This window comes from Dipodomys merriami, unplaced genomic scaffold (assembly GCF_024711535.1).
Source record: "Dipodomys merriami isolate MVZ:Mamm:240054 unplaced genomic scaffold, mDipMer1.0.p SCAF_31, whole genome shotgun sequence".
In the NCBI taxonomy this organism is placed as follows: Eukaryota; Metazoa; Chordata; class Mammalia; order Rodentia; family Heteromyidae; genus Dipodomys; species Dipodomys merriami.
In genome coordinates, this window is record NW_027204604.1 from 8,049,627 (window position 1) to 8,121,715 (window position 72,089).

A 72,089-nucleotide genomic window follows, 5' to 3' on the forward strand; every position below is an offset into this window, starting at 1 on the left:
TTTCAGTCTGTGATATGTTCCACATTTTTTTCTTAGCAATGATCTCATGGAGAAGAGCAGAATTTTATTTTAATGCAGTGCACTTTCAATTCTTTCTTTCATGGATCATGCCCAGGTATCATATATCTGAAAATTCATTGATATTTTGCCCTCTGCTATCTTCTAAGAGTTTTATAGTCTCTCATTTTCCATTTAGTTCTCCTCCATACTGAGTTAATTTTTTGAAGTGTGTAAAGTCTGTGTCTACACTTGTTTACTTCATGTGTGGATGTCTAGTCAATCGTGAACAAGTTGTTGAAGAGTCTATTTTTTGTTGTTTTATTGTCAGAATTATTTTTGGAATGGCAAAATGCCTTCCTTTCATTGTCTTGACATTACAATGATAGTGCAGAGAAAGCGCGAGTCTGTTGCTATCACCTTAGTACAAATTCAGGCAATGCCACCAAAACGAATGTGGAGTCACTGTACGGCTTGCTACCTGGCACTCACAGAAGAGAGAAAGAAGGGAAGGAAGGTGCCACAAAGTAACTGTGACATTAGTTTTGAATTGTGAAATGAATGAGTCTCTCTTTTCATATATATGATCATTAGAATGAATCATTGAGCAATGGCTGCTTAGGCTTAGATATTTGGAAAATATGGCGTTGTAAATGAATGCTATAAGCCTAGCAATTAAAAAAAATAAAAAGAACTGACATGACATTATTTTTTTGCCAGTGATAATATCTGTGCTTTCAAACAAAAATTGGGATTCTGGAAGCTTGTATCTCCTACTGTAAACTTGACAAGCTTCTCAATACTTAATACTTTTTTTGATGAGCTTAGTAGTGATAAAAAAAAAACCAAGAGGTGTTTTTGATGTTCAACAGTGAAATATGTCAACATTTGCAACAGCTGGATTACTTAAGGAAATAATATTTTCCAAAGGATCAATACTTGTTGTTACAAAATTACACTTGGGTAAAAGATCCATTTAATGTGCAAGAAAAACCAATGGATTTTGATGTAGTATAGTATGAAAAATTAATACAGTACCAGAGTCCACATTATACCAAATCTTTAAGAAACTGTTCAATCAGGCAGCTGTGTTGCTCTTGCCTGTAATCCTAGCCACTCAAGAGGCTAAAATCTAAGGATCATGGCTCAGCTCTGAGAAGACCAACCCAAGAGATTCTTATCTCCAATTTACCAACAAAAAGCCAAAAGTGGATTATGTGGCTCAAGTGGTTGAGTACCAACTTTGAGTCAAAAAGCCAAAATACAACATGAGGCCCTAAGTTAGAATCCCAATACTGTCATATAAAGGAGTAAAAAAGAAAGATATGAATAAAGAAAAGGAGGAAGGGAGAAGAAGGGAGGAAGGGAAGGAGGGAGGGAGGGAGGGAGGCAGGGAGGAAGGCAGGCAAGTCAGGCAGGCTCTGGTCGGGATGAGGCCTGCTTTTCTTCATCTACTTGTAGTAGAACGATGTAACACAACAGACTGATTTCAGAAGACTATTTGAGAACATGTAGCTACTTTTTATGAAGCTAGATATTTTTGTGATTTTCAAAATGAAAATGTAAGAAAATGTGTCTTTTTCAATCATGTGCTTTGTGTTCATAAATGGATTTAGAGACCAGAAATGTGAGAACTGTACCTGAAAGTAGATGATTTTAGGGATTTCTCATTTTCCCTGTAATTTGACTGACTATAGGGACAGCTTATTCCATATATTCCACTAATTCCCTTCAGAGACAGTTGTAATTCTGCCATTATTTAACTCTTTAAGTCCCTTGATATAACAAATCTTTTATTAAGGAGGGAACAGACAGTATTTATTAGGCAGAGGGCTCTTAACTGTGATGGTTTTTGAATCCCATGATTCACCTGGCCCTGTCCATCTTCCTCCTTGGTGGTCTGTCTCTGTCACGGAGCACCACCTTATATTACTACAGGAAATTGTAGAATATCCTGATGCAAACCCATGAGTGCTTTGTGTATTAAGGAACCCACATAGATATGGCCCTAAGTGGAAAATTTTACCAAGATATAAAGCAATAACTCGTCTCAGAAATATTTCTTCCTGAAGAAATAAAACGCAGTCCAAAGACCTCAGCTGTTTTAAGTAAACGAATTCCATTGATCATTTCTTGACTTCCTTTGTAAGAGTGCTGAAAGAAGGCAGAGATGGCCTGACTCTGGAATATGGTATCAGTTCCACAAACCAATGCTTCTCCTTGGTTAGATGACTTAAGGGAATGTGGTATGTAAAACTATAGATAAAACATGAGGTTAGATATTAGAAAATGTTGGTTCCAGTCTTGGTTTTGTACTCACACAAACATGAAAGCCATTAAACATACCAACCACAGGGACGGTAGCTTTCTTTTCCACATACAGGGTGGTAAAGAGAACACTGGACACAGAGGAGTAGAGCACACATTCCATTTAGTAATGCTCTAATGGGAGAGAAATGTTCACTGGCAGTGTAGTAGCATTAACTTTTAATTAATATTAGTGTGATATTTGTGATGCCTGAAAAGTTGTTGTTTTGAAGTCTTGCTTTACTTCCTCCTATCTAAAATAGAAATGGCTGTGCCCTTTGATTCATCTACCAAAGCCATGAGATGTAGTGACAGGGTTAGTGAAAGGGATAGGACAGAAGATACCTTGGTTTTCAGTTCCTATTAGAGTCACTAATGATCAATCATGACTTTCAGGAGCCATGTTTTACTGGCTAGTTTGTTTGTTTGTAAAACAATCCTGGGGCTTGAATGCAGGGCCTGGGCTCAGTCCTTAAACCTCTTTGTGCTCACAGCTAGCACTCTAGCCCTTAAACCACAGCACCACTTCTGGCTTTTTCTGAGCAGTTTATTGGAAATAAGAGTTTCATGGAGTTTTCTGCCTGGTCTGGCTTCAAACCATGATCTTCAGATCTCAGCCTCCTGAGTAGCTAGGATTACAGTCATGAGCCACCAATCCCCGGCCCTTTGTTTTCATTACTGTAAAACAGAAGGACTAGACTAAACAATCTCCCAGTTGTACACAGTACTATGATTCTCCAGTCTAGAACCTCCTATGATCCTAGCCGCATTAAACCACTTTCCTAGAATAAGTATAATACTCAGGGCAGAGTAAGATTGACAACTTAGCTCATCTAGTTTTCTGAATTTATGACTAGGTTATCATGTTGAGTGGGGGTATTTCAGGATAATCTGAACACCTGAAAATTCCCCTCTCAATGACTGCTTCTTAAGGAAACAAAACACCACAAACGTAAGTGTCTGTATGATTAGATCTCTGGTTAAATGAGGAAGGGAGATGGTCTCTTGAGGACTACCTATCTGGTTCCAGTGGGTTGGAAATGTCACCATAACATCCATCCTCATGTCCTTTCCTTAGTTCCAGATACAGTAGCAATCAAGAAGTTCAAGGGAGAAAGCGAAAGAGGGAACAGCTTACACTAAGCAAATGGAAAGAAATGTACCTAGCACCCAATTTGGAAAAAAAAATTGCTGTAGTGTGAAAGTTTGTAGAGTCCATAAGCTTTATACACCATGATCATGGCAATGTGCCTTGTGAAGGTTAAAATGTGACTTTAACTATCCCTATCCCACAAGACTGTGAAATTTGTGAAATTGATGTAATCACATGAAGAAAAAAAAAGCGCAAGGGAGTATGGCAACAATGAACAAGAAATGAATCCATATCCTTCTGATTTCCCTAAGTGGGAAGAGGAGCAAGGCCAAGGCTGTGGCTGCTAAGACTGGGAGGTGCTAACTGCCCTATGCTTTGTACCCATTTTAAGAAAAGTTATGGAAATTGAGTTATTCCAAGAACATGTTTTTAAATCATACCTTCCCTCAGAGTTTAGATAGCTTTTATTGTTCATCTAAATCAGTTGATACAAAAATCCACGTCTGTGTTCCTCTTACAGATGAACAATAAATCAATCGCTTTTTACTGGATGTTTCCTCTCCCTTTGCCATGGTAATGGCCAGTGTCCTCACAGTTGATCAGATCTACCAGGCTATTGATTTGATTTGGTCATTGAAATGCTCCCTGAATTAGGTAATTTCATATTTTCTCTCTTCTGAATGGAAATTATACTCAACCTGCCGTTGCTTTAAAATGTGGTCTGGGAACTATCTGTATGAGACGTGTGGGTGGTATTTGTCATAAGCCCCCTTACCCCCACCCACTCCAGCACTTCTCAGACAGAATCTCTACAAGTAGAGAAAACGGAAAGCAGCTAGCTTGTCCCCCAGGGGATCCTCTGGATTGACACAGATGTCCAGGCAAAAACAATCTCTGCAATCTTTAGACTATTCACCTTGCTGTACTATTTCACCAGATCTGCGAACTACTTAAAACTTCCTGATGGAAGGGATTCTAAAGTTTCCTTTTTCTTCTAATTCACTTCTGCCTCCCTCCATCTTGACTCTAGAGACTCAATGCTACTAACTTGGCTATAGCATAAATCCCCTCTCTCTGTTTTCTCTTAGCCCTCCTCCTCTGTTCTCTGTCTTTCTGTCTGTCTGTCCCTCTCTTTCTCTCTCTCTCTCTCTCCTTTTCTTTCTTTTGTTTCTTTTTTTGTGGGTATAGGGATTGAACTGTTCTCATGTAAGTATTCTACCTCTTAATCCACAGCCCTTCATTTGGCTTTTTATTTGTTTTACACATAGGGTCTTTTTCAAGTCCCTCCTTACCCTCCACTAGCCTGAGACCACAATCCTTTAAAACCTACCTCCTACAGAGCTGGGATAAGAAATATGCCACCATTCTTGAGTCTAGCCTTGTTTGTTTGTTTTTTTCTATCTTCAGGATAATCTTTTTTTTTTTAATTGCTAGATATTAGTCAAGTTGATTTTGTGATTAGGAACTTGGACTATTTCAGAGTCCTGTAGTTGGAAATCAAAAACCTCTTTCAAGAGTCCCTGACCCACGTGGCCCCTTATACAATAGCCAAACCATGCCATTCCTTTTTGTAAATACTTTACACTTTCTTCTTCTATACATTCCTCAGTGTACATCTCTCAAGCATAAACGATTTGTCCAATCCAGCTGCAACAGAGAAACAATCCTACTCATCTTTTCATTTTTAAATTTTAGATGTTGCTTTCCACATTCAGCAGTTTTCTATTGAGTTCTTTCTAAGTAGAAATCAATGTATTTGGTACTGTAAGCAAAATCAAAGACTTTCTCTTTGCTACCATGGCCTCTGAGTCTAGGAATCATTTTACTAAGTAAATCTCCTCCCTTAAACTTTTGTGTAATGCATTTTTGCTATCCATATTCTAATCAGAATTTAAGAAAATTAGATAATGTCATATAGCTATAACTAGACTGAAAGCCTTTTAATGGCATAGACCAAATGTTATAAGCTTTCTAACCCTCAGAATTCATAGTAGTGGTTCAATAAAAACTTGTTTCTTGGGATTGAATTTAATCTACTCCAATCCCTTTATCTGAGAGATAAAGAAAGTGAATTCCAGAGGGATTAAGGAACTCCTTCAGGTCAAATAGCTACTTAGTAGCAAAGCCAGAACCAATATTTTTATTCTCATGAAATGCCCTCATTCCAGTTCAAAAATCAGTATGAGAGATCTACTTCTGTATTTCAGTGTTTGTCCTTTTTGTTCCCTGTGTGTATTCCACCTGTCACCTTCACATGTGTGAACAAATGGTTATTTTAGCGTATGTGCTAATTCCTTTTCTTTCTGTTGGTGATTTTCATGTTTTCCACTGGATTTTCTTTAGCTCTCTCTACAAAAACTTAAAAAAAGGAAAGAAAGAAATAAAAAAAGAAGAAGCCAAATCAGAGTACAGATTACCTCTCTGAACACAAATTTAAAAATCCCAAAACATGGTTTTCTTCTCACACTCTTCTTTCCTCTCTTTCTTCTGACTCTTAATTTTTTTTCTTTTATTTGTATTCTTTGCTTTCCTTTTTAGCCTCTTTTTCCTTTCAGACCTCTTCGTTTGGTAATAGGAACCATAAATAAATAGTTTCAAATAGCATCTCTTTGGTTTCCTGCTGCTTCGATCTATACTCAGAGAATTTCAGGCTTAGAAATTTTAGAGAGATAATGCATTGAAGTAGAAAGAAAATCAAATACTTTTATGAACAAGTCTGATTTGAATGATGTTAAGATCACTTCGCTGATTTTCCATCTGTACAATGAAGGTAAGAGTAAATAATAAAGAAATAACAAAGACAAGTATTAGAAACAATAAAAATAAATGTAATATTTTTTTTTAAAAACTGACAAGAGATAGGATTAAACACAGTGCAAGCTCTCCTGCTAAATGTTGGTTATTGTCATTACAAAATCCTCTTATTCTTGATGGGCTTGGCTGTCCTTGGAAAATTGAAGCTTAGATTTATTTCTGAATTCTAGTTTGTACCAGACATTGCATTTTAAAAAGAATGGCCAGCCTGAGCTTTGTTGTTTCCACATGGGCTCTGGGCTCTCTTTCCCTTTAAAAAACACAATGCCTATGCTGTGAAAATAAAAAAGGGGGCCACTTTCCAAGGATAGCCATTTGGTGCTTTTTGTGTGTGGGGGGAGTGGGGAAGGGGGAGTGGGGGCGGTCTGGTCAAGCAGAACGTGTGATTTCCTGTTGGTTGGGAAGGTGAAAGAGATTTTGACAAGTAGAGAAATGGAGAAAGTCTGAGCTTTGTTCATTAACATGCCACCTCCATTGTGTGTGTGTAAGGGGCGGGAGTCAACGTATGGAAGGGTAGACATACGGGTTATAAACTTGAAGCCTAATTTGCTTATGGAAACAGATCTGTGTCTGGCGGAAACACATGGCGCCCCAGTCCTCGGGCCATCAGTGTTTGGGAAGGCTGATTTCCTTAATTGGTAAATCATCTGTCTTCCATTGTCCTCCACCAGCGTTATCTGTGAGACAGCTGCCCACCTTGGCTAATTTAAATATGATTTAGCAGGATGGCCTCCTGGCCCTCCTGCCAGGACATTCATAGAACTAAATTAATGTGGATTGGCATTTCCCACCCAGCCATTGGTGATTCATAGATCTGATTTCGTTACTGATCCATGCCAGGAGGAGTTAGAAGTGGATGTCTTTATTGCCCACTTCTCAATGGAAAGCATTTGGCCCATTTGCTAACTTTTTCTTTCTTTCTTTTTTTCACTTGTCTGCAAGAGCTGTTGTATGAACAGCTGTCATGTATGCAGGTTGGGACTCCTCAAAGCATTCTGGGCCATTCCCTTCATTCCAGGCCACACTCCTATTTGTCATCCTCTTTTTGCTAACAGGACAGCTGATGCTGTAAGTGAATAGAAAAGCGATCTTTTAACCAGTTGGGAAGTCTAATGAGAAGGTTGGTATTTGACTCAGCATCTAGCAGCTTTATCTTTTGTGGATAAGCTTTGTGCTAGTTGGTGTGAGAGACAGAAGGTGGGCCACACATCCTTCTCTGGAAAATCAGTAGTCTAGCTGTAGCCACAATCACCAAGCACCAAATCATGAAGGGCTTGAGCAAGATTGTAATGACATTTTTGCCTGATCTCTCCCCTAGCTTTGTTACTTAGGTTCTAATCAGCAATCTACTTCTCTTTTCCACAGTTCTCTTTAGAGGCTAGTCTGAGTTTTCTATTGTCTTCCCTTTTTTTCCTTTCCTAGCTTTATAAGTTAGTCTGTTTAAAAGTTCAATATAGAAAAGTAACTGGTGATTTTTTTCTCAATTCTTCTTCATATTCCAATCAATCTTCTTTTCTATGGAAATGAACACTACCCATGAATGTTAACTTCATAACTAAGAAATCCTTTAAAACTATTATAAGGCACAATTTTATCTGTCTATCTATCTATCTATCTACCTATCTATCTTTCTTTCTTTCTTTCTTTCTTTCTATCTATGACCTATGTTATTTGTGAAAACTATATCATATTGTAAATGTCATTCTACAACTTGCTTTTTCTGTCAGTTATAATTAGCAAATCTGTACCATTGCAATTTACTTCTAGTTTATCTCTTAATTACTGTGCAACATGTTTTTACTTCCTTATTTTTCTGACTTTTACCTAGTAGATTTTGATTTTTCAGATTTTTTTATTTTTGGTGATAACCCAGGATTATCAGTGAATATCTTTGAAGATGTGTCTCTTGCACACATAGGTTATATGCAAGGTTGTAGGATATATATATATATATATATATATAATACATTACATATATATTACATTATTATATATATATATATATATATATATATATATATATATATATTCCAGGTACAGAATCACCTCCTCCATTATTCTCCCTCTTCCTCCCAGCCCCCAATCTCAATGAGCTTCATTGTTCCACTCTCATGCCTGCACATAAAGTATTTCCTCTGTGTTCTCTCTCCTTCATCTTCTCTAGTCCCTCTCCCCTATCCCAAGAGTACCCGCACCTGGATAGGGCCTGTTTTACCTTCCTGTCCTTCGTGTTGTAGTGTTGACTGTTGAGAGGCGTCACACCATGGGATTGCACACGTGCGTACACAGTACGCTCTCACTCTCCCATCCCCCTACCTGCTCAGGGCTCTTAGTATTTGAATTCTAATTTAAATGAGCTAGATAGAGCATTTTCCATATGTATGTTCTCTTTGGGTTTCATCTGTGCATTGTCACTTCTTTTCACTCATTCTTCTATATGTGATTTTTCTGAATTGACCTGTAAGAGTGCCTTTATATTTTGTATATTATTGCGTTTTCTGTTGCCTATGCTGTCATTCTCTCTTCTGCTTGGTGTTACATTTGTTTACTATAGTTTTGGCTGCACAGATGCTTTATATTTTGGTTTTATCCCTATTGTTAAGAAATGCTGTTCTATTTAAGTATTTTACTATTTTTTAATATTCTAAGATTTTTTTCACATTTAGGTATTTATGACATTTGGAGCTTGTCTGAGGTTGAGATGATTTTAAAAATCTAATTGGATTTCACTTGGCATATGAAAAGACAAATGCTTTGAAATCACTTTAAGCCCGACTATTATATAGCTTTTCTAATCACCTCTCTACCATCATATTTTTTGGGATTCACTATGTCTTTAATATATAATTGTAATTTCCATATCTTTATCCAAAATAGCAAATATATTTTAGAATAAGTCTTTAATTCCAGTTTTGATGTTATGAATCTTCTACTACTCTTTTCACTTTATCTTAATCATTTTGATTACAATGTGGCATCAATGTGATTTTGTTTATTGAGTATTTGTATTTTCATGTCTTTGTTTTTCCAAAGTCAATGAGAAAGGATTAGGAGAGTAACTCAGAAGTAGTATAACAGTTGCCTAGTCCATGGGAGGCCCTAAATTCAATCTCTTATAACACCTGAAAATATATAAGTAAATTAGGCACTAAATGATAAGGCAATTATTTCAGAATCCTTATCCTCAAATGAGTGGCACAACTTTAATTTTTCTTTGTCTTAATATGGATCCTATTCATTGTTGCTCATATCCTTTTTTTTTTTTTTTTTTTTTTGGTCAATTATGGATGGGGCTTGAACTCTGGATCTGGGTGGTGTTCCTGAGCTCTTCAGCTCAAAGCAAGCTCTCTACCACTTGAGCCACAGTGCCACTTCCAGTTTTCTGGTGGTTAATTGGAGATAAGGGTCTCATGGACTTTCCTGTCCAGCTGGCTTTGAATGGCAATCCTCAGATCTCAGCCTCCTGAGTAGATAAAATTGTAGGTGTGAGCCACCAGTGCCAAGCTCATATCCTTTTTCTATGAGACAAAATGACACCACACCCACCCCCACACACACTATATATGTGTGTGTATATATATATATATATATATATATATATATATATATATATATATATATATATATATATATATATATATATATATATATATAGGCCCAAACTTGAATTTTGGTATCCTAGAGTCTGATCACCAATTCAAAGAATCCCAGTGCTATTCTTCCTCCCAAGACATGCAGAGGTCTTCAAGGGAACCAGACTGCTGGAAATAATTCCTTGGATTTTCAGGGCAAACATAATTTCTACTCTTCTGTGTATTCATATGGCTTTCTGCAATTATCTAATGCACAGCCAAAAATCAACATGAAACAGAAAGTATGCATTCTAACAGAAGGTAATACCGAAAGGAAAAATGAGAAGAAAGTGAAATTATATGCAGGTAGAGTGAAGGAAAATTTGTCAATGTGCTATTTTAGTCAAAATTGAAAATTAGGCAAGAATTTTAGATGACAAAAAAAACCCGCTGTTTATCTGAGGAATTCAGGAGCAAGCTTATGTAAAAGTGAAACTTCATCTAATTTAGCTGAGATCAAAGAAAGGTTTTAGACTAATTATGTGGCATTTGCATAGAAGCTTGCCAAGAAAAGTTTTTTGCAAAAAATCCACATTTTCTACGAATATCTTTTAGTACTTTCATACGTAGTCTATTACAAACACACACATGTGCATGCACACACATGCACACACACATACACTGGAAAGGGCAGGAGAAATTTGAAGGATTTTTATATAAGAAAAATTTGCCGAAGTGCTTTACAATTCTTCCAAAGTCCCCACCCTATATGAGTAATCGAGTAGGTAAAGATCTATCAATCCTGTATTCTCAGTTTCTATGATTTGCTTCTTTGATATCTTAGAGCCTTTCTTACCTTTAAAGGGCTGCCTCTTTCAGGTCTAGCTGATCCTTAGATACAGCAGAAAACTCTACTGAGAACATGACTTTCATATGTAAACCAGCCACTCCTGAGCCTCCATCCCTGAGGGCTTTCTCCACTAGGCTCTCATGGTCAGGGCACTGTTCCCCTCCTCTGATCACCTGGGCAAGGGGCACAGATAGCTATAGATAGCTTCTCCACCCCAGAGCCCACTGAAATTATTCCAACTACAACCCCAAGTAGGGCCTGCATGCTTCCTAGCTCTACAGATCCGTGAGTAGAATGCACACCTTCTTTGTGACAATCTTTCCATGGTTCCATGCCATAACCGAAGAAATACTGGGTTTTGTTAAGGCAGAAGAGTATAACTAAGCTGGTTATGGAGTCTACATGGCCTGAACCCGTCTGTGACCTCTAAAGTACAAAGAACGGGAAGAGGCAAAGTGTGCTGATGAGGGCTGGGAATATTTAACATTCAGCTCCTCCACAAAAGCAGATGCCAAGCAGTATGGAGGTTCCTCAAAAGACTCCACACAGAGCTCCCCTATGACCCGGCAATCCTACTTTTGGGCATTTACCCAAATGATCACAAACAAGACCATACTAAAGCTACCAGCACAACTATGTTTATTGTAGCATTATTTACAATAGCTAAGATATGGAACCAACCCAGATGCCCCTCAGTAGATGAATGGATCAAGAAAATGTGGTATATATACACAATGGAATTCTATGCCTCCATCAGAAAGAATGGCATTGCCCCATTTGTTAGGAAATGGAAAGACTTCAAAAAAATTATATTAAGTGAAGTAAGCCAGGCCCAAAGAAACATAGGTCCCATGGTTTCCCTTATTTGCAATAACTAGTATATGTCTGAGTCAAACAGAAAAGGTCAGATAAGTTGAAGTTAGGGGAATGAACCCCAAGATAAGTATTCAATTTTTTTCTTTCATGCAATTGTTTCTAACATATTTATAAGATGATTTCTATGTTGCTTTGTATGTCCCTCCCTCACGGAATAACCCCTGCTTTCACTGTATTTGATGTTGGTATAATTTGTGGAGGGGAAGGGCAAAAACAAATCGTTTAACTAGGGATACAGGTGGACCCATTGCAACAATGAGATGTACAAGTTGTTATGTTGAAAACGAACTTTACAACTTTGGGGGGGGAGGATCAGGTGGGGGGATTGTGAGAGTATGAGAAGGGGAAACAAAGAGGAGGCAATAATGCTTGATAAGAAATGTACTCTTTATCTTGCCCATGTAATTGTAACTCCACTTTACGATATTCTCACAGTAAAAAAAAAAGGAAGTATGTGAGGACCAAGGAATGGGGAAAAGAGTAGGCAAGAATTGTCTGGTGTGATACAGATCTAGAAAGACTGACAAAAGGTAGAATGGGGTAGATGTTGCAGGCTGCTGAGATGTTCTAAGAACATTTCATTAAAGTTCATGAAGAGTCCTGGAGTTGTACTTGTATATTTCAGGATTCCTGCATTAAGCAAGACCTCTGCCTCATCCTGTAGGAGCAACCCAGGAGCAGGAGCCTGTGGTTACAAAGTTGCCACAGTCCAGCAGCTCTCTAGCAGATATATATATATATTGATACATAGATATATAGCTACATATGGCAGTTATACATTATGATCAGGAATATATACTACATGTATATTTGTGTGTACATACACACACAAACACTTGTGGCATGGCAAACTCAGACAACACATGTGTTTCTGCTTTGTGTGTGTGTGTGTGTGTTAATGAGAGATGGCTCTTTTTCATTGGTATCAGTCTACTGAGGCTTTTCTGTTCTCTTATCTTTCTAAACCCCAGAGATGTCAACTTTTAATTTAATGTCTTTGAAAAGAGGGGCAGAAAGACAAGGCAGAGATACAAACATGGAAAACAGACTAGTAACCACCTGAGGATAGTTAATAGTTAAAAAAATATATCCATTAAACTGATTTTGGAGGCTGAAAATTCCAGATCAGGTGGCCCCACTGACTTTATCTCTGGTGACAGCTTCGGAGAGAATAGCATCATGGGTATGGTTGAGAGAAGTCAGGTCTCATGTAGAGACAGCACCCAGAAAGTGACTGAGGGGCCTGTTTTGCCCTCTTAGAACTGCTTGTGCTCATGCGGACTCGCTAGCGTCCCCAGGTAACTGCCTTCATCCTTTCTGAGGGCAACATCACCAATAACTTAACCACTTTCCACGAAGCCCCACCTCTTCAAGGTCACACAGCCTCCAGATATCCTGATTCTGAGGACCAAACTTCAACCACTTGAAACCTTGAGTGACAAACTACTTCCCAACCACAGAACACAAGGATGATGCAGAACTGAACCAAATCCCTTCCAACCCATTCCCCACACGGCAGCCATTCTGCATCTGGTCATTTTGCATCACAGAATGTGAAGATCAGCTGCGCCTACCTCTGTGAGTCATTTCCTTCTACAACCCCGATCAAACACTGTGGTGTCTCAAATCTCAAGACCTAGGTAGCTGCTTCACGGCTCCTCAATGGCACGCAAGCTCTTCATGTTCACATCTACCCGGGATGGTTTTTTCCTCTCTCAGTTTACCTAGTCAGTTGTTCTTGTTTATTGTGTCTCTGCTTGGAAACCATTTCTGATACCCTCCCCCTGACAGATGCCCTTTCTGGAAGACTTCTGATCTCTGATATTCACAAGATGTAACATGGCATATGCAATTGTCTTACCTGTTCCTTTTATGCATAAGTAAATTTTTGCATCTAAATTGGTTTCTAAGCACGTAGAAGTTACTCAGTGAATGCTACTGAATCGATAAACTTGAGTTGCCACTTCCAAATGCTTTTTTCACTTGAGAAGGGGGGGAAAAACGTGGCAGTGAACTTTATGCAACAGCTCTGCCTCAGGAAAGTTAGATCCTTGAAATAAATGAGATATGTTGAAAGACACTGGCATGATCTGAAGACTATAGGGTATTTATACAAGTGACAAACACCACTCACCCAGTCTAAAGCTACTGTGCTTTTACGCATCCACCAAATCAGCAGATAATTTTGTACCTTATACCATAAAGAAATCTCCTACCACAGTTGGCTAACATTCATAATTAATATCTTATAATAACCCAAATGCATTTATTCCTAGCTGAATCTTGGTGGTGAAATTGCTAATATACCTCTTTCTCAACATGAATAACAATTACATCTCCCCTGGTAAAAGATAGGCAAGTATATTTCCCTTTATAAATGAGAGTTAGAGTCAATGAAGGCAACAACTCTTGTTATCTCTTCTATTCTATTGCAGTAAATGGTTGCATAGAACTCTAGCAAAATGCCATACATTATTTCCTCCTTAAAAATTAGCATCTTTAGCGCCACAATGAATACTGATTTATAGACTTCTTAAATTTCCTCTTACAATTTTTTTAAATGTAAGATAGCTAACATCTCCAACTTAGAATGTATTAGAATAACATTACTGGAAGCAGGCACTGAGAAGCAGGCTTCTTAGCTCAAAGATGCCTTTTCCCACTGAGGAGAAAGTGAATTCAGCATTAGAGGGACCCTTGCCTTTCCATTTTCATGAAATGTTAACTATGGTCAAACAGAGCTAATTGAGTGGAATGACTCATTTTAATCCCCCACATTTTCACATAGTCCTAGTTGATTGGCTTTAGGACTTTCTTTAACCTTTAGTTCATTCCAAATGTAGTTTGTTTTGTGATATCAGATTTAATAGACAAGAAAAATACCCCACCCAAAAAGGAGATCTGGTATAGGAAATTAGGGAGGAGCCGCAGGATGGTCTTTGTCCAATGGACGCTGTGGAGGGAAAACTGTAGTACTGGCGGTGGGAGCAATAGGCTGTGTGACCTGTTCCTTGAGAAACAGAGGAAATGGTGTTCCTAAGAATCCACTCAGTTCTTATCTATTCCTCATTCCTCATATTTAGAAGAGATGTCTGAGTCCATACCCTGACCCGAAGCAGGATTCTAAACCATGGAGGTTTTTAGCTCTCTATTGTAAATAACAGGATCAGAGAACATTCATTTGACAACACTGTCCATACGCTGTCCCAGACATTAATTTGCTCTCTGCAACCATTTCCCATGGGTAGTTGATTCCAGCCCTCACACCCCAAATTTTAGAGGGAAGCAAACACAGCTCTCACTCTTCCTGTTTTATAACTAGGAAGTGGGCTTAGGGAAGTGGAATGGCTTGTCCAAGTATGTGCAATTACTGAAGAATGAAGTTAATGTTGTACTTCAAAGGTGTAACCCCAGTCAGATTCTTTGGCTACATTATTCCATCGTGAGCATATTACAGTGCTCCACTGTTTGACAGCATGTTTTAACCATATTTTTCAACTGTAGAAGTCAAGACCTGTCCCACTCTTAGTCACAGAAGGAAAAAAAGAAAAATAGAATTAACACACATAACTCTTCCTTTGTTTTTGTCTAGAGGAAATAGTTATATTCAACAATTGTTTCCCACCAAAGGACAGGTTAAAGTGGTAACGGTTAGCAGTATACAGTTAATACTAACTTAGTCAAATGCACTTTGCTACGACAAAACACCTGCAGCAGCTGATTTTATGATGAGAAAACTTTGGAAGAGCACTGATGGTAAAGAGCTGGTGCAAGGAAGTTGTTTTTCCATTTCTTCGCAGGAGTTTTCTTTCCCTCAGTCCAGAGTGGTAAGATTTGGCTCAAAGCATGAAAACAGTGGTTGGTTACTGACTGGTGGGTATCAGGTAGAAAAGAAATGACAGAGCACCAGTGGTCAGCAGATAGACTTCGATAAAAAAAAATCTTTCACCAACAAAGCAATTCAGTGCTCAACGAACAATAGTAACATGCCAAAAAGACATGGGAGAAAGTGATCTCACTGCCAAAAATCTGGTGAAATTTTCTGATAAAATGTAAAACAAGATTGAATTTCATAGACAATAAAGTGAATACATGAGTTTATAGAACAGGAGGGGAAAATTGAAGGTAGGTAAGGCAGGAAGGCAGGCAGACTCTTCCAACCAATAAATGGACAAGGAGTAATGGAATAAGAAACAAAATAGTATGTGGCAAACACCACTGTAAAACTAGTTTTAGTCAAGAGCCACAGATGGGTACTAAAATGAATGGGAATAGTATGATACTAGCACTGTATATTATTTCAAAGAATCTTTCCCCATTACACTTATAGTTAAAATTGGAAGAAAAAAAAAGAAAAGCAAAAACAGGAGATATCCAGCCATAATGATCTTAATCAGAGTCTTGGTTTTCTACAGAGTTCCATAGCAAACTGCCACAAACAACACAAAACTGTCAATTCAGTGCTAGGGACTTGAGACCTGGGATCAGCGCGGCGTGAGGGCTGGTTTGCTCTGAGAACTCTGCATGGCTTCGGAATGGCTTGCTCCTTATGCCTTCATGTGCTCTTCCTCCCGTGCTCTCTGTCCTGATTTCCTCTTTGCTTAAGGACATAAGTCAATGGATTAAAGTTCATTCTAATGGCCTCATTTTAGCTTAATTAACCTTTTAATGACCCTGTCTCCAACTACACTCACATTCTGAGCCACTGGGTGTTTGGATCTCTGCATAGCATATTAACTTTTAGAGAGTAGAAACAATTCTGTTCACAATACCAAATAACCAAAGCTATTATCATTAGTTGTAAAGAATTGTTTTAATAGGGTATGGTCAACAACATCTATCAGCACATCACTCTTCATTTTACGTAATTTCTAGCCTTCTACGTTTCTTTGTGCAGATTCAGTTTTCTGTCTGTTGTTTCTTCTGAGACTCAGTTAATAATTCTTATTGTACGGTTCAATTTGTATTTTACTTGCTCAATTTTTGTTTGCCTAAAAATTCATATTTGTGTTTTCTTCACTCTTGAAAGATGTTTTCATCTGTTATAAAGTCCTGTGTTGACTTTTTAAATCTTCGTTTTTGTTTGATTTTTGGCATTGTGCAGGTGTTGCTCAATTTATATAATTTCTGATAATAAAAACTCTATTGGAGTTCTTTGTTCCCTTGTATCATCTGTCTTCTTCACCTCTGGCTGCCTTAAGGATATTCACAGATTTTCATGGTTTGACTGTAATACATTTAAAGATTTTGTTTGTTCATTTTTACTTATTTACTTTTTATTGGCATTATTGGGGCTTGAGCTGTAGGCCTAATACTTGCTAGGCAAGTGCTCTACCACTTGAACCAGGACCCCAGAGATTTTTGCTCTAGTTACTTTTCTATAGGTTTTGCTTTTCTTTTTTCTTTTTTATCCAGGAACCACAATCTTTCTCTCTCCACTTCCTTCTGGTATAATTAGGACCACATCTGGCTTATTATTAGAGATAGGGTCTTGCAACATTTAAACTCTGTTCAACATATCTTAAGTAGTTACAGGTATCTGACACATTGCATGTTTGACTACTTTTGGTAGTATTCGCTGAAAATTATTTGGATTTATAATTTTATATATATATATATATATATATTTGACAAATTTCAACTTTTATCTTTTGAACTTTTCCTTCTATTTGAGGTCTTTCTTTCCTCCTGAGATCCCAAATGTATGTGGTAACCCTCTTGATACTGTCTCACAGAGCTCTCTTTTTCTCTCTCTCTCTCTGTCACACACACACACACACACACACACACACACACACACACACACACACACACACACACACACACACTTCAACCTAAATAATTTTTCCTAAACTACTTGATTCTTTTCGCAGCTTTGCCTATCAGAGTACTGATTAGCCCATGAAAGGCATTCTTTATCTTTAACATTTAAAATTAATACCTTTTAAAATCACTTTCATTTGATTACTTCTTATAATTATCATCTTTCTGCTAAAATTGTGCATCTGTTATTCATCCTGTCTGCTATATCCTTTAATATATTCATTAGAATTATTTTAATCCTTGAGTTACATATCTGTGTGGTTCAGATAGTAGCTGATAGTGTTGTACTTATTTTAGTCCTCACTGCATTATCATTTTGAGTTAAAAGACAAGTATTCAGTAAAAAAATACTTGACCTCATATTTCTACTCCTTTTTGGTAAGCATTTAATGTGAAGAATTAAGTCAATGTGGTCAAGTGTTGAGCTAGCTAAGGTTTGAGCTTAATTATATCAAATTTCAATACCAAATAGGCTCCCATGAACATTTGGAAAAGAAAGACAACTGAAAATAGAAGGAAAAGTTGGCAAAATAAAAACTGAAAAATTCCAAGAAATACATGAAATCATAGCCTTGAATAGTTTTGAGAGAATACTACCAAAAGTAGTCAGACAGGCAAAGTGGCTCACACCTTGTCATCTTTAACTCTAGGTTTTCTAGAGATTTTGTAGATTTCTATGAATCTGCACCTCAGACAAGGTCTCTCCCTGGTCTTGTCCCACTATAAAGTAAATTGTGTTGGTGCCTGTGGTTGTGGTTTTGTGCAGTGTTCCTGGCTTTGAAATATCACATATAATAAAAGAGATTTTGTAGGCTATCCATCCTTTAATTCTTATTAGGTCTTAAACAACATTTTTTCTAGCTTCAAAGCCCCAAGTAGATTGATATCCTGCTGTATTCTTTTTGTAAAAAGCTGTATTTATACCCAAAGCTTCTCTGACCATAAGTATTGGAATCACCATGGGTGTAGAAATGAGGAAACATAGGCTCAGAGAGTTTTTGATCATCAATAGGCAGTGTTTTACTTGAATAGATTGGATGCAGCATTAACAAGAGAATATCATCTTTTGAAATTTGAGTCTTTCTAAAGTAGGGTAGGGTATGATCAGCTTTTCTAAGTATTGCATGGACCCTTGAGACATCATATTAATTTTATAGTGATTAAATTAAAGTGGTTAATTTTTAGAGATTAGGGTCTGGTTTATAGTGATTAAAGCCCCTACAAATTTTCACTGATCACATTATTTAAAACTTGTATCTCTTTTTATAATCTTGCATTGTCAAAAATATTTTAATCTCTTTGTCTTTATAATTTAGTAATTTTTATATTGAGTAACTCATATTAATGCATATATGTTAATATAATCCTTAGGGATTACTAGGATTTTTCTTTTTCTGTTTACCATAACAATCTTTATAACACAATGTAGAATTCTAACACTAATACCAGCTATGGTGTCCCGCATGCTAATTACAGTCACACAGGAATTAAAGCTAGTCTTGGAATAAATAACCAAGACATAAATGCTTTTGTGTTGTGGCTCAAGTAGTCAAGCAATTGCCTAGCAATTGCAAAGTTCCAAGTTTAAACACTAATGTGATCATAACTAAAGTTATAAAGCTATATGTTATTTTTGATATAGATATAATTTTCCAGATAATTTTAGTGATTGTTTTTAATAATAATTAATTTAATATTTCAATGTAACACCATGTGTGATCTAATATCTTTATTCTTTTTTTGGGAGGGGGGTCCAGTCCTGGGGCCTGAACTCTGGGCCTGGGCCCTGTCCCTCAGCTCTACAGCTCAAGGCTAGGGCTCTACCACTTGAGCCACAGCACCGCTTCTGGCTTTTTTCTTTTCTTTTTTTTGCTTATGTGGTGCTGAGGAATTGAACCCAGGGCCTCATGCATGCAAGGCAAGCGCTCTACCTCTGAGCCACCTTCCCAGCTCCTTATTCTTGAGATCTTTTATCCTGTGGCTTCTTTCTTGAGTTCCCACCTTTGACTCATCTATTTGACAAATGGATTAAGCCTTAGAATAAATGTTTCAGGAAGGATATATGGGTGGAACATTTTGTGAGCTCTTGCATGTGTGAAAATATATTCCTGCTACTCCAACTCATAAGCTTCTCTTTTATCTATAGCCATTTAATAGTGCTGGATGTTCAGAAGCAAATCAATGAAAGGAAGACTCTAGTATCAGCAGTAACTTTTTGAATCTAAAATGTCAGCCAGCCCTCCCCATAGAAAGAGAGAGAATAACAGGCTTTTTTTTTTAAATGGTAACCTGGGCTCCACAGCCTGACTATAATGCAATGCAGTTGTTAGGTTTGATGTACCCAAATGACTTCTCTGTCTTGTTCAATGCTTTAGATTCGAGGATATTTCCTCCAAGAAGCTCACATTAGTCTTATGATGTCATTGAATTATTTCCTTGGTGTCTAGTGTTGTTCTCTGCCTTTTTGGGGTGTCTCAATAGGAGGCTAAAGGGGAATGAAGACTGTTGACCTTTAATAACCCCTAAAAATATTCCTTCCTTAAATATTAGTGGGATGTCTATTTAAAAACTACATTCTATTTCAAAAAATTTTACCATGCTCGAGTTTATTTAATTGTATTTAGAAACTTATGTTATTTTACAAAGAGGAATAATATATTAGGGTAGATTGTTCACTTCTGCATTTGTAGGCTAATGGTTTTGGTAATTTCAAGTCTCTTGGTATATAATATTAAATTACTTTCCAAAACAGTTGTTCATTTCAACTCCCAATTCAGTGATAATGGTTGAGAGAAAACTCCAACCAAGATGACCCTGCCTCCAAGGTACTAGCTAATATCAAAGAAATGACTGGGTAAGAATCACTTCCAGCCCATCCTTCAGACTATATTTTAAGGTTGAAGAGAGCCTGGAACACTCCCTCTGGCCAGAAGATGTAAGAGAGAAATTTAAAGAGAATCAAGGCAGGGGGGAAATTGGAATGAACTAAAACAGTAAAGAAAAAAAATGAGATTCACAGAATAAATTGTTAGGAAGTGGCATCAGATAGAAAAAGAAACAGAGTAGGCAAGGAAGAAATCCAAATCAGGTGGCAGGGTGAAAGAGGGAGAGGGGGAGGGGGCTGGCTAGAGATTGGCATGCCAGGATCATTGTCTAACGTGATTAAAATAGTCCAAAGATGTATCACTATCTAGAATGTTCTTACCACCAGTGCTGAGTGCTGGGTAAATGGCTTACTGTGTACTCATGGAGCCTAACCCAAATGCCTTATAATTGAGATCTTTTTGTGTCCAGTGCAGAGGGGAGACCCTTACTAAAATTTGAACCAACCAAGCCTTTTATTCTTCCTCTACAGGGCTACAAGTGCCAAAGGAAGAGAGAAAGAGAGGGAAAGAGAGAGAGAGAGAGAGAGAGAGAGAGAGAGAGAGAGAGAGAGAGAGAGAGACAGAGAGAGACAGAGAGAGACAGAGAGAGACAGAGAGAGACAGAGAGAGACAGAGAGAGACAGAGAGAGACAGAGAGAGAGAGTTTGTGTGTGTGTGTGTGTGTGTGTGTGTGTGTGTGTGTGTGTGTGTGTGTGTAAGCTTCAAAACTAGCCACAGATCAGAGCTCCAAATTGGACATGCAAGTCCTTGAAGGCAGAATCATAGTATAAATAATAGGTTGGGCAGGACTGAAACCTCCATTTTAATTTTATAACATGATTAGGAGTGAAGGAAGCAAGGGTTTTGTCAACCTCTCTTGACTCCAGCATCTGAGAGAGCTCTGAATTATTCTGTGGTTAAATTTTTGCTCAGCAGATTGACTGGGGAGGATTTTTCAGTAGTACTAACTGAACTTACATTTTCAGAGGCAGGGAACACTAGCTGAAGAGCTCATTATTTCCTTTGCAAAGGCCTAACTCTGAGGGTGTCCCTACCTTTGTGGTGCCAGCTTCCAATACTACATCCCTAAGTGCTCAGGATGCTTTGGAAGTCAAAAATCCTCTAACTCTGAGTCTCTCATTTTACTTGGAAAAGCACTCAAAGCTGATTCAACCAACTCCAGGAGTTCCTGGAGCAGTCTGATAACTCAACAATAATCATAAACAAAAATGCTGTCCTACTATGCCCTTTTCAGAGAATTTCTGTTTGCAAGATTGCATTTAAATGTATAAAACTAACATCTCATCATTGTGATGGTTAATTCTATGATGAATTGCTCCCAATTAAAAAATACCATCCAATCTGCTGAACTAGAGCGGGCAAAGGAGGTTTGAATTTGCAATCTACAAGATGACTTGAGCTGGGTTTTCATCTCCTGCCCTTGGCTTTTCAGATTTAGACTTCAATCAATACCATGAGCTGTCTGGTTTGCAAGACTTCAGATTATAGCATCAGCCTTCCTGGATTTTCAGTCTGCAAGTAATAGACAATGGGAATTCTCAACCTCCACAATTTTGGGGGCCAACCCCCAACCTTAGGCAAGCTCAAATGATCACACATCTTATGATACATCTTACAAGTCCTAGTGTATAAATGACCTTTACTTATATACACATAGATATGATTAATTATTGTTTCAGTTTCTTGTGAAAACCATGACTAAAACAGGTTGTGACCAAAAAAAAAAAAAAAAACCCTGTCTACTTTACATATAACTCCTCTAGATTCAGTCATTGTTCCTAAAATGCTAATGGCCTCCAATAGTTAAAGAAAGGGTGACTAGGAACAAAACTGGGCACAGGAAAATGGAACTGACCAGCTGATCCTTTATAATTTTGTGTTTTAGTCATTAAATATAGGAGGGAATCCAGTCATAGAACAAGCAGTACTGAAAGAAGGTAGAATCTCCAGAACCCTCTACCAACGGTGCAGCTTTCTCAAACTATCTCAATCTCTTCCAGGACAAGTATGTCTCAAGACAAGTATGTCTCAAGCCCCCAAACCTCCCTGTCAGCAACTTCATTACATACTAGGCTATCAGATAATCAGCTATGTGCACCCAAGCTCTGCTCCATTGGAGTTTGCCTGTAATTTCCCCTCAGATCATTTATATGTTAGCCAATCCCTGAGTATTTCATAAGATTTCTAGTGCCCAAATCTTAACCCCTTATACAAGTAATTGTATATTGCATCTGATACAAAATATGCCTGAGTTTTCAGCACCACGGACAGTATCTCTTTGACCTGAATTCATACACACACACACACACACACACACACACACACACACACACACACACACACACACACACACACACACACACACACACACACACACACACACACACACACACACATGATGGACCGCTTTACATGAGCAGAATTGGAGTCAGGTGGAGAAGTCACAATGGAACACAGGAGCTAGGGAATAAATCATGAAAAACAACCTCATTTGTCAATACAAAAACTATAGTTCTGAGTTACCAGTGTAGTCACAGGCAGAAGTTTTATATCCCTGTTAACCATTCATGTTGTTCTGGTCCAAGCAGGAAGCCACACTAAGGGGACCTGATACCTTGTACATCACTTGCATAGCTGGTTTCCACAGGTTTACCTGGCCTTCCCTGGCGTGAGTGTGTTTATTCCTGCTGTCTCTGTCTTCTGACTGGGGCTCACCTCTGCCCTAAAGAATGGTAAGGCCCCAGAGCTCCCACTCACTCTCAAATGGCTGTTATTTTTGACCCAGCCTACCAAGTGAGAAGTTGGTTCTTTGGGGAAGCTTGAAAGAAGGAAGAAAATCATTTAGCTTTGTGTCTATCATATTCTATTTGCCATCCTGATATCCCTGTTTACATTACATTTGAAAGCTTGATACATCTGTCTCCACAATCCCTGACAGAGTCCAGAATAGCATTAGTCAGATTGATTTCCCTTCTCTCCTCTCTGTGTAGCCATTAGGCATGTGTTCTGCTGAAACCCAGCCAGTGTGCCTTATAATGCCCACCAGTTATTGTATACTGCATTCCCTCCCATTGGCACTGTGTTTTTGAGTATCTATCTGATCCTAGGCAGAGAGCAGTAGATCCATGCTAGTCATCTTGGTCTGCACTAAATCAAAGGGGAGTCACACAGTCACAGTTCCTTTGGTTTCTATCCTAATATTCATAGATCATTTTAAGCCCCTGTTGTGGTTCGAATACAGAGCCTCCAACAAATAGGCTGAAGTGTTGAATTCTTAGTGCCCATTGGTCCATGCTTCTGTGAGAGGGTCTGGAACTTTAGGAAGTGGAGCCTAGCTGGAGGAAGTAAGGCTATGTGAACACACATCCCATAAGTTATGTTAAATAGCCATGACAAATGTATTTCACATTGTTTCTCAACTCCTTTGAAACTCTGTTTTATAAAGATCATCTTAAAGCTTAATTTCCATAAGGAAAGCCTATGGATTCTTGTAGTAGAATATAATTACCAAAAATAAAAAATAAAAACCATCGGGTTGTTTCTCTTCCCTTTATAGGCTTGTGACTATAAAGAATATGGCAGAAGGAATGTTGTATGGAGACTCTAGAAAAGCTGATACAATGTCGCCCTAGTTCTGTCTCTTTCTCATGTTCTCATCCTTGGAACCATCATGTTCTGAGCTGCCTTGTGTTCTGAGAAGCCTCCAGCCACACGGAGAGCTGCCAGGGTTGTTCTGGTTGGGGTCTTTCAGCCAGAAGTCAACATCAACCCCACACACATGAGAGAACAAGTCTTCAGTGACCCCGGGGGCTCAGTCTTGGTGCTGCTATGTTGGCTGTGGAGTGAGCAAAGGTTATCCCTGCTGAGCCATTGCTATTAGCCGATCCCTGAGGGAAATAAATGCTGCATTGATTTTTCCCTTCACATTTTTTTTATCAGCATCAATTGTAACATAAGAAAGTTTCATTTGGACATGTCCACCTATGCATGCAGTAGACCTTGATCAGACTCCCTCCCTCCCCTGACTCTCCCTCATCCCAGTACCCCACCTCCCATATCAATTTCAATAAGCTTCACTGTTTCAAGTTCATGTATATACATAAAGTATTTTGACCATATTTCCCTCCTTCATCTACTCTGCTTGGCCTCTTCCTTCCAAATAGGAAGGACATTTCAAATAGGACACATTTCAACTTCCCAATGTTCCTCTTTGTTACAGAGTAGGTTACTTGTTCAAAGGAGCTTCACCATGGAATCTTGCACATGCTTCTGCTGTATTTAAATCAAGCTGACAAGCTTGCTTGCTTTCACTTGCTGCCATTTTTCTCGCCCATTAGGATTCAAACTGTCTTGTTACATAGAAGTGACTTAGATATCTGAAATGGAAAAACTAACTATCATAATGAAACTTAAACACATAAAAATGGCTTTCAGACCAAGGAGAGGGTAGATAGCCCCTTGAAGAGCCACTAACTGGATGGCCCTAGAAGAGCCACTGACCAGGGTTGTCTAGTGGCCCTAAAGTGGTTGTCTGTGAGGTTATAAACGCATGTAGGAACATATTATTGGGTGCTTGAGGAACAGGAGTCTTGAGCTAAAGTGATAGGAAGTTTAGCAACACTGCCACCTACATTAACATAGGAAATTTGTCTAATAAACCAGATGATTTAGCTAAGAAGATTTTGGGGCAGTATGTTAAAGATAGACTAGCTCTTAACTATAATTAATAAAACACAAGTGATAAGCTGGAGAAATAATTCTTAAATATTGAGGAACTGGGACTTGACAAATCTCACAATGGTTCTCATCGCCAGTCTTTCCATATGGAAAATGATGCTAAAAGTAATGAATGGTGTACAGGGAAAGGTCAGATCTAGAGGTGTTATCAGGAAGGTCAAATATAGAGCATCATCTAAAGAGAAAACTAATGTTAGAAAAACCCTCACTGAAAACCTCAGGAATATGTAAAATGATGTCACAACCTCAAAAATAAATAACCTGACTACAAATGATCTTAAGGTTATGTCTCACAGACAGTTTCTATTAAAATATGTTGTCTCAGTTTTATTGAGGTAGAGAAAGCTTTATCTCAAAGAAATTTTATGGCTTTGACTTTTGTCTGATGGAGTAAATGTTAATAAAATTTAACTAGAAGGAACAGTGATCATATAAAATGAAAAGGGCTCAACCAACTAGGAAAAGAAGTCCCCCAACCTGATTAAAAAAATCACACAGCTCAGGAGAGCTTCAAATTTACTAAGGAGTCCAGGGTAGGTTTGAAATCATGATCTGTCTGCCTCAGCCTCACTAACAGAGGTGAGATTGATACGTATCACCATGATCAACATACAACATAATTCTTAAAGATGAAAAACTGAATACTTCCCTCTCTAAAATCAAGAGAAGTCCAAAAAGTCTTATTTTTACCATTTCAATTCAACATTGTGCTGATATTTCTATCATACAATTTAGGAAATAAAGAAAATCAAGGGTATCTTAGGTTAAAAGGAGTAGATAAATCAACTTCAATTTTCAGAGCATATGATTTTGTATATAAAAAGTCCTGATAAGTTGAGTATCAATGGCTGATATCTATAATTCTAGCTAGTCAAGGGGCTGAGATTTGAGAATCACAGTTCAAAGCCAGTCTGGGTAAAAAAATCTTCACAATTCTTATCTCCAATTGACCAGCTAGAACTAGAAGCATAGCTCAAATGGTAGAATACCAGCCATGCTTGAAAAAGTAGAGCAAGAGTGCTGGAGTTTAAGTCTCCATACTGACACAAAAATAAAGGAAGCCCTAAGGAATGTACCCCACACCCCCACACCTCTGTTAGAATAAGCAAGTTTAGAATATAAAATTAATAAAAAATCAATTATATTTGTATACAACATTAAAAATCTGAAAATGAAATTGAGTAATATTCCATTACAGCAGCAGATAGAATATATTTAATAAAGAGTTCAAAATTATACACAGAAAAGTATAAAACACCATTGCATTCATTAAGGAGGACTCAAATTAATAGGCTTATTGTTAACATGGTGATATATCCTAATGTGTCTTTAAATTTAGTACTGTCTCTAACAAAATCCCAACTATCTGAGTTTTAATAAATCACTAACACAATCCTGAAATACAAATGAAAATTCAAGGGATAATGAACAAATTAATCTTAGAAAAAAAAACAGCCAGGCAATGGTGGGATGGGTGAGATCCAAGGATGGCAGTTCAAAGCCAGACAGGGCAGGAAAGTCAGTGTGACTCTTATCTCCAATAAACTACTCAGAAAAATCCAGACGTGGTGCTGTGGCTCAAATGATAGAGCACTAGCCTTGAGCACAAAGAAGCTCAGGGATAGTGCCTAGGCCCTGAGTTCAGGACCCAGAACCAGCAAAAAAAAAAAAAAAAGTAGAAGATTCATACTTTCCAATTTTAAATGTTCCATGAGGACACAGTATTACTAAAGACATTGGCACAAGGCTAGACACAGAAATCAATGAGAAAGAACTGACAGCCCCAGAATAAAACTTTATATTTCTGGTCCTTTAGCCATTTTGCTCAATGCTAGCGTTCTATCAGTTGAAATACCACTCTATTTCCAGCTTTTTGCTGGTTCATTGTGCATAAGAGCCTCACACGCTTTCCTACCTGAGCTTGCTTCAACCTTTGACCCTCACATTTCAGCCTCCTGATTACCTAGCTTGATCGCTGTGAACCACCAGCACATTTTGAACTTGATCTCCATTGTTGTACATCTCCTTATTCACTCATTTTTAACTGATGAGGAGATAGTACTCACTGTATGAACATACAATGATTTTTGTTCTATTCTCTTGTTGGCGGACATTGGAGTTGCCTTTACTCTTGGGCTATAATATGGCGGTCCTCTGTAATATCACATCTGCCTTCCAGTGGACACATGGTTTTGGTTCCCTTGAGTAAATATCTAGGAACAGGTGGATAGGTCAAAGCATAGATGTGTATTTAACATGACAGAGAAAATCCCAACTGCTGACCAATGTAGTTGTGACCGTTTACTCTTCATTTGCAATGTACAAGAGCTGTAGTTTGGCTTGAGGGAGAGGGTGTAAATGGGTGGGGAGAATATACTTGAAGGAGTTCGTTTGTATGTATGAAAATAGAAGAGAATAGAATAGAAAATGAAATCTGTTGACGTTGTTTTAAGAAGTAAGGAGAGGGATAAAGGAGAATAATGGGGGATGAGCTAGACAGATACATTTTGTGGAACTGTCACAGTGAACCTCCTCCTGTACAATTAATGTATGCTAATAAAAATAAATAAAAGCATCATGCAAAAATGGTGAAAATGAACATGAATGCTGTTTTAAGCAGATATTTCAAGTGTTCTGTTTTACAAAAAAATTCTAGATGTGCTGTTGGGCACATGATGGAGCTTCATTTTGGTTTCAAGTTGTGTTTCTATGATCCCTAGTGATGTTGAGCCCTTCTTCATGTGATCAATCCTGTGATCCATACTTGCCAAGTATCTGAGAACTGTGTCTACTTTTCATGAAGTTGTTTCTTTAGTATTCATCTGTAGCATATTAGGAATAGTCAAATATATATTCCTTTGTTCTATCTGAATCTCTATCTTCATCTCTCTAACCTTTTCTATCCAGCTATCCATCTATTTTCTGTCTATACATGGCCTACCTATTTTTTCTGATTATTGCCATGCATGTTCTCCAAAAAAATTCCATACTGCTATAGTACAAAGATGTTCCCTCATGTTTTCTTCTAAATGTTTGGAGTTCTACTTAATTTTAGAGTTTGATTTCCATTTTAAATTAATTCTAGAATTTAGAATAAGTAAAATAATAATTAAGGATTATTTTTGTATGTTTTTATTGTAAAAATGTTGTATAGAGCGGATACAGTTACATGAGCAAGGTATGAGTACATTTCCTATTGAGCATTGTTGCCTCCTCCTTTGTTTTCCCCCTACCATCCCTTCCCTCCCATCTCCTCTACAATTACCCCCTCTCCCCCCTCCCCCCCCCTCCCCCCCCCCCCGCCCACTGAGGTTTCATTTTCCATATAGTGTTTTGTATATCTCATTGTTACAATGGGTCAACCTGTATCCTTATTTAAGCATTTTGTTTTTTCCCTTCCCCTCCCTGAATTACAGAAGTGTATATTACAGGGCATCGACATCAAATACAGTGAAAATAGGGATTATACCTTAGGGGAGGAACATACAAAGCAACAAAAAAATTCACATGGTACATTACGTTAGAAACAATGGCAAGAAAGAAAAAGATATATGTGTCCCTATCTTAGAGTTCGTTTCGCTTATAATCATCTTATCTGGTCATATGTACACAGCTTTTGGCCTATTCTGTTTGTCCTACATATGTACTAGTTATTGCAAATAAGGGAAACCATGGGACCTATGTTTCTTTGGGCCTGGCTTACTTCATTTCATAGAATTTTTTCCAAGTCTTTCCATTTCCTAACAAATGGGGTAATGTCATTCTTTCTGATGGAGGCATAGAATTCCATTGTATATATATACCACATTTTCTTGATCCACTCATCTACTGAGGGGTATCTGGGTTGGTTCCATATCTTAGCTATAGTAAATAATGCTGCGATAAGCATAGTTGTACTGGTAGCCTTAATATGGCCTTGTTTGTGATCGTTTGGGTAAATGCTCAAAAGTGGGATTGCTGGGTCATAGTGGAGCTCTATGTGGAGTCTTTTGAGGAACCTCCATACTGTTTTCCAATGTGGTTGAACAAGTTTACACTCCCACCAGCAATGCAGTAGGGTTTTAAGGATTATTTTTAATCCACACTTTTATCCAGATGGTCCAGCACCATTTAAAATTAATTTTGACTTCCTGGATTAAACACACTTGCCTCCTTCCTTATGGATCTAACAAAGTCATATAAAACCAATTACCTGTACATATGAAGGTTTATTTTGGGAAATCTGAATTTATTTTGTTCATCTTTTCATTTATCTTCAAGTCGCGTTGCCCTGTATGCCTATTAGAACTTTGTAACTATTTTTGAAGTTAGGTTGTGTGAGACCTGCAGCTTTTTCCTTATTTGCAATTGTTTTGGGTTCTTTCATATGAGTTCAAATTTTTATGCACATTATACAAACAGTCATCAGTTCCTTCAAAAATAACCTGCAGGTTTTTATTCAGATTGTGTTAAATCTGTAGATAAACATGGGGAGAGTGAACTACAATATTGAGTCTTACAAATATATCTCTGTTTTTTAAAATCTTGAAAAAGGAAATCAACACAGAACTTAAAAAATGGCAAAACCTCCCATGCTCCTGGATTGGCAAGATTAACATCGTGAAAATGGCAATACTTCCCAAGGCTATCTACAAATTCAACGCGATACCTATCAAAATTCCACCCTCATTCTTCAAGGAAATAGAGGAGGCAATCCAAAAATTCATATGGAACAATAAAAGACCCCGAATAGCAAAAACGCTCCTCAATGGAAAGAACACTCCTGGAGGAATATCAATACCAAATTTCAAACTCTACTATAAAGCCATAGTAATCAAAACAGCTTGGTATTGGCATAAGAACAGACCTCAGGACCAATGGAATAGAATTGAAAACCCAGAAATGAACCTACAGACCTATAGCCATCTAATCTTCGATAAGGAAGCTAAAACAATAGAATGGAAGAAAGACAGCCTCTTCAGTAAATGGTGCTGGCAAAATTGGTTAACTACTTGTAGAAAACTAAAGCTAGATCCTTATATATCACCCTGCACCAGAATCAACTCCAAATGGATCAAAGACCTTGAACTCAAAGCAGACACTCTGAAAACATTACAGGATGGAATAGGAGAAACCCTAGGTCTCCTTGGCTCAGGTCGAAATTTTCTGAATAGAGACCCGGAAGCATAACAAATCAAAGAAAGGTTGGACAAATGGGATTGCATAAGATTGCAGAGCTTCTGCAGGGCAAATGACATAGCTGGCAAGATCAATAGAAAGCCCACCGATTGGGAGAAGATCTTGACTAGCCATACAACGGACAAGGGTCTCATATCTAAAATATACTTGGAACTCAAAAAATTAAACCACCCAACAACAAATCCTCAAAGAAACAACTGCCCAATAAATAAGTGGGCAAAAGACTTAAAGAGAAGCTTCTCTGAAGAAGAAAGAAGGATGGCCAATAGACACATGAAGAAATGTTCAACATCCCTAGCCATAAAAGAAATGCAAATCAAAACAACATTGAGATATCACCTCACTCCAGTTAGAACAGCAAAAATCAAGAACTCTAACAACAACAGATGCTGGAGGGGATGTGGACAGAAAGGAACCTTACTTCATTGTTGGTGGGAATGTAAACTTGTTCAACCACTTTGGAAAGCAGTATGGAGGTTCCTCAAAAGACTTCACATAGATCTCCCCTATGATCCAGCAATCCCACTTTTGGGCATTTACCCAAATGTTTACAAACAAGACCACACTAAAGCTACCAGCACAACTATGTTTATTGCAGCATTATTTACCATAGCTAAGATATGGAACCAACCCAGATGCCCCTCAGTAGATGAATGGATCAAGAAAATGTGGTATATATACACAATGGAATTCTATGCCTCCATCAGAAAGAATGACATTGCCCCATTTGTTAGGAAATGGAAAGGTTTGGAAAAAATTATATTAAGTGAAGTAAGCCAGGCCCAAAGAAGCATAGGTCCCATGGTTTCCCTTATTTGCAATATCTAGTATAGGTATGAGTCAAGCGGAAAAGGTCAGATAATGTGATGTTAGGAAAATGAACCCTTAAATATGTATTTTAATGTTTTCGTTTCTTTCATGCATGTGTTTCTAATGCATTTATAAGATTATTTCTTTGTTGCTTTGTATGTCCCTCCCCCACAGTGTAACCCCCGCTTTCACTATATTTGATGTCAGTATAACATGTGGAGGAGATGGGGACAAAAAAGTCGTTTAAGGATTCAGGTGGACCTGTTGCAACAATGAGAAGTACAAAATGTCATGTCAAAACCAGCTTTACAATGTCAGTGTGGGGGGGGAGGGGGGTATAATTGGGTGGGGGGAGGGGGGTAAAATTGGGTCGGGGGAGAGGGGAGGCGGGGAAGGGAAGTGAAGGGTAAACAAAGGAGGAGGCTGCAATGCTTGGTAAGAAATGTATGCATTATCCTGCCCATGTAATTGTAGCCCCTCTGTACAGTATGTTCTCAAATAAAATAAAATACAATTTAAAAAAATATATATATATCTGTTTATTTATGTCTCTAAATTTCTCTCCACAATAGTTTTTAGTTTTCAGTGAAGATGTGCTTGTTTCTCTCCATGGAGTCTGATTTATTTCTTAGTCCATGATTTTCTTAGGCTATTGCAGATGATATATTCTTGTGTTCTCTCAGATTGTAGGATGAAAAAAAGTTTAATATTTTACCATTAAGAATGATGTTAGAAATATATATTTCCCAGATAGGCTTTAACAGGTTGAGAAAGTTCTTTTCCATTTCCAGTTTGTTTTAAGTTATTATTATAGGTGGATATTAAATTGGGCCAAATGTACTTCACTGTGTCTACTGAAATATATGATTTTCTTGTCTATTCTGTTAATATTGTGCATTACACCAATTGATTTTTTCTGTTACATGAACTTATAAACTCCACTTGGTTAGGAGTTATTATATTTTTATTTACTTTTGGATAACATTTGTTAATATTTTGTTAAGAAATTTTCTTTCTATGTTTATGAGATATATTGATCTGTCAGTTTCTCTATAATGTCTTCATTGAGCTTTGGTATCAGGTTTATGCTGGTCTCATAAAATGTGTGAGCAGCATTTTTTCTTTGCTTCTTGATCTTTTGTGGAGAGTTGAGGTATTATTTCATCTATAAAAGATTGAATATTTTTATTATACCTATAAATGTGGGATTATTTTTATTACAAACTTAACTATTTTAGTAGATATAAAACCATTTAAATTATTCTTTCTTTTTACTTTCCACGAAGTTTTACATTTCATTATTAAATTTTCTGGCATAAAATTCTATTAATAGTTCATTATTAATTTTATGGGCTTTGTAATGATATCCTCTTGATGCTGGTCATCTGTGGGATCATTTTGTATGCTTTGCAGGGAATTTATCATGTTGTGAATACATGAAATGGGCTATTTTTTTGTGCTGGTACTGGGACTTGAATTCCAGGTTTAGATGCTATCCTTTAGATATTTCACTCAAATGGCTCTCTGGCACTTGAGTCATAGCTCCACTTCTGGCTTTTTGGTGGTTGATTAGGTAAGTGTCTCACAGAAGTTCCTGATTAGTCTGTCTCAGACAGGTGATCCTCAGATCTCAGCCTATTGAGTGAAGAAATTGTTGACACCAGCTTTCACAGAATGACACGTTATAGGAACCATGAACTATTTTGCTTTCAACATATTTTTAAGGAAGCACAATGATTGTTAGATGTATCCATCTAGAGCTAGTATCATTATTTATACTTTTCTTTGCCCAGTAGTTAGTATTCCATTGAATGGCTATGCCACAGGTAAAGAGTATTTTGTTTGCTTCCAGTTTGGGCTCCAGTTTGTACGTGAGTATAAAATTTTATGTAGGCACATGTTTTTTTATTCTTTTGAGCATATATCTAAGAATAGAATTGGCTAAGATTCATTGAATCTGCATACATAATTTTAAAAAAATGGACAATTGTTTTTCTCCTAAGCAGTTATATTCTCACAATGTATGTTTGACCTTTAATAAACAGTAAAATTCTTTTCAGGATTTGGAATGTAGCTCAATATGCTTTCCTAGCATGCACAATGCCCTGGATTCTAAATCTAGCTTCTTCTTCCCTCAAAAAAAAAAAACTTTGGATATTTAGGGGGCAGAGACAACAACAGCCAGGGCAAATGTTGCATGACCCTATCTTAAAAACAAGATAAAAACAAAAGAAGGCATATATTCACAGAATGCCTGCATTCCCTCATCTGATCCCGAATTCCATAAAAGGAAGGGAAGAGGACAGAAAGGGAGTAGATGGGATAGGAGAAAAGGGAAGGAAGAGAAAAGGAAGGAAGGAAGCCTTGAAATCAATTATTCCAGTTTTAAGTAAGTATTAAAAATGAGATATTTCTAATTATTGCAAAACTGCTTATGTCTTTTCAAAAGTTATTTTGCTAGGCTATCTTAGATTTCCATATAACTTAGACAAAAAAAGTTATTTTTTATTTCCCTGAAGATTTAAAAAAAAAAACATCAGGAATAGATATTGTATGATGTCGACTTTTTTTTTTCGACTGTGGAAGTGATCACTTTTTTTTGTACATTGTAAATGTGATGAATTACGTTCATTGATTTTCAAATATTTAACTAACACTGCAGCCAAATGTCAAATTCTACATTAAATTTGTTATTCTTTTACATGTTGCACTGATGGCCCTCAACTTATAATGTATGTGGTTACAATCCCAAGAACCCATCAGGATACATTGAAGATTTTAAGTCAAAATGTATTTAACATGCCTCACCTACTGAACATCACAGCCAAGTAGCACAGGACATTCTGTTATCCATCTTCATAGTGATGTAGCTGACAGCACCCACTGTCCAGAATCAAAAGATCAAGGTTCAAAATTGGAAGTATGAGTTCTACCGAATATATATTGCTTTCATAACATCACAAAATAAATAAAAGTCATAAGTTGAACCACTGTCTATTGGGGACTGTCTGTACTTGTAGTTTTTCTGATTTTGATATCAAGATAAGGCTACTTTTATTATTTGAAATATTTCACTTTTAAGTTTCTAAAAGAATTTATAGCGATTTAGAGCTGTTCTTGCTGTAAACTTTTGATGTACTCCACTAGTGAATACATACTTGGAGTTTTCTGATGGAAAACTTTTGAATTAGAAAGCCATTATTTTTAATTTTATTAAAATTATTTTACTTTACCTAATTTTACTTTTATTTTTATTAAAATTATTTTATTTCACCTAATGTTATTTACCTAATTTTTCTTTTTTTAATTTTTATTTATTTTTTATTGTGAAAATACTGTACAGAGGGGTTAAAATAACATGGGCAAAATAATGAGTACATTTATTATCAAGCATTGTAGCCTCCTCCTTTGTTTCTCCTTTGTTTCCCCTTCCCATCCTCCCGCCGCCCCCACCACCAATCCTCTCCCCCCCCACCAAAGTTGTAAAGTTCATTTTTGACATGACAACTTGTACTTCTCATTGTTGCAACCGGTCCACCTGTATCCTTATTTAAACAACTTGTTTTTCCCCTTCTCCTCCACAAATTATACCAACATCAAATACAGTGAAAGCAGGGGTTATACTGTGGGGGAGGGACATACAAAGCAACAAAGGAATAATCTTATAAATGCGTTAGAAACAATCGCATGAAAGAAAAAAAAAACATTTGAAAACATATCTTAGGGTTCATTTCCCCAACATCACCTTATCTGACCTTTTCTGCTTGACTCATACATATAATAGATATTGCAAATAAGGGAAACCATAATAATAGTTGTCCCCTTATCCATAGTGGTTTGTGTGGTTTGAACAACAATTCAAAACTTGTGAGTCATTTATCTCTGGGATTTTGTTCTCATATTTTCTATCTGTTATTAAGTGCAGGTAATGGAATCTGTAGAAGATGAAGCCACACATTTAAGGGAATCCCTGGGGTGAGACTTAATAGTTTGTGTCTTCCAAACCTTTTTTCCCATTTCATCTAAGTTGGCAAAGTTCTTGACATGAAGTTCTCCATAACATTTCTTTGTTAATACCTGAAGTAATTTCTCTTTGATCTCCCCATAGATAATGTGTATGTTCTTTCTGTCTCTTTATCTCTGTCTTTCTATTTCTCCTTTCCTTCTCCCCCTCCCTTTCCAGATTTTTCTCCCATCTACTCTTCTACTAATCAGTCTTGCTAGAGATTGACCACCTGTATTAATCTGCTGACGGTGATAGTTTGGGCTTTCTTCTGTTTTTAATTTTATAAATAACTACCCTTATCTTTATTGTTTTCTTTCCTTCATTTACATTGTTGGATTGGATCAGCTTTGGTTTTTAAACATTTATTGAAGAGGAAGTTTAGAAAATGCCTTGAGACATTCCCTCCTAAATGTTAAATGCAAGTATAAATTTTCCTCTCAGCAGCAACACTTTGGCAAAAACCCTACAAATTGCTATCTAATTGTATACAATTGACAGCATTTTTCTCTTAAATGCAGGTATATTCTCGCTGATGTATGTATGTTTTAAAAGTTGATTTGAATGTAGAAATATGATGATTAAAGTCTCAGAGGGGAAGGAGAAATGGAGAGGTTAGATATCAGCTACCAATATACAGTTATAAACAAGTAGTAAGTTCTATCATCAAGCCTTGTTATAGTTCACAACAACCAGTTCAGTAGTCTGTGAATAACTAGAACAAAGGAATTCAAAGCCTTCACATACAATGTGAAGATTAGGAAATGGAAATAGTAATTGCCCCAATTTTGATGACTACATCTCAATACTTATGTTGAAATAGCACACAATCTCTTATAAATATGTACAAATATTATGTGCTAATCAAAAAAAAATAAACATACTCTAGGACATAGAAATATTAAGTACCCTGATTTGATCATTATACATAACATGATTGTTTTCAATGACCACACTGTACCCCAAGAAATATGTACAATTGAAAAAAATAATAATTTACAGGATAAAAAATTATAATAATGAATTACATGGTCAAAAACTATATTAACAGTGTAAAAACTGGCTCCAGAAACTCATTGGTAGAACAATGTATGTAGATACAAACCTAAACATAAGCTGAGCTAGAGGCCAGATAGAAATATCAATGCATGTACATCAACTTGCATCAAATAAAGAGTTGAACAATTTAATATGGCTTTAATATGGATAATTTAAACCCCAGCTTTCCCATTTTATAGCAATTTTATTTCTAATGTTCTTATACACCAATTTTCCTTCTTTTAATCTTCCTTTGCTTTCCTGATATAAAATCCTATCTCAAACAGGAGGGCTATTACTGAGCAGGCAAGGAGTTCCTTAATTGAAACACTTACGGGGTACACTCAAAAACTACGAAGACCTTTAAGAAATAGAAAACCTTTAATAGGTTCTTTGTGTATTCATGCTGCAACCTAATTCCTTGTTCTCCCAACAATGCCAGAGGATGTTGCTAATTTATGACTGGGATGAGCAATAAAGCAATAATAGTAATCGAAAGGTGTAATATTCCTTGTTTAAGGGGCATTTATGGTTATGTATTAAAACTATAAATACTTCAAGAGGCAGCAAAACTGATCCATAGAAAATGAAAGATAAGCTCCTCACTGCCTTCTAAAAGTGCTTTTCTAGCAGAATTCTGAGCCTGACTTTATAGCATATAAATACAAACAAAGCAACAGTGAAATGTTCAGGGTCTCTACCCATTCAAACAGGACCATTTAAATACCACTAACACTTAAACTTAATGAGGACTGGAAACTTCCTTTCCTTCCCTGGTGATTTTTCAAGTCTCCATTTCCTTCTCCTTGGTCCTTTACAAGAATTATTCTTCCTCTGGCCTTCAGATCGTTTGCATTTTTTCTTTGTCTTACCTTATTTCCTTCTTCTTATCCGTCTTTGTTCACATGTCCTCTCCTGCCCATGCGGGATACAAAACAAATTGTATTGAGGTAGAAATAAGGTCCAGAGTGTTTTGCCAGTTTAGCTGAGGATCCCAGAGCAGCTACCGGTGAGCTGAGTTTCTCCTGACCAGTTCAACCAGCCTTGAAATACAGACCACCTATCAAAGCAAGCCTGGCATTAGTGCCTGTTGTGTGCAAGTATCCAGTATCCTTGCTCTTGTTCTCCTCTCTCATCCCTAGTGCTCTGTTATTCATGCCACCATCATCAGGATTCTTGCTCATAGGAATTCTACACTGAGCTCCACTCCCCACTTTTTACTTTTGGCCAGAACCAGGGTTAGAACTCAAGGTCTCGCACTCTCTTGGCTTGTTTGCTTGGCTGACACTACCACAATGAGTGTCACCCCCTTCCAATCCATCTTTTTACTGATCATTTCAAGGGTGGATTCTAGAGAATCCATTTTTTGTTGTTGTTTGTTGGGGTTTTTTTGCTCAAGCTGACTTTCAACTGTGATCCTCCAGATCTCAGCCATCTACACGGCTAAGGGTATAGCCAGCAGCTACCAACATCTAGCTGAGTCTCTCCCTTTCCAGTGCCATATATAGTTTTTCCAAATTACCCACCGACAGACTGTGCACTGTGTGCTAGTAATTGTCACCTCTTTGTTTCTGGCCCAGTGGTAGTTGTCATGACTGTTTCCCGACATTTTCTGGCTCTCCTTCCATCTGGAGAAATGCATCCCTAGTTTCCTAGAGCTGGTTGCAGCCCCGTCTAAAATTCTTAGCTGAAGTGTCATAGTCAGATCCTGATAAAGCATTCAGTTGCGAGGCAAGATGCTCCTTCTGTCTTCCCTCCCTCTGGCCCAGCAGCCAACAACTTCCGAAATGATGGCTTGGGTGTATGAGTAACTGCGATGATGCCTACAGACCTACAACAGATGACTCAGGAAGAAATTAGCCTTGGTTTTGTGAAGCCACAGAGATTTTTACTGTGTCTTTTTTTCAATTACAAACCTCACTCATCTCAACTGCTAAAAGTCCCGCCTCTTTCTCTTGAGTTCCAGCTCTCTGTATTACATTACCTCCTAACATTTCTGTGTGGAAGTTGAATGCACTCTTGCCACATTAAACCAAGGTGAATCTATTTTTCTCACTGATGTAATGGTGACTGCCATTTCCAAAACCGACCCCTACGCAAATGCAAAACCATTTTCCATATGCAATCCGGTGTTGTGATGCCCTTACCATCTTTCAAACCCAGGGTTTTCTCCCTGCTCATATTCTCATTCAGGCTTTCCATGCCTCTATGCAGTCAATTCTAGCTGCTTCTTATTGGGCTCCAGACTCACATTCTGGCCCATTCTCTAAAATAACAAAATAAACTTTTGAAAAGCAAGTGCGTTCATGTAACTATTCTGCTAATTCATCCCCAGTGAGGATTCACGGCCTTCAACTAATGTTCAGACTGCTCAATATGGTCCAAACAGTCCCCCCTGCCATTGGAGTAGCACTCAAAGGAGAAAGAGGGGCAATCTAGTAAAAGAAGTCCCAATGGCAAAGGGCAGAGCAGGTGATGCATCATAAAGGGCCCTCATGCAGGTGCTACTTACTTCAGTAAGGCTTATATACAAGGCTGCAGAAGGTGGAGAGGAGAGGAAGGGAAGGGGGGTAGAGAAAGGGAGAGAAGAAAGAAAAGAGAGAGGAGGGACTAGACAGGGCCTCATGGCCAACACTACTCTCTCAGCCTAAATCATACTTTCTTTTTTTTCTCCTGCCAATCCTCTTATCCTCAGAGTCAACACCCACTGATGTTTCCAATAGTTATCTTTAGCCCTCACCACTCCAGACCTTTCCACTCACAGTAACAGATTATCAAGCATATTCTTTTCCTAGTGTTCCTCTCTCTCACTAGCTTAGGACTCATCTACTCAACAAACACATCATGTATTCAAGGAATTTCTATGGAGGTAGCCACTACCCTGGCTTCCGTGGACCAGGTTCTCAATTCACAGTTGTGGGATGAATGAAGAGATGAATGAACAGAGCTGCTTCCTGGCATCCCTTGGACACTTTGTTCATTCTTCAGAATGCTCTGTTCAAGTCCCAGCTTTATGGGATGGCAAGGGGAGGGACTGTTCTATTGTTCCTGTCTTCCATCCCCATATTGTTGACAACCCCACACCAATCTCTGCCTATAACCCCGTCAGCAGCCAGATGCTGGCTACCAGCACTATCAACTCAGGTGCTTTCCCCATGTATCCTTGGGGGAAACCATTCACCTTGTCACCAGAGACAGAGAATGCCCATAAGTTCCAGTTCAGAACTGGAAGCCTCATCATGGTATCAACACCCAGGCTGCATTTCCGAGCTCTTTGTTCTAAGGAGCAATTGGGGGAGATTTTGCTCTCCTTTTATATTGTTTTCTCCCTAGCAAGTGACTGTATTTCATCTCCACTGAGACACAATGAAAGAAATTTCCAAGCAAAACTTGTTGTCTAATGATTTCAGGGAAGGTGCTTAAGACCATAACTGTCTTCCTGAAAAATTTGTAAAGGAGCCCAGCTCTGTAAACTGGTTTTTCTTTCTTCAAATTAACACATAGTAAACGTACAACCCTTGTGCAGGGTTAGTTCTCAGAACGAAGGTGATAATGGCACTCAGGGGCTCCCATGGTAAGTATCGCCCCAGCGCAAAGCTAGTAGACTTTGATACCTGGAGCATTTCCAAAGATGACAGCCAGGGCAAGGTTTAAATTACATGAGCAGATTCTCCAATGTGAGCCTGTGGGGTATCTGGGCAGCTCAGGAAATTGCTAAACTGGGAAAATATGCTTAGATTTATTATCAAACATCTGATTTGCTTTCACGATCACTGATGAACCTCCATTTTCCACATTGAAAGACAAAAATCCAGGCCTCAGACCTTCTTTGTCCTGTCTAGAAAGAGGAAAGAGATGGAACTATGTGAAATTATTTGAACATGAAGAAATAGGTAACCGTTCCTTCTGCTAATAGACAATAAAGAAGCACTCACCATTGCTTAGGAATGTGTGATAGGCAAACATGACTGCTCTGATCTTAGCCCTTCAGGCATTCATTCTGGTAGGGGAGACAACTAGTAAATCAAGATACACACAAATAACTATTTCATTATGAATGAACTTCTTTGAAAGAGGAGTGTAGAAGACTGTGAAAAGTATGGAAAATAGTCTAATTAGAATTTGGGGTCCAGGGAAGAAGGGAATATCAGGGAGACAGGGAGGGGGCCTTGCAGGGAAAGCCCACATACAGGACCTGAGGTAGCCCACTGATAAAAGAAAGGCAGTGGGTTGAAGTACACAGATAGGCAATAACATTTTTTTGGTACCTGTGAGGATTAAACCAGGTATCAGGGGCAAATTCACTTCGTTTCAAACCTTACACTCATAACAATTATGATGACCACTTCTTTGACCCTCCCTTGTCCTAGGGCAGCTGGCCAGGCCAACCTGAGGAGGGTAATAGATACATAGGGACCACAAGGAGACTGTGAGCAATGGGTCTAGTTTCTCAGAGGAGCACTGCAGGTGATCTGTGGTTGACTTCGAACTTCATGGACAGATGATTCCGTTGATTGCATTTTGAGGAAGAAAGTGGGTGAAGGAAGCCATGAAATCATGATCCCTACCACTTCTGGACTGAATAAGATCCTAATTGGATTAAAATTTAAAATTTGCATGGAAATAGCTGCCACACATTTGCATACCGTAGGAGTGGGCCAGAGAAGCCTGGCGTTTGTTAAAAGGTTTCTGAGGTGCCATGATTTGAATATTACGGGTCCTACCCACAACGGGTGTTGAAATCTAATGGCCATTAATGTGATCTTAAGAAATGGATCCAGGTGGGACATTTAAGAGGTGATTAGGGCTCTACCCTCATGAAAAGATTAGCTCATTTATGTAAGGCTGGATTAATGGGTTATGTTGCCAGTAGATCTGCTATGAAAGTCAGTTTGGCTCAGTCTCTCCTGGTCCTGTCTCTTGCTCTGTGCTGTCCTGGATGACTTCAAGAATGTCTTCAGGAGACCATCACCAGAGGGAGCCTCACAATCTAAGGCCAGGAACATAGCTGAAATTAACCTCTTTTCTTCACAAGTAAGTCTGAAGTACTGTGCTCTTTGCAACAAGAAAACACAGAGAATCGAAGATCTAGTCAAGGTAAGAACACAATGCTGACAGAACTGTTTTGAGCCATCTAATTTCCTGTTCTTTAAAAACAGTTCCTCCAATCTATGTGTGTGTATATGTATGTATAAACATTTATGTCTACATATACATAAATATGCATATATATACATAATAAAAACAAGCCAGGAGTGGCTCACTCCTGTAATCCTAGCTATTCAGGAGGCTGAGATCTGAGGATCGCAATTTAAAGCCAGCCCAGAAAGGGAAGTCCAGGAGACTCTTATCTCCAATAAAGTAGTCAGAAAAAAAATGGAAGTAGCACTGGGGCTTGAGTTGTAGAGTACTAGTCTTGAGCACCAAGAGGCTCAGGGACAGAGGCTAGACCCTGAATTCAAGGCCCAGGACTAGCAAAAAAAAGAAAAAAGAAAAAAAAAAAAAAGAACAAAATGAGCCAGGAACCAGTGGCTCATGCTTGCAAACCTAGCTACTCAGGAGGCTGAGATGTAAGGATCAAAGTTTAAAGCCAGCCCAGGCAAGAAAGTCCATGAGACTTTCATCTCCAATTAACCACCAAAAAGCCAGTAGTGGAGCTGTGGCTCAAGTAGTAGTGTGCTAGGCTCAAACACAAAAGCTCAGGAACAGTGTCCAAGTCCTGAGGGCAAGCACACACAAAATAATAAAATAAAAACATACTCTCTTTAAAGTCAATATACATCTCAGAATGCTTCATGGCTTTCTCTGAAGAGGGGAAAGGCTATAATTGTGTAGATGTACTAGGAAGAGCTACAGAGAGAACAAAAAAAGTATTTAATGCATGTTTTTGCTAATTCTAACCATGAAAACAAAACTCTACTCCTAGTACTGAGAAGAAGGACTTACAGAGCAAATGGCTAATATTCATACATTTTGTGGCTAAACTAATTGTGCTTTCGTCGGGTAGCCACATTCATTTAATATTCTTCCCATAAATAATGCCCAGTGCACCATTCTGATCATGATATAAAATGAGAGGTAAAGAACACGTGACACCTCTGGGGAAGCACAAAGGAAGTTGTAACTCAATTTATTTATTTATTTATTTTAAATAGTTGTGATTTGGGCAAATTTGCAGCAGTCGATAGAGCGTTCCTGTAGGGCTCCTTCATCCCTGGGTGGCCTTTAATTTCATTTGCATATTGGAAATTCAGCATATTCTCCTGCTCTAATCAAACTTGCCGGAAAAAAAAAAGCTGGTTTTCTGTACCAAATGTATTTTAGATATGAGAGAAAATATGGCAGGAAAAAAAAACCCCACAAAAGAACATTGTAAGCATATCTGTATGAGTGTTAACTTCCCTTTCTCTGGGCCCAAACCTCATCTTTCTGCAGAGGTAGTGGTCCCACAAAGAGACACTATAGACTGGAGGTCAGAAAATCTGGGTTTTCTTTTGACCTGGCTACTAGCTAACCATGGACATCATGTGAATACATCTATGTCTCCTTTTCCCCATCTTTAAATTTAGAGTGTTGGCATATGACTTTTCATAGAACATCCTCTTTATATGCTTTCATTTCTTTTCTTTTCTTGTACCAGCACTGGGGCTTGAACTAAGACCCTGGGCCTTGTCCTTTAGCTCTTTCACTCACTGGAGCCACACTTCTTCTTTTGGCTTTTTGGTGATTAATTGAGATTAAAACGGATATCTTTAGTTCTCAGCCTTCAGAGTAGTTAGGATTACAGGCTTGAGCCACCAGTGCCAAGTTTAGGCTTATGCCTTTCTCCTATTTTTCATAGTACAAGGTGGCTCTTTTCAGCACCCAGCTCAGGTAGCTCCTTGATGTCTTACTGGGAGCTCAGCATCCTGTTTATGTTCAGTAATTCCACATGAATCCTACTATCTTGTTTCAGGAAACTTTCATGAAAATATCCAAGAGGAACAGAAGCCACTGTTTCATTTCAGCATGTTGGTAAGATGTTTTCCTTTATCGGACATAAATGCTATTAATCTCTACACATAGAGTTCTAGAAAGATTCTGGGGGATAGAACAAGTGATTCTTTGCTACTTAAAGACACCTTCTTACTTAAAGAGTCTTGATGTGAAAATTATCTCATCTCTGTATTGATGTATCTCTCTATATATCAATGTATCTATGTATTGACCTATGTATGCATGTAAGTATGTATGTATGTATATACGTTGTATACATGTGTGTATCTATTATCTCTATGTATCTATGTATCAGTGTATCTCCTTATTGATCTATGTATGCATATATGTATGTTGTATGCATGTATATGTGTATCTATCTCTATAAATATGTACACAAACACCCTGGGTGAAATTCATGGGGTCATCAAAGCAAAGTTTAGTTTGGTTAGACATCACCAAGAACCCTCAATTCTTCTACTCAAATCAGAATGTTCTTCTTTCCTCTCTATATTCAACAGTCTACTTTTCCCTCTGGCCTGCAATTCCCTGAGTGCAAAGAGCCTGCATTACTCATGCTTTCAGAAAGAGCTGTCAGACACAGCTTGTAGATACCTCTCGCTATTGTATTCAGCAGGCCGATCAGTAAGAATGGGCTGTTCAAATGTTCTTGATCTCTTTATGACTGAAAGTGCAAGCATACGTCCATCCAAGAGAGAAAACAGGATCCTAAGTTTTGCTCCCTAAATCACTTACATATTACATTATCCCTTTTTTGTACTACACCTGAAGTGTATCAGAAGTCGGAATTTGTTTTATGCCTCTGTGTCTCTCAGCTTGGAATCATACCTAGCATATAGTATCCACTCAGTAACTACAGTGAACTGCAGAGTTGAGCGGTGTAATATCATGGGAAGGGCGGTCCAATAGTTCTGTGATCTCAGGTATTGTTTCTGCACTGAAGTTCTATGAATGAAAAATAAGACCCAGATGGGAAACAATTTCAAATGTAATATAGAAATGTAAAAATCATTTGGAGGAATAAAGTTATCCACTAATTCTGTTTCTCTTTTCCCTTTTCTCCTTCCTCCCTCCTTCCCTACCTTTCTTTCTCTCCTCCCTCTTCTTCCTTCCCTTTCTTACCCTCTCTTTCCTTCTTTTCCCTACCCTTTCCTTTCCTTTCTTTCTTCTTTTCCTTCCTTCCCTCCTCTGTACTTCCTTCTCTCCCCATCCTTTCTCCTTCCCTTCTTTTCTTTCTCCTCCCTTTCTTCATAACTTCCTTTCTCCCTCTCTCCCTTTCTCCCTTCTTCTCTTTCTTCCTCCTTTCCTCTCTCCCTTTCTCCCTTTTCTACTTTTCTCCTTTTCTCTCTTCCTCCATTTTCCTTTCCTTTGTTTCTTCTTCCCCTTCTTCCCTGCCTTCCTTTACCTCTCCTTCCATTTTGCTCTTTTTTCTTCCTTTCTTTCTTTGTTTTCTTCCTTTCTTACATAAAGCTTTAAGCAATTCTCAAGAGGGAACTCAGTATTAGAAATCTGTTGGTTCTTCCTTTACTAGGATTCTGCAGTCCTCTGAAGCTATTGTTGCCCTAAAGACACTTTTTCTAGAGTGTCAATTTATTCTGTTCTTTAAAAACCATCTTTGAAGTATATTTGCTTAAAGAAAATTGAGTAAAATTCTTGTATGTTCAGAATCAATGGATAGGAATTGAGATTCAGTCTCCTTCATGCACCAAAAGCCACAGCTGTAAAGGCATGGGTACTGTAATCAGAGATATGACCCAGACAACCATCCCCGCACAGACCTTCCTTTGTTCCCATCCCTCTAAATGCATACCAGCTGCAGGTCATGCTGAAATGGATTCACCTACAGGAGGCTAAACGTGGATGCATTGGCCAAGTCTGAGGGATACTTCATCTATTTCAGAAATCTCTGGGAACCTCCTTCAAATAAAACTATTCTGAGCACTAGCTCCTTAAGAAAAACTTGACATCTTCTATTGTAAAGCCGAGATCACTGGGCTGAGCTTGCTGGGGAAGGAGAAATGTGGATCACCATTTACAAATATGTTGGCTCCAGGGGTCCAGGGAGGCTCTTGCCAGGAGGTGTTATCTGGATATCTGGGGAAAAGACGAGAAAGTACCATGAAGTATTCAGAGTCCTTTAGTTTATATTTACCATACCTCCTGGGTTCTTTATAAGATGCAACAGTCAGGCCAGAAGGCAGAAGCCTGGAGTCAATGGAGTATAGTCTCCCTCTTTAAGTGGGAATGGGTTAATGTCTCTCAACTCTCAAACTGGCTTCCAGTTTGCATTGCAGACTAGCTCCAATCTTCAGATTCTTTACCAATTTTCAGATGTGTATGTGCATGTGTATGTGTGTGCATGTATGTTACAATGTTTAAAAATAGCAGTAGTCAGATAGCACAACCTGACTTGTCTAATTGAATATTTACAGAGGTTTCCATTACAAAGGACTTCAGATGTCAAGTACATAAAAAGTGTGCCAAAGAATCAGACAATAACAATGGAGTACAGGAAAGACGAAGACAAAGGCAGGGTGCATGTCCTGCTTAACGGACACTCTGCTGACCAAACAACCACTGCCAGTCTGTATGAACTGCAGTGTTCAGTCTGGGTTACAGCAAACAATCATTCACTCAACATTTGAAACAGATATTGAGGGATTGTGTGTGCAGCACTGGGTTGGATACTAAATAAAGAGGAATCAAGAATGTAGATTTGGACTTGAAGTATTTCTGCATACTCACTAAGCAATTTCCATTCAAAGCAGTATCAATAATTTTTTAAGTGTAAAGAGAATACAATTGCCAGAGGTATTAAAAGAAGCATTTATGCCAGATGCTAGTTGCCTCATGTCTGTAATCCTAGCTACTCAGGAGGCTGAGATCTGAGGATCATGGTTCAAAGCTAACTGGGGCAGGAAAGTCCTTGAGACTCTTATGTCTAATTAACCACAAAAAGCTGGAAGCGAAGCTGTGGCTCAAGTGGTAGAGCACTAGCCTTGAGTATCAACTCTCAGACACAACATCCAGCAACAGAGTTCAAATCCCATGACCAGCACAAACAAAAAAAAAGGCTAAGAGATGTTAACATCAAGAGGATTTTAGACAAGCTTCTCTACAGATGTTGAGAAAGAGGCACTTTGCATTTTAGATTTACATTCTTTTTACAGGAAAAATATAAAGGGTCCATTAAAAAACAGGAATAAAGGCAACTTGTTAGCGTGATAAATATGTTTCTCTGCTGCAAAATCAACATAAAGTATTAGAAACATTAACAGTCATGCACTGACATCAGGAATGGAGCAGGAATGCCTTGTGTCCCTGCTCTTCTGGACTCCCTCTGAAAGCATTGCAAATGAGAACACACATGAGGTGTGCTGCTTAAGAAGAATTCATAAAGTTATCTCTTTGCATCAGGTATAGCAAACCCTGTTCCCAACAAGAATAAGAAGGAAGGGAACCTTTTCATGTAGAAGCAACAACCTGTTACAGCTTTTAACAGAAGAAAAGTTATCTGTTTTAGTTATGCTAAATGTATAAAATACTTAGTAATAAACTTAATGAAAAGATGAGAGCTAAGTGTTGGTGGCTGAACCCTATAATTCTAGCTAGCCAGGAGGATCTGAAATTGGGAGGATCACAAATCAAGGCGCAATGCAGGTAGAAGGGATTCCTGAGATTTCATCACCTACTCCTGTAATTGCAGCAATGACTGGAAGCCAAACGTGGTGGATCATTTCTCAGGAGTATCCTCAGGAGGGAAGTAAGACTCTATCTCAAAAATGACCAACAAAAACCCTAGGTCTCCTTGGCTCAGGCCGAAACTTTCTGAATAGAGACCCGGAAACACAACAAATCAAAGAAAGGTTGGACAAATGGGATTGCATAAAGTTGCAGAGCTTCTGCAGGGCAAATGACATAGCTAGCAAGATCAATAGAAAGCCCACGGATTGGGAGAAGATCTTTACTAGCCATACAACGGACAAGGGTCTCATATCTAAAATATACTTGGAACTCAAAAAATTAAACCCCCCAACAACAAATCCTCAAAGAAACAACTGCCCAATAAATAAGTGGGCGAAAGACTTAAAGAGAAGCTTCTCTGAAGAAGAAAGAAGGATGGCCAATAGACACATGAAGAAATGTTCAACATCCCTAGCCATAAAAGAAATGCAAATCAAAACAACATTGAGATATCACCTCACCCCAGTTAGAACGGCAAAAATCAAGAACTCTAACAACAACAGATGCTGGAGGGGATGTGGACAGAAAGGAACCTTACTTCATTGTTGGTGGGAATGTAAACTTGTTCAACCACTTTGGAAAGTAGTATGGAGGTTCCTCAAAAGACTTCACATAGAACTCCCCTATGACCCAGCAATCCCACTTTTGGGCATTTACCCAAATGTCTACAAACAAGACCACACTAAAGCTACCAGCACAACAATGTTTATTGCAGCATTATTTACCATAGCTAAGATATGGAACCAACCCAGATGCCCCTCAGTAGATGAATGGATCAAGAAAATGTGGTATATATACACAATGGAATTCTATGCCTCCATCAGAAAGAATGACATTTCCCCATTTGTTAGGAAATGGAAAGGTTTGGAAAAAATTATATTAAGTGAAGTAAGCCAGGCCCAAAGAAACATAGGTCCCATGGTTTCCCTTATTTGCAATATCTAGTATATGTATGAGTCAAGCGGAAAAGGTCAGATAATGTGATGTCAGGAAAATGAACCCTTAGATATGTATTTTAATGTTTTTTTTTTCTTTCATGCATGTGTTTCTAACGCATTTATAAGATTATCTCTTTGTTGCTTTGTATGTCCCTCCCCCACAGTATAACCCCTGCTTTCAATATATTTGATGTCAGTATAACTTGAGGAGGAGATGGGGAAAAACCAGTTGTTTAAGGATACAGGTGGACCTGTTGCAACAATGAGAAGTACAAGTTGTCATGTCCAAAACGAGCTTTACAACGTCGGTGGGGGGGGGGGAAGGAGGGGAAGGAGAAGGATTGGGAGTGGGGGGGAGGGGGGAGGCTGGAAAGGGATGTGAAGGGTAAACAAAAGGAGGAGGCTGCAATGCTTGGTAAGAAATGTACGCATTATCCTGCCCATGTAATTGTAACCCCTCTGTACAGTATGTTCACAAATAAAATAAAAAAATAAATTAAAAAAATGACCAACAAAAAACAAGCCTAGAGGCATGGTTCAATGGTGGAATATTAGCCTAGCAAGTGTAAGACCCTGAGTTCCACCAAAAACAAAAAATATGGGGTATGTGTGTGAGTGAGTGTGTGTGTGTGTGTGTGTGTGTGTGTGTGTGGTATATGTATATGTACATGTGTGTAAGTGCATATTTTATAAGATATACCCCTAAAGATATGCAACAACTTGCATAAATCAATAAGCATGTGACATGTTGGCATAAAAGAACTAAAAACCATAAGACTTTTGATTATTCCTCAGCTCAACTTTTATATTTAACATGCTCTCAGTTAAAAAATGTCAATGAGATTTGTTTTTCTTCAAGCATGCAAATTGATCTTGAAATTCCAATGGGGGAAAAGCAGAAAAGGAAGAAAAATTTTAAAATATATAAACTAGAGAAAGAAATGTTAACATTGCCAGATATTAAAATATATTAACAGAATGCAATAATAAAACTTTGGCTATGGTACACAGATAAACTGGCAGTCAATGGGACAGAAATGACAGTCTAGAAATAGGCCAAAAGAATTTAGTTTATCATGATTTCCATTTCATATCAGTGGGAAAAGATAGATTATTCAATAAATTGTCTTTGAAAACTGTGTCACCATCTGGAAAAATTTAAATTGGATTCATACTTTTCGTGTTATACCAGAATAAATTAAAATAGATAAAAATGTAAGGGTAGGTAAACATGGAACAATATAAACAGTACAAGACACCAAGGGGTGGGGGGAGGCTTTTCTAACAGGGTCATAAGTTTCAAAGGCTAAAGAAAAGTTTAGTACACTAAGTTTAGTAAATTAGACATTATATTCATGGCCAAGGATTCACAAGTACTGAGAAGTTTTGAGATAAACTTTGAAAACTAGTTTAAAAGTCTTACAGGATAGAAAGCCAATTGCTCTAATATATGAAGAGTTCACACAAACCCATGACAAAAGCCAAATATTTCAATTTTGAGAATGAAAGAAAGGTAGCCCACACACATTTCACAACAAAAGAAAACATCATTGGCTGATAAGCAAATAAAAGGTGCTTAGTGTCATTCACATTAAAAATAAATGGAATATACAAGTTGACGTTATGGCCCAGAACAAGACAAATTGTGTACATTAACTGCTTTGTTAAATGGCAAAAAAAAATCGATACATAACCAAAGAATTAAGAAAAGTAAGGGAAATGGTGGGTTGGGAGAGGTGAGAATGTTGGAAGGGGTGACATTGATCAAGACGCACTGTATTCATAAACTGCTTTGTTGAAGGGCACTTCCTTTGTACAACTGCTTACAGATAATAACAATATTCAAAAATTAGCCAGGTGCTGGTGGCTCACACCTGTAATCCTAACTATTCAGGAGGCTGAGATCTGAGGATCGTGGGTCAAAGTTAGCCCAGGCAGGAAAGTTCATGAAACTCTTATCTCCAATAAACCACCAGAAAACCAGAAGTGACACTGTGGCTCAAGTGGTAGAGCACTTGCCTTGAGCTGAAGAGCTGAGGGACAGCGCCCAGGCCCAGAGTTGAAGCCCCACAACCGAAAATATAAATTGAAACTTAAATGGAATTAAAGCTATAAAAATGCAATCACACTTTTTAAAAACTTATCTTAGTGTCCAAGATGAAATGTTTGATAATCTACTGTCCTGATAAAGACAGGGAAAAGCAGACACTCATGCTTCAGAGAGATATAAATTGAAACAACATATACGAAAGACATCTTGGTAGTACTGAACATACATTTATTCTCAGATAGTTTCACTACCAATGATTTATTCCAAAGTTATACTAACACAGGAGTAACACAGAGATCAGTGAAGAGCATAACAGGGAATGTGTGGATCACATGGCAAAGGTCCATCAGTACAACATAAATTAAATGCATTATTGAGCATCTACCTAACAGGATACCATGCAGTCAATAAAAATTTTTTTTAAAAGAACATGAAACTCTCCTTAGGCACATATGCAGAAGTGTCTTACATTGAGGGTTAGGTGAGAAAAGTGAAATGCAAGATAATTTATCTGGCTTGCTACCGTTCATGCAGTGAAGGCTAACGTACTTGTTCATGCACACAAATATGAGGGCACACACATACACGCATTCAAGCACATGAAGTTTGGTGTGTGCATCAAACTGCCAGATGTATTCACAAAAGGTAAGAGTGCTAGGAGAAAGGGCGCTGAGCGAGAAGGGAGGGGGGAGTTTTGTTTGGCTATCCTTTTGTTATTTATCTAACATTTAAGATATTAATAAAACCAATGTTAAAAATCAAAAGGAGGAATTTTCCACTGAGCTGAACTTATCCAATCTTCATGTTTTGTTACTAACGTTCCTGCTTTCATATGCTTGCATAATAATTCTGATGTTCAATAGTAAATGTGGTTTGGGTCATATTTATTGATTTTAATTTTCAAAATTAAAAAGAAGGGATTTGTAGCTCTGGAACATGACCCATGATCTTGATGTGTTTCAAAACTTGGAACAAATACACCTAGCGAGAGGACAATGTGACTAAGAAAGCAGAGGTGACTCCTTAAGTCTTCATAAATAGTATTGAAAAGCGTCCATATTTCCCTAGATGGTAGAAATGGGACAGTCAATTATTGAAAAAAATAGAGGCATAAAATATGAAGAGAGCGCAGACACCTTAGAAGAACTATGGAAACAGCTGTTACTGAATAGTCAAGGAATGCTAAATACTGAAAGTTAATTATATGCTTTTTATAGCAATTTGCAATGGACCCAGTGATCTCATTCCATCTTTTCACAAACATTGGCATATTTTTTCCCAACCCCTCAGGGCTGGGCTGCTAGCATTGGACAGGGCTGTGTGGGAAAAAAAAAAAAAACTTGCCTATAATTCACTGTCTTGAATATTTCACTTTATACTTTACTTATCATTTTATATGATTTGTCTCATTCTAAATTAAAGGATACCAGAAGACATTTTTTTTTTTTGCCTTGCCAGTATTGGGTTTTGAACTTAAAGCCTGGGTGCTGTCCCATAGTTTTTTCATTCAATGTTGTATCTCTACCACTTTGAGCCAGCTTCACTTCTGGCCTTTGGCTAGTTAATTGGAGATAAGGGTTTCCTGGACTTTTCTGCTCAGGCTGTTTGAACCACAATCTTCAGATCTCAGCCTCCTGAGTAGCTAAGATTTCAGATGCCCATGACATACATACATACATGCATACCTACATACATACATACACACACACACACACACACACACACACACATGTAGTTTTTTTTTCCTTACAGAGCAGAAGCTGCAGTTTTGATTGTTCACATGACCTGTTCCAGGTTACACAGATAAGAATTGTAGGGCTAGATTTTAGCTATCCTGGTTCCTTGTCTGGTCTTACTCTCTCAGTCAGTCTGTCTGTTTCCTGGAGCACGTGGAAGAGGCTTCCCAGCACATACAGCCATCAGTACTGGGGGCTCACTTCCAACCACCCTCCAGTCCAAACCCCAATAGATTCCCAAACGCAGTCTTCCTCTAATCGTGTCTTCAGTGTGAGCAGTCATTTCTTTGGTGTGCAGGCGTGTGTGTGTGTGTGTGTGTGTGTGTGTGTGTGTGTGTGTAATGATGTTATCTATATGCGGTGGGGCACCTGCACATTTGCATCTGAGGAAAGAACTGAATAAAACATGAGGTATTTTATTCCAATGGGATACAAGATCCTCAAAGGATATTTACAAATGTACTCAAGTCCCTTAGAATCAATCAGTCTCTGAATCAACAAATGTTCTTTGAATCCCTAGTATGTGGATAAATGGCATAGGGAAAATAATGGAGCCGGGAGCCATGCATCCCCTCCACCACCTTGGATGCCTCGATTAAAACAAGAGAACAATTCTGTTTGTGGTGATCTGTAGCCGAGGCTGAAAGAAGACCATGCTCATTGGGTTCCCTCCAAAGTGTTCCCATTGGAGAGAAAGGAGGAACAGGACAAGATGCAGAAACTAGTGACGCATACACTGTGAACATGTGCCAGAGGTTAGCTGACGGGCTATTTAAACTCTGGAAGAAGCCAGGTGCATTGACAGCACAGAGAGCTAGTCACGTGCTTTTCCCCGTGTACTGTCCCCGTCACCTACTTCCATGCCTGTCTCTCTGTAGACCGTCCTCTGCCCAGCAGATTTAGTGTTTTAAAACAGTAAATTGGATCGTGGTCTGCCTTTCCTTGTTTACACCAAAATGAAGTCTTTTTTTTTTTAACTCCTAGACTAAAATTGCAATGCCCCATGGCTATCAAGATGATCAGCTCCCATCTATCTTTCTCTCCCTACTTGTCTCTATTTTCCTCTTTTCACTCCGGATGCTCCGGTCTCCTTCCCATCGCCCTCCCGTCCACGCCTCCCCAATTGCACACCTTGGTTCTTGCAATGCCTTTTGGGATGTGTGACCCCAGACTTTTGCTGGGTGCCTCCATACCTTTATTCAGATGTCAAAGCAGACGTTCACACTGTAAAGACTCTCCCTATCACACAGACGTAAAGTCACTCAGTTCAACTCTCCTACTGGCAACGTATTTGTGCCATCTTCGCTTAGAGTAGTTCTTGCTCCGTGTAATTATCTTACGCATTTGTTTCCTTGTTCATTGTCTATCTCCTCCAACCAAGAGATAGAAGCTTCATGAAAGCAGCAACCTTGTCTGGCTTGTTCATTGTTGTTGACACAATCTCTTAGCATGGAGTATTTAATGTATAATAAGTGGAGGAAGGAAGGAAAGGAAGGAAGGAAGGAAGGAAGGAAGGAAGGAAGGAAGGAAGGAAGGAAGGAAGGAAGGAAGGAAGGAAGGAAGAGATAAAGCCTCTGTGGCTTCCATTATCAATTGCTCTCCTCTTTTGCCTGACTATTTGGGGATCTTCACTCTGCCATGTTAATCTGCTTCTTATTAAACCAATACTCTTTGACACGGGGAGAGTGGCAGTATTAGAGCATTGATATAAAGACAAAAATAACAGTAAGTACAGGCTGTGGGTGAGCAGAAGACTCTACCTGGAAAACAAACTAGAAACAAACTACTAAGAGCATCACATAGGTGGCAGAACACTTAATTCTTGCAAGTGCAAGGCCTGAGTTCAATCCCCAATACTACAAAATAAATAAGTATATTAAACAAAATGAAATTGTAACCTTCTTATTTGCAAGATCTAGGCCCATTTTGATATCAGAGGTAATTCTGGAAAGAAGCATGGCCTAAAGTAGATGCTTTAGCAAGTGAGTAGATGAAGAACAGAAGAGATGCTTTATTCCACCCAGGAGACAAGAGAAAGCTGGAGCCACAGCCAAGGAAGAAAGGAGAAGAGGGTGTAGGCAAGGATCTGTTGAGCAATAAAGTATCTCAGAGGAGAAGTCATAAGGCGGAGTCCCGTCAGCTTCCTATGGGGGCGCATTCTGAAGTAATGAGTGTTCTCAGACTATGGAACAATTTGGCATGCCTATGTTCTAGAGTTCAAGGAATCAGCAATTGCTCAGGATAGCAGGGAAGACTATGCCAAAATAAACAAGCGGTGTCTATGGGATGTCACTTTTCTGCAAGAATAACAGAAGACAGCACGGGGCATTTTCTGAGTCCCCAGGAGGGGACAAAAAATGGTCAGAAGCCACCTGTTGGATCACTTGAAGACACTCTGGTTCTATCAGGTCACAGAGGATCCTGTGAGTTCCTGGATCAGAGCTAATGTCCTGAGAGCAAATATCATCTTACGCCAGCAGAGGGCAGAGAGCAATGCAGGCAGGGCCAACATCTCGCCCTCACTCCAGGATGCTTTTGAGTCCCTGCAACTGATGGACAAAAATGGAGGCAGGGGATGAAGTCTTCACATACCTGAGTTTATTATCAAAATTCTAATGTAGCTGGCACCGGCGGCTCACACCTCTACTCCTAACTACTCAGGCAGCTATGATCTGAGGATCGAGGTTCAAAGCCAGCCCAGGCAGGAAAGTCTGTGGGGTTCCAATCTACAATAAATTTCAATAGCAACAATGGCAACAAGAAAGCCAGAAGTGGAGCAGTAGCTCAAATGGTGGGTGCTAACCTTGAACAAAGGAAGCTCAGGGACAATGCCCAGACCCCGAGTTCAAGTGCCAGGACAGACACCAAAAAATAAATCTAATGTTCTAAGATAATACTAAAATATCCAGGTTGATGTTTATATTATCAGCTGGAAATTGAGTTTGTGTAAATTAAAGGTTCAAAGAAAGAAATTTTAGATCTTCCCTACTATAGGATATAAAACTGCTCTTCATTATACACGTTTGAATGATGTTCCAAAGCTTTGGAGGAAATGTTCCTTTGAGGTCAGTGGTCAGAAGCTACCCACTTGATACTTGATACTCACAGAGTACCTGGAGTCCTGTAACCTGGAGCGGGGCAATACCCTTGAAGCCTGAAGACTTTAGAACCAGAGAGACCTGGGTTCAAATCTCTACCTTTGATTCTTGTAACTTGGTAAGTTAAGACCTGGCATTCTAAATTTTTGTGTCTTCAGTTGTCTGATTTAGATAGATAATACTATCCTCAGAAAGTTCATTCAGAATTAAAGAAGATAATACATGAAATTGTTTAGAACATTTCCTAATTAATTATCAGAATCTAAAATGGGAATTACTATTGCCCTCCTAAGAGGAGTGAATGGTTTTGACTTTATGGAAATTGAGTATGTTCCTTTATCCATAAATATTTTGTATGTTGTTTACAAATTTCCCACTGCACTGCACAGTTTTGCTATTATGTGCAGGAATGCTCAAAGGAGGAAATTAACAGCTAACATCATAGACACAGGGTTTGCTCTTGTGAGTTTAGCAGAACAGACATCTTTATCATTTAAATTGTGGCATTTGTATTCTCACATTTAATTGAAACTGCTCCTAGAGGATGAGCAAACAATAATAAAGAACTCACTCTATAGTGAGTTCTATAGCATCACCTTATGAAAAGTTTTCCCAGGAAATCAGGCCATACAATGCAGTCTTTGAGGTCATCTGGCTTAAACTTTCCATGTTACACAGGAGAACTCTGAAGCCTGGGGTCAGAAGTGACTTAGTTGGAGTTATCTAGGAATTCATAGAGTTGAGAGGAAGTTTGTATTAGTCAGGTATGGCTGTGTAACAAACCATCCTTCATCACAGTATTATCTTAAAACATCAAGAATTAATTTCTTTTTTCTATCTAGCCTGCAAGTCAGTTGTGGTTAAACAAATCTCTACTGGGCTCCAATGGGCTTGACCCATAGTTCTGTTTAGGTGCAGGTCTACTCTATTCTCTCTCTCTTCTTCTTATATCAGCAACTTTCAGAAGCACATTCTTTCTTTGTTTTTCTTTTTTAAGAAGATTATAAGAAGACAAATGGGCATATTGAAAACTGTGATGCCTCTTGAGACCACAACTCGGAACTAGAAAAATTGCTTCCACCCATGTTCTGTTGACTAAATAAAATCATGTGGCTTAGACCCTCCCAAAAATGAGTAGATCTGAGAAAAAAAACTCTTCCAACAATTCTAGCAGAAGGGCTTTACAAGGCAAAAGTGGGAAGACAATTCTAACAGAGAGAGGGCTTGAAAAGCTGAATGCCAGTGGCTTAGGCCTGTAATCCTAGCTGCTCAGGAGGCTGAGATGTAGGTCACAGTTTCAGGTACAAAAAAATGCCTGGAAAGGGGCTGGGAAGATGGGCAGAGTGCTTGCCTTGCATGCATGAGGCCCCACATAAACAGAAAAAGCCAGAAGTGGTACTGTGGCTCAAGTGGTAGAGCCCTAGCCTTGAGCTGAAGAGCTGAGGGATAGCACCCAGGCCCAGAGTTCAGGTCCCACGACCGACAAAAAAAAAATAAAAAGCCTGGAAAAAAGTTTGCTAGAATCTGTCTCCAAAATAACCAGCAAAAGGTCAGAGCTAGAAACATGGTTCAAGTAGTAGAACTCCCATTCAGCAAGGAAGACTAGTAAGACTATAAGGTCCTGATTTAAAATCCCAGTAACTCCCCAACTCAGAAAGATACCTTCTTTAGATTCTCAGAGGAGACTGCTTTCCATCATATTCTAAACAGCCCTTTGCTGGAGTGTACTAACTACTCAGTTTTAAACTCTTCAGGGCTGAGCCACGTTAAGTTCAGCTTGAAAAAATAAGTTAATCACAACCAAAACAAAAATAACAGCAACAACAACAAATCTAGAAACAATCACATAGAGATGAAGGAATGGAAAAAAAAAAGAGACTAGTTCATCAGCCAAGAATTATTTACTCATCCCTCCTAAAAAACTGCAACTCTCTGTACAGTTTCCCTTCAGCAAAAGAGGATTTATAGTCTCAACCCTATCAATTGTTTTTTAATTAAAAATGTATGGAGACCCTCACAAAGGAAGCACATAAACCAGATGTTCCAGTGCCTGGTACAGCCAGCCCAGAGTGTGTGTGTGTGTGTGTGTGTGTGTGTGTGTGTGTGTGTGTGTGTGTGTGTGTGTAAAAATTCTATCTCAGATGACATGAGTCTGGTCAGGAGATCCTGCAGCAACTCAGAACTATACTTTATCTGAGTCAGAACCATGGTAATGGATCTGCTTAGAATATTTAAAATATCCAGCATAGGCCTGTGAAAGATGGGCTCTCCACCTCACCAGGACATCTGCTTTCAGCAATTTCAGATGCTGACCTTGTCTACTATAGTGTAGGATGGCTTCTAACAGCCCAGCCGGCCCAAAATTGCACCCAGAAAAAATGGTGACCTGATGCTCTCAGTGCCTACATAAAAATTCAAATTATAAGTCAGACTAGCTGCAGTGCATTTGCTGCTCTTGATGATGTTTGCAGAAGCCAAGATAGTGCTAGATTCTGGGTTCGCAAGGGATTGACACACAGGTCACACAGTGTTATCTACCTCTCTACTGTCCATCCATCCATCCTTCCATCGACTTCCATGTCAGCTCAGATTTTGCTTTGGATCATCACTGTGCTGAAACCAATATCCAACACTGAGGTTTAGCAATTTTCCAGAAAGTTGCTTGGAGAGCCTAGGCACAATGCTGAGCAGGGAACTTGGAGAAGGGTACAAATCTGTCTTCAAAGCCAGAGAAGACATTATGCTAATCTCCCCTTGTTCCCACTTGCAAAAAGCAATGAAGAAGTAGGAAATGTTTGCCTTCTGCCTATGGCTAGTGTGGAATTGATTTTGATTAATCCTGACACACAAATATTGCATGCTATCGTCTGTAATGACTGTCAGTAGGGAAAGAGGAGTTGTCCTTCTAGCTTTTCCCCAAAGTTACTGACTTTGCTAAGGAGCAGGCCAAGAGGCCATTTGCAATGTGAAAGAGAGGAAGCTTTAGTGTACCACAGCAGGACGTGAGCTCATAGAGCAGAAAGTGTCCTACACTGAAAGTCTAGCTGTGTGACATTTAAGCAAGTTTCTTCCTCTTCTTTTTTCTTAGCAGACATTGCAGTGAATCTTTTATTCGGAAGCGTACACTACCAGTAAAATATGCATTGTGACCGATACCTGATGATTCAAGTCTGTTGAGCTACTTGTGAGGCTACCTAATAGAGTAGCTACATGATAGAGGATTCTGGTTCAAAGCCAGCCTGGTCAAGAATGTGAGACTGTACTAGAAAAATATCTAAAGCAAAAAGGTCTGGGTCTGTGGCACAAGTGGTAATATACCCTAAATTCAAACTCTAGTACTGTCAAATGGTGGGCAAATACAGTCATCATACCCAATGTACATATGTAAAAATGGCACTATAAAACTTGGAGGAGGGGGGCACCAATGGCTCCTGCCTGTAATCCTAGTTACTCAGGAGGCTGAGATCTGAGGATCACAGTTCAAAACCAGCCCAGCAAGAAAGTCTGTGAGAATCTTATCTCCAATTAACCACCAGAAAACCAGAAGTGATGCTGTGGCTCAAAGTGTAAGAGCAATAGCCTTGAGTATAAAAGTTCAGGGACAGCACCCATGCTCTGAGTTCAAGCCCCATGACTGACAAAAAAATAAGCATAAAAACGAGAGGTCAGATGGGGTTGGGAAAGATGGGAAAAATGATGGAAGGGGTGATACTGATCAAGACACACTGTACACACAAATCAACATGTGAAAATAGAACCTCTTTGTACAACTATTTACAAATAAGTTTGAAGTTAAAGATAAGACGCTTTACCAACAATGACAAAAATTTAATGATCATGGGCTGGGAAGGTGGCTCAGTGGTAGAGCACTTGCCTTGCATGCATGAGGCCCTGGGTTCGATTCCTCAGCACCACATAAGCAAAAAGAAAAAAGCCGGAAATGGCGCTGTGGCTCAAGTGGCAGAACACTAGCCTTGAGCTGAAGAGCTGAGGGACAGCACCCAGGCCCAGAGTTCAGGCCCCACGACCGGATCCAGAAAAAAAAAATTTAATGATCATATCAAAATTTTGATTCAGTTTAAAAGCATGAAAATATTTACCTAACTAGACACTATACAAAGAAAGCTTATTACAACAATGATAAAGCTTACCTTAATCTCTAGCCTTAATTGCTTATGAAATTCTAAGGCCATATACATATATATGTATGTATTTATATATTTATATATATATTATGTATTTATATATATGTATATAAATACATTATATATATATGTATATGGCCTTCGAATTTCATGACACTAAGCTAAAAAGTGGCAAATGTCTCAGAAATGTGATTAGTGGAATGAAAGGTAATTCTTTTTTTTAATATATAATGAAAAATATTTTTTCATTCGGTAGTTACATAAAGGAGTTGGCATTCAACAGAGCAGTGTATGAATACAGTGCCTGTTGATCAACATCATCCCTTTCAACATTCTCACCCATTCCTCCTGCCCTACCCCTTCCCTTGCTTTTCTGAACTTCTAGGTTATGTATTGAATTAATTTAGGCATCTGTTTTCTAAGCTGAAAGAAGAGAGTGTTGGATTTGATGAGCTCTAATTTCTTTCCCTTATGTATGCAAAACTATCTGGGTCAAGAATTATTCTTTTTTTTCCAATTGCCTACCTATGTGAAGTGTTTCCTATATGCCCATACTCTGTGCCAAATGGTATGGTATGCCAGGAAAACCGTATGCTCATGATGGAACCTTGAAGTTTGAATCGGAGCAGCTACAGGCGTACGATGTTGGCCAGATCACATCTTTGAAACCACCTGGGTAGGTTTCAAAGAAGGAAGCTAATGATGACACGACTTGATCACTTCCAAGGTAGTCCTGAACTAGAAGCAGGAAAACTAATCCCTTCACACTATCACGTCATGTTTGATTTCATGGTGGTTCTTGAGAAGAACATTATTAACTATTTGAAGTATAAAACAAATCAGTGCCTTTAGGATATCCAACATGGCCCTTTTGGCATTGTAAAGGCTCCTCCCTAGCTCTCAATAAGGGTTTTGATGGAGAACTGTAGACAGCATGGATTTTGCTGTCAGGTTAACTTTTTGCTTGAACACAACTTAAAATAGATTTATTGGCTACATTCATTGATTCATTCACTCATTCATTCCTGTTATCATTTATTCATGAACCAAGTGACCACTGTGCTTGAGACACAGCCACATAGGCACTGGAGCTATGGAACTAAATGAAAATAGAGTTTCTTCCTCTTGCTAAATACTATTCAATAGATGAGTCAGATAAGCAAATATGTTGCAATGAGATCAATGCTAAAATAGAAGTCAACTGAAAGTGACATGGGAGAGTGGAGGTTTCAAAAAAAAAAGGACAAGAATTTCCTTTTCTATATCCAATACAATCAAGTCCCCTTCCTCTACATCCAATACAATCATTTTTCTTTTTGTTGTTTTTGTTGTACTGGAGCTTGAACTCAGAACCGAATGCTTGCTAGGCAGGTGCTCTATCATTTGACTCATGCCTCCAGCCCTTTTTGCCCTGGCTAATTTTGAGATAGAAACTTTGTTTTCCCCTTATCAAGTGGAGATATGAGGGTCATGTGTTTGAGGCCTGCCTAAGCAAAGATAACTCTCCAAAACCACATGAAAACAAAGAGGGATTTAGAAGATTTTATACAAGTAATCATGACTTATATGTATGTTTTCCAAGTCAGTGTAAACATTTGTCACCACATGGGCTGATTCTTCAGGTTTCTGCATAGTTCATCTATCACTGATATTAAAGTATATGGTTATTATTTGAAAAAAATAAGGTAGAGGACGGAGCTCAATCAGTAAAACATTTGCCTAGCAAGCATAAGACCTTAGGTTCAATTCTAAGAAGGAAGGAAGGAAGGAAAGAAGGAAGGAAGGAAGGAAGGAAGGAAGGAAGGAAGAAAGAAAGAAAGAAAGAAAGAAAGAAAGAAAGAAAGAAAGAAAGAAAGAAGGAAGGGAGAGAGGAAGGAAGGAAAAACAAAAACCCAATAGTAACAACAATGTCCCCAAGGATCCCCTTATGATAATATTTCAAAGAATTCAGTAAATAAACTTGCATCTGTTTTGCCTGTTAAGTTACATACACTATTGCCAACTCTCATGCTTTCTGTAGTCATTATTCTATGCATGTGATCGCCGAGGTCCAGAGTGATCATACAGTTTACATAACAACTAGTGGAAGGCCTGCGACTGAAGGCCATTTCTGTATGGCTTTGGCCATACCTGTTCTACTAAACACCAGTGCAGTGCTTTTTCTTCCACGTGTGGCTTGGATGTGGCTTCCCAGCACACATATCCACAGGAGCAGCTGAACCATCCGAGAAAACAACCAAACCATGAGAAATAATCATTTCCTCTTGGGTTGCCTTCTTATCCCTGAGAGTTGCTAATCCCTAGATTAGTGCTGAGGGAGCTCTCCTGTGAAAGAAGGTCAGGGCATTTACTGAAAACTGAATGAAGGCTTTGGTGGCCCCAAGGCCTCAGTTTCCACCTCACCTCCCATTTCAAGACATGTTTTTCCAAGTCATTGTGGCCAGAGAAGCTTGAGCTTCTCTTCTGTGCTGTCTCCCTTTTCTGATACACCATCCTTACACAAAGATACACACCAAAAAAAAAAAAAAAAAGGAAAGAAAGGTTATGTAGAGAACAAGTACAAAACATAACTCAGGAATGGTAATGTTGCATAGCCCACTATGGCTGCTGACTAGTTGCATTTGTAATAATTTTCTCCAAAGAACACAAACACTCTGTTTTTCCTGAGGAAAATGAAATATGTGTGTGCCACATTCCACCGATGATGGGGGAGAGCTCATAAAAGATTTTAATCTTCCCTTGTCAAGCTTCAGAAACGCAAACGGCCTCGTCCTCATTTTCTTTATGCCCTGGACTTCTAATTGAGGAAGCTGGCATCAATTATGCATGTAGGCACCGCTGGGGAGGGAGTTGGAATAAATATTTGGGAGGGGGTATCGTTAGCCAGAACATCACTTCATCTTTGTGTCACCATAATTTCCCAGATCGTGGTGCTTTGGATTAGAACATATGGCAGTAAGGTAGGTAATGAGAACAACAATTTTCTGAAACAACATTATAACTTTTCCCTCTTTATGGCCGCATTTAGTTACAGTGCCTGCTGCCATTTAGGTGCAGAGCTTTATCAAAGCAAATCTCAGGGAGAAGGGAATTCAGAAGCAAAGGCCTAGGAAGTCTGAATGGCTGGAACCAGAACAGACCAGGCTGGTGGGATTTGGGGGGTAAAGGAGAAGCCTATTTTTCACTAATATTCCCAATTCCAAAGGCTATTGGGACAGCTAAAGGTGATCCCTATCTGAGACACATTGTTGCCCTGGTCAGATTGTCCCAGAATGAGCATCCAAGTGTATCAAACACCTCTTTATGGTAGTATATACTTAATAACCACCCTACAAGTCTAATAACAAATCTATAAGTCAAAGTCTGGGCATGTTAATAAAGCACGGAGGATTCACTAGGATGCTGATGTCCTTATATGAAATCGAGGGAAGAAATCTGCCAGTCTGAGCAATACAAGTAACCACAGGTAATCCCCCTACCTCCACCCCATCATTATAGGCAATTCTCCATTGGGAAAATTCAGTCAATGCAGGAAGTAAGTAAAGAAATGTCATCAATAGTGCCAAAGCAGATCTCAAGTTTAGGGAAGCACAAAATCAGCAAACAGCACTACACTAGCAAAAAGAGACAGGCAAGCTGAACTGCTCTGTGTTAGGTGTAACTTACTATCCTATTTAATCTTCCGGACACTTGGAGGCAGGAATAATGCAAATGAGCAAACAGATGAGTTTAGTGATCTACCCACATAAAAGATGAAGAGATGGAGAAGTCAGATAAAATTCTAATAGCAACGGGATGGTCGAACAATTCGGTCTTTCTACAGAAGATAGGAAAGAAACTAGGTTGGAGATGCGGCATTTCCTTGGTGAGTGAACACACCTTTCAGTGGATGGAAGAGGAAAGACAAGAAATGGGCCCTGAAAATGAAAGCGCCTCTATTGTGTGGAGATTGGATGGGAAAACAATCTCTGTGGTTGTAGCCTATATATATAATGTATATGAGGATCACAGTCCTCTGAGGTTTCTAGGTACCTACCTGAAAAAATAAGCTCAACGAAAAAGAGCTAAAGGCTGATTCAAAATGGTGGAGAGTGCTTGCTTAGCACAAGTAAATCTCTGAGTTCATACCTCAGTAATGACCCCCCCCTTAAAAAAATAACCCACAAAATTCTAAAAAAGATCTCAGTAAAAGAATTCTCCAAGATACATGCCAGAGGATGGCTGCCTTGGTCCCCGAGATTGGTAAATGTATCCCAGAACCTGAGAGCCTCTCTGTGGGACTTCAAAGAGTTAGAAGGAGCCTCTAGAGCCTGGGTGTTTTCTGAGTTCAAAGCTATGTTTGATGTGATTTTAGTGTTCACTTTTGAGATCTGATGTAATTTACCCATGTGATAAGTGATTCATCTATAAATGGATAAATGGCTTTGCAGTCAGACAGGCCCCTAATTTTCAAAAGATGGCTTGCCTCCATCTTCATTTACCACATCCAAATCAACTTCTAAGAATCAGGATCCATTATGAAAATAAAGGACAGGCTTTGTCCACATCCCCATCCTCACCCTGCCTCTTGCCACAAGCATACATGCCCAAACCCATGCACTTTGTGTGTGTGTGTGTGTGTGTGTGTGTGTACACACACATGTTCCTGGAACACACACACACACACACACACACATCCCAAAACACAACTTGAAAGAGAAAATCTCCATGTGAAAAGCAGTACCCTAAGGGTTCTGGGTCTGCCAACTCCCTGATGCCCAGCTATTATAAATCTATTGATGATCAATGCCCAAACGTGAGCTAAACAAGTCTTGTCCCTCGATCTCTTTTGCAGCTGACAAATGAAGCTGGCATTTGAAAGATAATGTCATTTAAACTTTCAGGAAGAAATAGCACTAAGAGGCAGGAAGAACACATGGGCTCTTGTCTAGCTCTCAGAGTTTCACAGGATTCTCATTAGTTTTCCTTAGTCCTGTGGCCCTGATTCTTTCTTTTCTGTGGCACTAAATAATAGCCTTGTTTATTTTTATTATTAAAAGCATCTATCGAGTGACTTGGTCTTACAGTAAAATACAGAAATGTGAGTTTTAGGATAAAAATTCAGCAAAATTTGCATTGAGAGCACAGCTATAGAACATGAGCACATTTTGTTTTATGAAATGTCTGGATTTATCCCCTGTCCTGGGTTACTTGCATACAGAGTCAGGTCACTGTATCTTGGATTGCATGCTTATGGATTCCACCAACAGACATCAAAAGCATTTGGTACAAATTGCGTCAGTAATGAACATAATTGGGTATTTTTCTTGTTAACATTACCAAACAATACAGTATGACAACTCTTTACTTTGTAATAAGTTTTATAGTGATTTAAACAGGACTTAAAGAATCCAGAAGTATGTGCATCAGTTTCTCCAGGTGTTACACCATTTTATATGGAACAAACATGATAAGTCACTGATTTCATACCTGTGTGGATCCTAGATCCCATATTTTGGGTACCAAGTAACTAGAGTACTACTGTCTAGGCTTGTAAGCATTCATTTTGTGAGTGGCATTCAGATTCTGTTAAAGAAAAAAAAGGATGTCTTTAAAATTACATATGAAATTTGTGAAGTGGGAAAAATCACAGAAATCTTTCATTTGTGTTAGGCAGCTTCATATTTCCTTGGTGGATATGTTCAGTACAATCTAATAGGAAGAGTTTATTTGTTTCTTGAGATGCTCTGTTGGGAATATGTTTATTAAATTGGAAGGTGAAACTGTGTTCTACCTTTGATATAAAGAGTAAAAAATCCTAAGATTAACTTTTCAAGAAAGGCGATTTAAACTTTTTTCTATGCAGTAAGTATGTCTAATAGGAGACACTGAGGACACAATTATACTTCCAATGATGTGTCTGCCAAAAAATTAAGTAAGTTGACTCTCATCAGTACAAATAACAAGGCAAACAAGATGGAAAGATCCCTGGACAGCATCTTTACAATAAAATAAAATTTGAAAATGAAAAGTGATATCCCAGAAGCCTTCACTCCTAACTTTCTGTGGTTAACTGGTAATAAGAGTCTCATAGGCTTTCTTAACTGGTCTGACTTTAAACCTTGATCCTCCGATGGCTGCCTCCTAAGTAACTAAGGTGATAGGCATGAGCCATCAGCACATGGCTGCCAGCATCTTCCTGTGCAAGTTCCTCCACTGAGACAGCTGTTGCGTGAGCAGTGACTATAGGCAGGGTCGCCAGTACGGTTTACCTGCTATGTTGCCCTGTTTATGCTCAAATTCCATAGTTTCCATTCACAATTTTCTTGCTCAGCTCAATGGAATAACACTTCCCTATGGAAGTTTCAACCAAGAACACCATAAACCAACCTCATGGGAGTCAAAATTCTAACGTCTAAATGACTGGTCTACCTGTGACATTAAGTAAAGAGTGCCAAGGAAGGATGACTCTGTGTTAGAGATTAGGAAACAGGGGCTATTTGTTACCACGTAGATCCAAGATGGGCTGTCTGCAGAGAGAGCTTGTGAAGCAGTTGAGCGGTGCCCAGCATGGAGGAGAAGGGTGATAGATGGTTACAGCTGCACCCTAGGCAGCCAGAGCCCTCAAATAGAGAGCTGACATGATTTGGAAGCTGACGTTGCTCAGGCTGTCTTTGTAAAAGGAAGAGAGTAAGGGTGTCACATTATCCAAGTAATTGTGAGTGGGGCATTTAATAGGAAGAGAAAGCTTTATCTCTCAGCTTCTCATTTAGAATGGAATTTCTGGGGATAATAATGCCTAATTCGTAGCATTATGGAAAGGTTAATGTGCTAATGCATTGAAGGGACTTACTAAAATTCCAGATGCACAGTAATCCTCAGTGGATGGTAATTATGAGTTACTATCATCCTGAAATGCATTTTAATTATAATTAATTAATGGCCATCAGCCCATCCCACCCCCACCCCACTGGATTGCAAGTTTCACAAAGGATCAAAGTTCCAGAATTTTCACTTTAATAGTCTCTGTCCAGTGCTACCACCGTGCCTAGTGCTTAGTACAGCTGTGAGAAATACTTGTGGGAGGAATGAAGGAAGGAAGAAAGAAAGGAAGGAAGGAAGGAAGGAAGGAAAGAAGGAAGGGAGAGAGAGAAAGAAAGAAAAAAGAAGGGAGGAAAGAAAAAAAGAAGGAAAAAAGAAAGAAAGAGAGAGAGAGAAAGAAAGAAAGAAAGAAAGAAAGAAAAGAAAGAAAGAAAGAAAGAAAGAAAGAAAGAAAGAAAGAAAGAAAGAAAGAAAGAAAGAAAGAAAGAAAGAAAAAAAGGAGGGAGGGAGGGAAGGAGGGAGGGAGGGAAGGAGGGAGGGAGGGAAGGAGGGAGAGGGAAGGAAGGAAGGAAGGAAGGAAGGAAGGAGGGAAGGAAGGAGGGAAGGGTTAAGAAAAAATGAATAAGAAAGAGCTCTTACTTGGAAAGGAAAATAGGAAGGATGGATGGGGGCGATAAACAGAAACAAGAAACTCAAACCAATAAATGTGATAGAAAAGGCCGTCTAACTGGGCATGAAATAGAACTTCTGTTTTTACTAGATCCAAACTGTTTCATCCCTCTGTTTTTCCCTCTACTACCCACCCAGAAATGAGAGGGCTCAGGTTGGGACTTCAAATTCTCTGGTCAAATCCCAATTGCCTGGATTACCCAGAGTTCCAGCAAGGCCACTGTTGGCCCACACAACACCATTATACAGATTGCCAATGGGTCCCCACTATTTCAGGAAGATGCAGCCACAAGCTACAAGGCTCTGCTTGTGGAGTAGAGAGTGGGATGGATTTTTAGCCTCCTCCAATCCCTTCCCCCTACTCCTCAGCCAAATGAGAGAAGAGAATGCCACAAAGGCAGGAAGCGGGTCTATCACGTATAACCTACGATTGCACTGTAGTCTGGGGCTCTGGACATCAGCAAGAGAAGTATTCAGTTACTGAGTATGTGTTTATAAGGTGTAGGGCCTGGGGCTGTAGCAGTATAAAGAATAGAGAACAGGCTTTGTAAATGCTGGGGCTCTAACTGAGGAAGTGGAAGCAGCCAAAAATGGTTGAGCAAAAGGTCTGGAACTGAGACAAACATGGATGGAATAGAACGCATTCGAATGCCCACTAGGTAACCTTGAGCAGAAGATTGAATCTCTTCAAGCCTTGGTTTCTTTATCTTGAAAACAAGAACAATAAAGGCAGACACTTGTGTCTCACCTCTGTTATCCTAACTACTCCGGAGGCTGAGATCTGGAAGATGATGTATTGAAGCCAACCCAAGCAGTTCCTGAGATGCCACTTCTAATTAACCAGTCAAATACTGGACTAGAGAGGTGACCCAAGTGGTAGAGTACCAGTAGAACAAGCAAGCAGAGCAACTGTGATGCCCTAAGTTCACAGCCTGGTATCAGACCAACCACTTCCTTCCTTCACACCCGCCCCCACCCCGAAAGAAAAATAAGAGCAATACATTATCTCATTCAGAGCCCTGGTTGTGAACATAAGGCAATCTGTAGCTCTGTCTTTCATCTATCCCAGGTATTATCACTCTAGAACCAGTCAGTAATCAGGAAGGAAAAGGAGCTATTCTTTAGGACTGAAACCAAGGGGCTCTCTTTCAGGAGAGAAGTGAAGTGTTAAGGCATAGTGGGGAACATGGCAACAGAGCATGAATACTATGTTAGCAAACCAACAGCACTCAACATCAAACAATATAGCCTGTGAGATAAACTCTACTAAGGCAGGATGGGTAAAAGAGGCAATGCAGTGGACAGAAAGTTCCCATTCTCTAATCCCTGTTATCTTGCTCATCAGCTACTGCTATTCTTGCTTCTTGCTCTTCTGGGGGTATTTGGGAACCATCCTAGGTCCTAAACATTGCTCATGACCATCTCCCTGGCCAAAGCTCAAGCCCAAGTCTACAGACAGCAAAGCCCTTCTGTGTTCAGACTCTACAGTGCCTTGTGCCTAATTCCAAGAATGCCAGTCCTTCTTCTCCCTGTGTCCCTCCCAGCCTCCTCCCAGGTGAATTGACTGGAGAGACTTCTCACTCAGAGTACATTGTTTGAAAGTGTGTGTCATAAACGTATTGATCCTGCTCATGCTCCCACACGGAATCTCGATGTTGAAGCAGTCCTTTAATCAAAAGTAAATTATGTACAGGCCACATAGGTCAGCTCAGCCAGCCTCACACACAAAAAAAGGCAATCTATCATTTATTCCTAAATGTCAGTGAAATCTGGGGATCAATATGAACGCCAATGTGGATTATGTTTATTATTTTTTCTGTAAATATCAATGCTGAGAAATAGTTCCAGGTACCATGGGAAATCAGAATCTAGCCTGGAGTGTGTGGTTGAATGGTGGAATCTCCCCAGGTGGATTTCATGGGTCTTTCTGGAACTCTTTTACAGGTAAGAGCAGGATTGTTCCTGGTATCATGAGAAACAGAAATTGGACACCAGTTTTTCAAGTGACTAAGGCAAATGAGAAAGTCCAGAACAAATATAACCTACAATGAGATTGAAACAGGTCTTCACTGATACATTCTGAAATCTGAGTTTCTATTACATACATTTAAATGGCTACAAATGATTTGATTCATCCACATGACCTTTCTATCCAAAAGAACAAAGCCTCCATAATGCGGCCCCATCCGTGCTATGGTATGGAAATTAGTGTGGGCTCACACTTATCCAGGCATTCTGGGAAATAGCCAGCAGTTGTCTGAGATGTTTCAGATGTCACATGACTTTCTTTCATTAAGTCTAGGAACGAAAGAGAGCCTTAGAGGGTTTAGTCACAGAAAAGCATCATCAAAGTTGTACTTAAGACAGATAAACAATCAATATTTGGATAAACAATGTTAGAAGCATTCAAAATTGAAGGCTGAGAGAGAACAGTTTTGCAGCCAATGTTTTGTTTTTGTTTTTGTTTTTCCTCTCTGTGGTAGCAAGCATCACAGGCTTTGGAATCAAACACACTAGGGCTGACAGTGAAATCCTCCTTTCATAATTATCAGATATAAAGACTTGAAGAATGTATACTATCATTCGGAGCCTGAGTGTCCTCCTTCATGAACTTAAGTTTAACAGGGCAGCTGTGTCACTTCGGGAAATAAACGATACCCAAATCTCTGTGGTTTAAAAAAGGGAAAAGATTTTTACTGTGTAGTTGGTGGTGTTGAGGGTGGTGTTTTGCTCATGTTCTTGTTTGTTCTGGTTTGAGGCAGGATCTCACTATCTAGCTCAACTGGCCTTGAACTCAAGATCCCACTGCCTCAGCTTTCCTAGTTCTGGGATTACAGATGGGCCCTTGCCAGGCTACTTATCCTGAGCGAAGTGCCCTGTGTAGCATGCGCTTTCTCCAAAACAGGCCATGCTTTTAATTAGGTAATAGAGAAAATATAATGGTACATTATATTCAGAGGAAGAAGGAGAAAGAGAACAAGAAGCAGAAGCAGCAGCAGGAGGAGGAGGAGGAGGAGGAAGAAGAAGAAGAAGCAACATGTTACATACTCAGGGCTGAGGTGCAACTGAGAAGGAGTGTGTGAAGATGAAACACAACATGACAGGATGAAGTCTATAGACCTTGAGTCAGGTTCTTGACATCAGCCTGTGGAATCTGATGTGTAGGGTCACTGGGGACCAGAAGAGGACAATGACTCTATAGCTTCTAAGTGTCATTTCAAGTGTGAAGAGGTTGAGAATTTTTGTTGTCAAAAGTTCTGAGGTTTGCCGGGTGCCAGTGGCTTACGCTTGTAATCCTAGCTACTCAGGAGGCTGAGATCTGAGGATCACGGTTCAAAGCCAGCCTGGGCAGGAAAGTCTGTGAGACTCTTATCTCCAATAAACCACTAGAAAACTGGAGTGGTGCTGTGGCTCAAGCAGTAGAGCGCTTGCCTTGAGCTGAAGAGCGCAGGGACAGTGCCCAAGCCCAGAGTTCAAGCCCCACGACCGACAAAAAAAAAAAGTTCTGAGGTCTGAACTCAGAGCCTCACTTGTTTGGTTGCTCACTCAGCTGGAGGTCTACCACTTGATCCATACCTCCAACACTGGCTTTTTTGCTGGTTGATTTTAGAGATGGAGTCTTGTAGACTGGCTTTGAATCTTGATCCTCTAGATCTCAGCCTCCTGAGGAGCAAGGATTATAGGCATGAGCCACAGGCACCCATTTGAAGGCTGGGAACTTTGAGATCCTCCTGGAGATGGTGATAAAGAGGTGATGTAGGCAGTGGAGACCCACTCAAACACTTGGGACCCTTTTGCTCTTGCTGGATAGAAATGCAATCTCTTGCAAAGGGTTTGGAGGGGTTGAGTTCCGAATATCAACTATTTTAATGGAAAATCCTATTTGAACTATGGCCAACCCCACAACAGAGAGCATCTAGTGTATTTGAAGCCACTGATGCTGCCTTCCCCTAAACATTCTTCCTTCTTGGTCTCTGCCTGGGGAGCCTGGCGATTGTGTCCTTCTCTTTTCTTAGTGTGAGATTCAGGTTCTCAGCCCATTACTCAAAGTGTCACTGCAGTGACCTTGATAAAGTCATTGTGTTTCCTCTCTAGGCTTCAGTGGATTCATTTGTAAAACGCAAGAGTTAAGAATCCATCATCTCTAGGGTCTCTCTCCACATGAGGTTTACATTTTCCTGAAGTATGTTGGCCCTGGGCACATGATTACACTCCTTGTGCGCAAGCTAGCTCTCATGAAAGATGCTCTTAGAATGTTTGATTGGGTCTGCACATTCTCGTGCTAGCTGGGGGTTATTTTCCCCTGTTCTCTGAAGGACTAGAAACAAAAAGAAAGAAGTAGAAGAAAAGCAAGATTGTGTAATGTAGGGTGGTATTTTAATGCACTTGAAATAATTAACGCTGAGGGTCTAGACTCCTACTTTTCATTTTCAGGTTGGGGAAGATCACTGTAGGCCCTTGGTAAGTGGGACTCGGGGAGGGACGTGCATTTGCTGGAATCTGTGGTGTGTGTCCGGTACCCACACACCACACTCATGCAGGGCGGTTTGTTCTCTGTGGACAGCCCTTGGCTGACAACAGTAGATGGCATAAACATGATTTCCACAAAGATCTGTAGAACAAATACCTGCACTGCAGTGAGACAACTAATTATGTGAGAAACTTCCATTTCCGGAAATTTCCAATCTTTCTCTCATGCGTTTCCCAGTTCCCCTATTCATCTTTCAACTATCACAGAAGCGTGTAATCCATTCTCAGACCTAGTACAAGTACTCAGTATGATGTCTGCTAATCTTCATTTCGCCACCTAGTGTCTGAACTCTAGTGTACCAAGTCCTGCTGAGTGATGCTTGTCCAGAGAAATGGAAGCTTTGACCTTTGCACTCTATGGATTTGGGAGAGTATCTAGGCAAACACCTTTCTCTGCAGGCTTCTATTGAGAAAATAAGAGCAACAACAACAATGATGGGTTACAAATGAACAATGCATATTTTCACCCCAGGTGAAATGTTTTCAGAGAGTATTTAGCTCTCTGTTTAAGGTAGATCTAGAGCCAGACTAGCTGGTTTGAACCCTCGCATTGCCCATGCAAATTCTGAGGATATCTGAGTTAGCTCTGTTGCCTTAGTTTCAGATCTCCCATCTCTAATGTGGATGGGAATAACTAACCCCTCTCAAGGCAACGTAAAACAATGGGCCCATACCTCACTCATTCTTTCATCCATTAAACACATATTTACCCAGTGCCACCAATGTGCCCAACATGATTCTAGTCTCCTGGATACCGCAATTAACAAAGCACCTGAAAATCTGTCTTTATTTCACTTTACTCTTAATGTTCAATAAATATTAGCTATCACTAGAATGTTGATATTAATGTGGTATTAAACATAGGTACTCCAGGACTTTCATCTAGATGAAGTTTTCTTCCTCTAATTGATGTCAGAGAATTAAAATTGTATGCACTTAGTCACCAGAGTACAGAGCCCTGAATGTGTATCTGAGATAAGGGGAGGTAGAGGGATTAGAGGCTGAAAACTAAGCCTCCCTTCCAGGAATTACAAGGCACAAGCAAAAACTAGCAACACTGTAGAACCCTTGAACTTCAGAAGCACATGTAAGCTAAACACGCCATCCTATCTTACTTACACCCAGTAGTCGCTCAGTCATAAGGACAACACAAATGGCATTTTGTCACTCCCTACTGTGGTCCAAAAGCCACTGCACCAGTAAGGAGGGTTTTAGATGAGGAAACCAGCAGCCTTACCTGCTTCTTAGGAGCAAGTGGAGTTGGGTAAATAAAGGGAGGCAGGCTGCTTTGATTGACCGAGATCACGGTCAAGTGCCCCATAAGCCAACAAAAGGTGTCAATGTTATAGCTAATAACCTATTAAACTATAGAATTCCATAGAGCTGCTTTCTGAATGGG